Source organism: Odontesthes bonariensis, chromosome 1, assembly GCF_027942865.1.
Source record: "Odontesthes bonariensis isolate fOdoBon6 chromosome 1, fOdoBon6.hap1, whole genome shotgun sequence".
In the NCBI taxonomy this organism is placed as follows: domain Eukaryota; kingdom Metazoa; phylum Chordata; class Actinopteri; order Atheriniformes; family Atherinopsidae; genus Odontesthes; species Odontesthes bonariensis.
In genome coordinates, this window is record NC_134506.1 from 4,200,152 (window position 1) to 4,261,099 (window position 60,948).

The window sequence follows — 60,948 nt, forward strand, 5'->3', positions numbered from 1 at the left end:
CGGTGGCAAGGCCCCGGGGGTGGATGAGGTCCGTCCTGAGTTCCTCAAGGCTCTGGATGTTGTAGGGCTGTCTTGGTTGACACGCCTCTGCAGCATCGCGTGGACATCGGGGGCAGTGCCTCTGGACTGGCAGATCGAGGTGGTGGTCCCCCTCTTTAAAAAGGGGGACCGGAGGGTGTGTTCCAACTATAGGGGGATCACACTCCTCAGCCTCCCTGGTAAGGTCTATTCGGGGGTACTGGAGAGGAGGATCCGCCGGATAGTCGAATCTCGGATTCAGGAGGTGCAGTGTGGTTTTCGTCCTGGCCGTGGAACAGTGGACCAGCTCTATACCCTCGGCAGGATCCTGGAGGGTGCATGGGAGTTCGCCCAACCGGTCTACATGTGTTTTGTGGACTTGGAGAAGGCGTTCGACCGTGTCCCTCGGGGACTCTTGTGGGGGGTGCTCCGGGAGTATGGAGTGCCGGACTCCTTGATATGGGCTGCCCTTTGTCACCGAATTTGTTCATAATTTTTTCATTTATTTATTTTTTTTTATTTATATAGCGCCAAATACAACAAATGTCATCTCAAGGCACTTAGATAGTAAGTCCAATTCAAGCCAATTGGAATTCAATTAATTTTTATGGACATAATTTGTAGGCGCAGCCAGGGCGTTGACGGGGTCCATTGTGGCGACCTCAGAATCGGGTCTCTGCTTTTTGCGGACGATGCGGTTCTGTTGCTGTCGTCGGGCCGTGACCTTCAGCTCTCACTGGAGCGGTTCGCAACCGAGTGTGAAGCGGCTGGGATGAGAATCAGCACCTCCAAATCTGAGACCATGGTCCTCAGCCAGAAAAGGGTGGAATACCCTCTCCGGGTCGGGAATGAGATCCTTCCCAAGTGGAGGAGTTCAAGTATCTCGGGGTCTTGTTCACGAGTGAGGGACGAATGGAGCAGGAGATTGACAGACGGATCTATGCGGCGTCTGCAGTGAAGCGGGCTCTGCACCGGCCCGTCGTGGTGAAGAAGGAGCTGAGCCAGAAGGCGAAGCTCTCGATTTACCGGTCACTCTATGTTCCTACCCTCACCTATGGTCACGAGCTGTGGGTAGTGACCGAAAGAACGAGATCACGAATACAAGCGGCCGAAATGAGTTTCCTCCGCAGGGTGTCTGGGCTCTCCCTTGGAGATAGGGTGAGAAGCTCGGTCATCTGAGAGGGGCTCGGAGTAGAACCGCTGCTCCTCTGCATCGAGAGGAGTCAGATGAGGTGGCTCGGGCATCTGGTTAGGATGCCTCCTGGACGCCTCCCTGGTGAGGTGTTCCGGGCCCGTCCCACTGGGAGGAGGCCCCGGGGAAGACCCAGGACACGTTGGAGAGACTATGTTTCACTGCTGGCCTGGGAACGCCTCGGGGTCCCCCCAGAAGAGCTGGAGGAAGTGGCCGGGGACAGGGACGTCTGGGTTTCTCTGCTCAAGCTGCTGCCCCCGAGACCCGATCCCCGGACAAACGGCAGATAATGAATGGATGGATGGTTTGTGAAAGCACTAGGGCTGACGGCAAATAATCGATTGGTTGTTGGTCGACCAAAAAAATTACCAATCGACCAAATTCCATTGGTTGATTGGACGCAGGAAAAAAAAAAGCCGCATCTCGTCAAAGGGCTTCGGGACTTCTAATTTGAAGGGCGTGACAAAGGAAGACGTCAAACAAAACGGTAAATTCGTGTTACAAGGACAGAACGATCAGTTGGGGCGTAACCCGTCCTGGGGTAACATCCAAGGAGTTCGTTGCGCAGGGCACACTTTGCAGCTGTGCATCAATGCGGCTCTTAAAAAAAGATCGCATTTGCCGTGTCATAGCAGCTGCCAGACGTCTTGTTGGACATTTTAAGAAAAGTGCCAAGGCTACAGCGGCTCTCTTTGGAAAAAAAAAATACAACAGAACGTCGTTGAACAGAAACTCATCCAGGATGTCTCCACGAAATGGAACTCAGTGCATGTTGGAGCGCCTTCTGGAACAGAGGTGGCTGGTCACCGTTGTACTTTCCGACCCCGTTACCACACACAGATCATGGCCGCGCTGTCATCCTTGCGCAGCAACAGGTGACGTCCAAATCGCGGTCAGAATGTTCAAAGTCCGTCTGTCTTTCTGATTATTTTTGTGACACATTCAGAATGTCAAAATCTGAAATAATTTGCCCATGTAAAGAGAGGGCAGACTTGAAGCACCCGGCTTGTGCACTTGTAAAATTCTGCTTGTCAGCCAATGGTCACTAACGTCAGGTTTTTTCTCACTCTCCGACTGACGCCCCATCCACACGTAGCCGGGTATCTGCTAAAACGAATATATTTTTCTACGTTTGGACCTGTCATCCACATGAAAACGCATCATAAACGAATATTTTTAAAAACTCCAGGCAAAGTGAAGATTTTTGAAAACTCCGTTTATGCATTTGCGTGTAGACAGAGATAACCGGAGTTTTGCATTTTCGAACATCACAATATGCGCCAAAACAACAACAAATCTGCTCTAAAGTCAAACGTGCGACCTTTTTTTACTGAAGAAGCATAGATGCCTTGAGAACTGTGGTGGTTATTATTGTGCAGGCGCTGTTTATTGCCTTGATTTTACACGCCCAAGTCGTACTCCCAGAGGAATGGCGTGACAATTTCCACATGTCCCGGTCCTCACTCCTGTCGCTGTCGGAATTATTACGTCCTCATATTGAGGGGCATCCACTGTCATGCGATCACCTGTCAGTGTGCTCAAAAAAGTTGCGTGCACACTTTATTATTTAGCTGACGAGGGCAGATTACGCAAAATAGCAAATGCATTTGGGTTGTCAAGACAGGTGAAAACGCAGATGTTCGGTTATGTGTGGAAGTTTTTTTTTCTCGAAAACGAGGTAATGTGGATACAAATTATTTTAGAAACGGAGGGGGGGAAATATTCGGTTTTAAAAATACCCGGCTGCGTGTGTACAGAGAAGAACTGAGCAGTCAATTGATTTTTGTGTAGGCTATAGGCCTAGTGTTTAGATGAACCAGGAAACATTTTGTTAGTTTAGTCACACAAGGTTACTCCCGGCCTTAGTGGTAAATGCGCATAGATGCGGCAGCCGGGCATTAAAGGTAAATGTTAATTTTTTTTGTTTGTTTGTTTTTTTTTGGGGGGGGGGGGGTCGATTAGTCGATTAATCGGAGTAAATGACGACCACTGGTCGACCAACAAAATCCTTGGTCGTGGACAGCCCTAGAAAGCACCCATGCTTCCCAGTGTGTGACATCTTAACAGACTCAGGAGTAAAGGCTTGGAAGAAAAAGAAACTACCACTTTCTCCTGAACAACTGGGAGAGCTAAACAGACTTAATCACCATAAGCTGACAGTGTAGTGCATGTTGTGTACATGCAGTGCTTCCTGCCCACAGCAACAACTCTGCAAAATGACTTTTTGGATTTGTATTACTCTTTATGCTGGAAAGATCATTTCCCATTTTGGGATTAATAAAGTAATTTCCAGTTCATCCATCCGTTTTCTATACTCGCTTAATCTGTCTGGAGAGTCAGTGGAGTTGGAGCTTATCCCAACTGTCTATGGGCGCAAGGCAGTGTACAACCTGGACGGGTTGCCACAGAGACAAATGCACACTCACACTCACTCCTAAGGACTATTTTAGAGACACCAATTAACCTAACATGCATGTTTTTGGACGGTGGGAGGAAGCCGGAATACCCGGAGAGAACCCACGCATACACAAGGAGAACATGCAAACTCCACACAGCAAGGCCCCAGCCGGGATTCGATCCAGGAACCCTCTTGCTCTGAGGCGACGAAACTGACCATCACAGAACTGTGAAGTCAATTTAGCTCAGCTCAATTCAATTCAATTCAATTCAATTTAATTCAATTCAATTCAATTCAATTCAATGTAATAATAGAAGTAGATACAGTATGAGACCACATAGGACAGATTAAGACCTTCAAAGCTGTATGTCACTGTACTTGGATTGAGGTGAAGAGGCAGCTGGTAGAGCCCAACATTGTCTGGACAGTCCTGCGATCTGCTTGTTTTGACCCTTTGAGTCTTTGTTGCTTGGGGTCAGAGAGGATGGTGGAGCCTTTGAAAGGATGAAGGGTTTAGGCTTCACCCCACCCTTCTCATCCACTCTGTCCATGCTGTCCAAGCTTGGGTGACCTCCAAAGTAAACTATCAGAATGTCCCTAGCAACCATGGGGGGCTATTGTTCTTCAAAGTAGGTCAAAGCCCGTAGCTATCACAATCAATTTGGACTGATTTGAGAACAGTGGGGATGGAGACGGAGAGACAGAGGCTGCAAGGCTGATCACACTTGTTGAAATAAACTGAAGGAACAGGAACTAATGATAGTATTCTTTCATTCCCATAACCTCTTTTCTCATCGCCAACTCACAAAACTTGTCCGGTCTTCTTACCCTCTTCATCATTGTTCTTCCCTCCACCCCTTCTCCTTACCCTAACGCTCCTTCTCCCCACCTCCTTTTGTATAGTGTAATTAGTCATGTGGAACATATGGAGCATCAAATTACATAACCCATAAGCAGCTGCAGCCAGATTCAACATGAATGAAATCAGTGGGCACACGTCTTTGGCACAGCAGATCTGAAACTTTCAGCTGTGTCATGGCAAACCGGATGGACTCAAGAAAAAGAAGCAAGAACAGTGACAGGTGCTGGCCTCTTCATTTCATCTAACTGGAAATGAAACAAGGAATTGTGCCCACAGAAATCTTCAAATGCTGCTTGCAGCTTGTTATGTTGATGTGGCATAATACAGAGTTTAGCATATGTTCAGTAGCTAAAAGAACTACTGAGGTTGTTGCTGAATTATTTTCAAACATAACCTCAAGGTTTTATTTGTTGTATATTAATATAGTCACAAAAATAAGATACATGTTAATATAATAGCATGTAAAGACAGTGATACCCTTATTTTTCCTGAATGCTGAGACAAAAAGAAGCGAACAACATACATCCATGTTTGGTGTTTGTTTAAGGTGCAAAAAACATGTTAGAAATCTACGACTGCAATATTAGAATATGTCGAAAATAAAGGTCTCACCTTTATTCGTAGCTTAGCATTGAACTGCTTTAGCCACCAGCTTGGAAGCCTCATTTAGCATTAAGACCAGAAGTAAGGCAGACATAGGCAGTATCATTTATCAGTTTAAACTGTGGTAAAACTGTGGTAATCACAACCATCTACTGTGGTAGGCTACTGATGAGTGATTTTGTTTTCCTTAAACAGAATCAGCCTTGCTTAGTTTTGGATGTAAAATATTGATCAGAGAAGTTTCATTCTTATCCCTACATCTTCTACATAACTGTAATTCTGCTTGGCTGTTTGCGTCAATGATGCCTGTGAACAAGCGTTGAGTAATGGACAGATAAACTTACTATCTAGATGGCTCTCCATTCTCAGAAACACAACGTAAGAAAACTATGAAGTAACTTTATTGGAGGAGGTATTTTCAAATCTAAGTAGGTTTCAGTTTATGGAGTTCACTTAGACTTGAAAATTAGTTCAAAAGAAGTTGGTTCTGATTACAGTGCATACTTCAGTTATACAAACAAAATATGAAATGGACACAGCATCCTGACACCACGATGGAGGGGGCACTGACTGAAAGCAACATTAACAATAGTTTAAAAAAAACCTTAAGAATACGGTAATTGGAATATTGGTCTAACTCAGTGGTTCCCAAGCTTTTTTGGCCTGAGTACCCCCTGAGCCTTCTTGTCACACCACGAGTACCCCCTCACACATACAACGCGTGCAATTATTCTCCAAAAGTAGAGCAACACAGTGGTTATTACATGAAAATCATTTTATTTAATATCCTTAACTTGAACATAAAATTCTCAGGCTTTCTCTCTCTTTTTTTAACCTCAGTTGAATTCAACATAAGAATAAAAAACATTTTCTTGAAATATAAATAATTAACCATAATAGCATAAATACTAAATCAAAATAATCTTCCTTTGTTATCTAACTTAAACAAGTAACATTTCTAAAATAATAAAAAAAACTCCCCGTGCGCCGCGTACCCCCTGCAGTACCTCCGCGTACCACTAGGGGTACGCGTACCACAGTTTGGGAACCACTGGTCTAACTAAACAACTGAACCGGGATCTTTTGATGAATTCTCTGCATCCGTTTGGCTCCACCACCACTATCATTAGCATATCCTTTCCCACAAAGGCTGATATTTTGGAAATTTCTAGAATGATAGCTTCACTTAACATTATCCAGTACCTGGAACACCACTATTGATTCAGAGGTTGATGTGTTTTACAATCTCAGAATATGCTGTGCAGAGTAGTCGGTCGCATGTCATCAGGGCTAATGCTGTTGTGCTACTCAGACTGTGAAAAAGTTTTTCATCAATTTTCATTCAGAAGTTTTCAGGCTGGTCTAAATTCAGGAAATCATAACGCAGTGGATCAATGATTTAAGTGAACCCAATGCTGTACTTTGCTAAGTAAGACTACACAAATCTATTTGCTTCGATTAGCCAACCACGCCACTTAACTGTGTATCTGACAACTAGCTAGTAAATTACTCTGCATTCATTACTGAATATACAGGAACGAGGAATAATGAGACAAACTGCCTCAGTTCAAACCAGTTATTTTGACAAATATTTACTTGAGCTAGCTGGGATTAATACACTAAAATACCACTGAGACCACTAGATTGATCATCGACCATCCCTACTGTGCTGATGTCCCACCATCAACTTAGCTGAAGTAGTCAGTCCAAAGCTGGTAGGTGATCAAAATATTTCATATGCACTGTGCATTTTTTATTTCACATAAAAAGTTTGGTTAGTTTAAAATGAACTTGGTTCTGTTTGGCCAGTGTAGGGATCATTTGAAATAATGTCCCAATAAACATCTCAATTAAAATCTCTCAGCAGCTTAGATTAGAGTGTAATACTGACCGTCTTGTGATTTTGAAACGTCATCTAATTTACTTGGTAATTGTTGTTGTTGCCAATTAACCTAACATGCATGTTTTTTGGGCCTGTGAGAGGAATCCGAGGCATTTTTTATTAATAATTAATGTAATATGTTAGTTTAATGGCCATCCATCCATTTTATGTACTCATTTAATGTAATTTGGAGTTGCAAGGGCCTATCCCAGCTCCCATTGCACAAGAGGCAGGCAACATCCTGGACGGGTCACCAGTCTATTACAGATTCAAACAAGACAAACAACCGTGCACAGTCAAACTCACTCCAAGGGTCAATTTAGAATCATCAATTAACCTAAAATGTTTTTTGACTGTGAGAGGAACCATAGTACCTGCAGGGAACTCGCATGGACATGGGGTCCAGCCCATTCAAACTGGGAACATCCTTGCTCACCACCACACCACCATGCAGACCCTTTTTAGGTTTAGTGGTTTCTTTTATTTTTTTTGTTAATGAATAATAAAACCGTGTAACATGTTATGTAATATGATTTTTGTATTTTGATCTGATATCTAAAATCTTTCAATCATAGAGTTTTAAGACAGAGACTTGCTATTGTTATGTGGAAAATATCTGCTCGTAATTACAATGTCTGCAGCTAAACAGCTGAACTCAGTCCGTCTGTGTTTGTTGGAGAAACAATGATGGGTTTAACACTCCCATGCCTGGTATTTACTGCAGGATCCCAACAAGGGGAGCGCCACCATCTCTAAGCCCAAACATTTGGTTATGAACAGTGGTAAGACCAGCCCAACTTGAATTAGATCTCTCACCTCTTTGTCTCTCACTCCACTAAAACCATAATCATAGATTATGGGGTTCATTAGCCATGTGTTATTCTAAGAGCGGCATTAATCCCAAGAGCCTGTTTCCTGGCCTCTGCCACCATATGGGACAGAATATGAAGGCACAGTCGTAAATCTGACAACTGAACATACAATGATCTCACTTGTTGTGTAATATTATATCTACTGATAAAGTTTTTATGTGAGAATTTGTATTGTTATTAGAGAACATCACAATGAAATTCAGATTACTGTGTAGAACTTTTTAAACTGTCCTTTACTCTTACAACACTTGCTGATATGAAATCTGTGGCTTTATTCGAGGAGTGAAGTGATAACATGCTGCTGTATATTTGCACCACTTTGTTACAGAGTGAAACTGGAAACAATCTCATTTGTGCCAAACTTTTTTAAAATGTCAAAAGCTGGCCTCACAGACATGTTGCTAGATGTTTTAAGACACCACTGAAAAGGAAGCTACATATTTCAGATATCAGGAATTCTCGAGTCCCTCTGAATGGGCCCCTATTCACTTGCAATGATGTCCTCACAGCAACTGACTAATCTTTAAATTAAAATTGTGTCTCTAATTAGTCTGTAACAACTACCTCTAGTACAATTGTTGGTATTCAGTTAAGGGTGGTCTTGTTATGATGTTGAGTGCTGAGTGCTGATGGCTGTGGTATTTTGTTTTGGTCAAACACCATCTGGCTCTTGGATGTACTTTCCCTCAAAGCTTCCATAGGTAGCTAAACTGTTCATGTTCACAGTCTTCAAGATAAAGCAGCTGCACTAAAAGAAAAAGCCCAGTCATGACTAACAATATGATTTTGGTAGTTATATTATTCATTGATGGTATAATCCACTTCTATTTCTGTTCCCTAGTCACAGAGCATACTCACACCCATTACATTCCCTTTTGCCGTTGTAATGTTCGCACTGAAGTCTTTATCACATCCGTATCTGTCAAAAATGGGTGTTACTCAGGTTTCTCCGTCACTCCAGAAGTTTGTGTTCTTTTTACCTATAGCCTTTCCATTCTGCACCAACTCTGCCAAACCTAGGGCATGTGTCATAAAGCAGCAGTGTATGTTACAAGATGCTGTGAAAACTTTGGGAGGGTGTAATAGTGTGTTAAGGAGTATCAACATCAAAGGTGTTTGATTTTACTGTGTTTGGGTTATGGTGATCAGAAAATGCTTTTTATATGGTCGTGTCTTATTCATTGGAAAGTATCATCAGATTTATGTCCAAATATTGCTGTGCATGTAAACAGACATATTCCATCTCAAAACTTTTATTGATTTAGATAGAAATTTGTGTTTCAGCCATAGTTATATGGTTGTTGGCAAATTATCATGTCAGCTTTTGGTATTGACATGATACCTTTCATGCTTTTGAAAGGGGATGAATATTTTCTTGTGTGTGCATCCTTAATCACAGTTGAATTGATGGATGTGTGATAATCAATAACTCCAGCATCTGTGGTCACAGGATTGACCGTGGGGGGTTTAACAACTACAATATCCCGAGCCAGATCAACCAGCCACATATATTCCATTCTCTGACACTGCTAATTAAAACTAAATCTTTGCTTCGCCCTTTAGATCAACAAGTTTAATCTGCTTTTGGTGAGGTATTAATGTGATTTAATAGATCCCGTCTGTGTTTGTGATGATAAATGTATGTGAGCATACTGTATCAGTGTGTGCCTCCTGCTGTCAGGGTGTGTATCTTTACTTCTATAGGCCCACTATTTTAGAACTAACACTACTGAATATCAGGCTTGTACATGTCTTGCTCCTGCAAGATTCTTTGCTCTGCTTCCATATGGTGCTGCTTCCTGAGTTTATAGGAGCTATCACACAATAATATCATGCATGACCATTAAGGACAAACACGAGGTGATACTATGACGTAATCTTTTTGCAAATAATACTTTTAAGTAATCTATGTATATTTATTTAAAGGGATTAATCAGGAGTCATATCAAAACTAATTATAGTACGGATTTGAACTTTTTTTTCAGACACAGATGACAGATCTTTCCAGAACAGCAATGTCTGTTTTAATGAGAAACAATGCATGTCAGCGCTGGCAGAAATAGTCTATTCTACTGTATATTGTTTCATTACAATATGTGGCCATTATTATAGGAGTTGCCTCTAAACAATGCAGACTGTGTTTCCTCAGGCCATTGTCTTACTGATAGTGACAGGAGATGTGAAACATGCATACAGTGAAGTAGAAAGCCAAACTGGGCATCAGTGAGAGGATGAAAATAACTCAACAATAATAATGAAATGACTCACATGTTAACTCAGAATTTCACTTGTGCTGTGATGACAGAGGTCATATAAAGCCTAAAAGTTTGTTTAAAACAAAAAGAAAATCAGGGTTCAGACTGATGTTGATTTACATGATCACAGCACTTTACTTTGCTGTCACAGGGAGGATTTTTCCTAAGCCTGTACATTGCATCTGTAATTAAACATGTGAGAAAATTAAATTCATGAATGGAAATAACTTGATACAACAGTGAATACTTAACAGCAACCACAGTTTTACTCAACAGAACGGAGCCAGGGGCTTCATCATTGGTAAACTTGTTGAAGATTATTGCGCATGAGGGGAGATAATCCACATGCATGTGTCATCTTGAAAGTTGAGCGCTAACAATGAAAATCTTACCAAAGATGGAGCATTGAGTAATTACATGCAGTCCATACCCACCATGCACACACAAAGTAGTGAGTCATATTCCTAATCCCCAGGGATGGGTTTGGTGGTCCATCTGGGGCAGATGGGCAAGTGTGGCGCGCGTTTGGCATTAGCCCACGCCTCGCTGGTTGCAAGGCCATGACCCTCCTGCTTTTGATCCTATTAGTAGGTGAATGAGGAGATAGACATCAGACTGACAGTCCAGTTCTGGCCTCCATTTGGCCACCTGACCTGATTACTCACTAGCCCACACATATGTTGCTAAAAAAAAGCATAGATTGTTGTACATGGCCTCAGCTAGGTACTCTCAGTTGTTCAGATAAAAGTCTTTCATCAGTGGCGGTGAGAGAATGATGAAGTACTGTGAACTCTGAAAAGTGGATCAATGACATGTTAGCTCTTCTTCATCCAATGTAATCATGCTAAGAGATTGTTTTTGCACATTAGACTCCACAATCAAGCTGTGTGATGGATGAATGGATAAATTGTGTGCACTAAGTTCACTAAAAAGAAGATGTGTTCTGCTGTAAGTAGTGAAAAACTTAATCCACAACATTTAGTTCAACAATCTAGTTAAACCAGGTATCCTGTGTTATAAATCCCCTCTGGCATTTCAGCTCAGTCTCACAACAGTTTGTCCACAGTACAAAAATGTCATACTGTCACAGTTAGGCTGCCATGCTGATTTAGACGAGAACATTGCTTAGTTATGGTTAATATTAGTCTCATGGTTCGGTCTTAAATGCTATGTTTTACAACCACACTTTTTTTTTTTTTTGCCTTGGTCATACATAAAAAAACATCAGCGCATTATAATGAAAGTTTTATCTCTTCTTGGTAAGGTTTACACCATTAAATTACATGATATAATTTAAAAAAAAATCATACTGGTTCAGGCTCAAATATATTATTCAATTCATGTTTGTTAATAATTGACATTTTGAAACTTCATGTGCTGTTTGCATATTCTCACGTAGTAATTATAGAATATCATTTTGTGCATTAACAAACGGTTGTAATCAGGAGAAGAGTGTTGTGAGCTGGTATGTGACGTGATGACATGATTCTTCGAATTTTTGTACATTTCTAAACCTAAAATGCAGTTTACGCAACTAAGCAAACACTTTAACCTGAGCTTTACGATAAGCAGTACCTGAACTTTGGCACACTGAAATGGAATTTAGCCCACCTGCAGTTTTGAGATCTGAGATCTAATTGTAATCCAGAGTGTCCCACATGTTTATTCTGATTATAGTGTATTCTGCATGCACTTACGTCTGTATTTATGTCAACTACACAGTGCAATGATATATTGTAGCAATGCATAGCCTTTGGTCAGTTTATTTGAGTTTCAATTTTCAGTCCAGACACACTTAAAGGATCTCCATGCACCACTTCTGGTTATTGATGAATGTTAGCATAGGAAATTACAATCCCTTTGGACAGGAAGTGTAGAAACAAGAAACAGAAACTGTGGTCCCTCAGCTTCTGATGTCAGAGTCCGCCTGGAAAATTAAAAAAAATATTTTACACTTTGATTCATGGTTAGAAACATCCTTTTAAAAAATGACCTTTAAAAATGGGTAGTTATTTTGAAATTGACCTTGTGTGGGTGACAGTCACTTTACCTTCTTTCAGGATCAGAAATAATAACTCGGTAAATTCATTAGTGTTTTAGTGCAACTGCCAGATCTCTGCGGCAATTTTTTTTTACAGTAAAAGCACAGATTTTACAGATTCCAAAACTAGCAAAAGTGTAAAGATGAAATTTCACACGCATGTAAGCATGAACATACAAACACGTACACACACACACTGTGATTAGGACCTTGGTTGAGATAAAAGGGAGCACAACCAATCATACATGAGTTAGGGGCACCGTGGGAGGAAGTGGGCGCGCCAGAGGCATTCTGGGCCATCTAGCTGCGACTGTCAAAAACATACATCTTCCAGAAACAGAAAACCAGAAAATACATGGAAGTGGAATGATGGAAGGGAATGAGTGCAATGGAAAGGGATTGTAATCTACCTGGTTCTTTGGTTTTGACACAGAAAAAAGTAGAATAGAAAAGTCTCTACATTTGTCATCATGAATCTTATTAATCAGTGAAGGAATTTAGGAAAATGTTCATGCTTCATTTTATTATTACCACCATTGTTTCAGGGTAAATATGGGAGCTTTCAGATGGTTCCAAATGTACTGCACCATTAAGCTTTATTTATATTTTTATGTTAAATTTACATGGATCCTATGCTGTAACATAAGCCACCCATGTTGCCGAGAGCGTCTGAATTGTTCTTTATAAAAGGGAGTACATGCTGTGTGTCCGCTCAGCCACAAGGCTTGTGTGTTGTAAATCTAATCGTCTTCACCAGTCACTATGGGTCCACTGGGTCCTTCCACGACCGACTGCACGCAACCCAAATATTTGTAACCATGCGGACTGAGTGCACATTTTACGCATGTGTCAGGTCAACCTCCTTTCAGATGAACAATACACAAGACAAAGAAGATGAGAAGCAGATGAACAACATCTGTATTGAAAACTGATCACAAGCCCATGCATGGGAAGAGTCAGCCCTGACTCAGAAGGTAGTATTTATAGGACCGTGCCCACGTCTGCAAAGTCCCAAAGATATGGAAAAACATAAAATAGTAGTTGGAGGCAGAGGTTTTGCCCCACTGTACTGTTTCTTTGTGTACATCAAACAATTGAAACTGAAGACAGTTTAATTTCTGAAAATAACTTTAACTGTATAAGTAGATGTAAATGTTTTATTATATTCTTGCCAGCAACTGCTGTAAAAACATCAAACCATTATGTTTTTCTGGGCATGTGTGTGCGTGTATTAGCAATTTGTGGTGCCACTGGTGTCTTAAACAAAACAAGTTGGACATCATCGGGACATTATCTTTTTATCAAGTAGAAAATAAGCAAAGTATTTTACAAAAGTTTCTCATATCAAAATAGATGCTGTTAATGGAGAACCGTTTAAATTCAAGTGTTCCCATACCTTGCTATTAAAAAAAATAAAATATATGAAACATGTCTCAATTCAATTCATTTTTATTTATATAGCGCCAAATACAACAAATGTCATCTCAAGGCACTTAGATAATAAAGTCCAATTCAAGCCAATTGGAATTCAATTAATTGTAATCATAATTATTCATAAAATAATCCAATTCGTTCATATAGAGCCAATTCAAAAACAATTTCCTAGCTAAGGAAACCAACAGATTGCACTGAAACTTTTTTTCCCTTCTTGCAAAGACATTACAGCCCACATTGGAACCTGGGACACTAATGCATACAGAAAACATGCCACTGATGGAGCCTCTCTCAGGTGACTGCTGCAATTCCCCACCTCTTGATGTGGTGATGGAGGAACAACTGTAGGTGGAGGAAATAGGGGGAAAGGGAAAGAAACAGGCAAAACCTAAAATGACAGAGGGGGAAATTACATGGAGCTGCACATGTTTTGCCATCATCCTGTCCCACACACAGATACACACACACACACACACACAAAACATTCAGACACGTACTACACAGCAAGCAGACAGGGTTACTTAGATGGCAAATTAAAAGCTTATTCTCAGTTATTGATTGTTTAACTGTTCTCTTTAAGTTTTCCTGTCACACTTGAAACATCACTGAAAATCCTTCATGGAACACAAGGAGACTGTAGGAATTATGATACATGTATAAAAAGAGCAGAAAATGAAAACATCTCTTCACAATCCTTTGTTGTTGTCAGATGGTAGATGTCCTTGTGTGTGTAGTCCCTCAATTAGGCTTCACAATCAATCACCCGTATTACCATGATTGTAATAAGGATTACGCAACAGACCATGATCAGTAGAAAAGGGGACAGCTGCTAGGATCAATAAGGAGGGCTGTATTGAGCGGGTCAAGCCATAACATGATCAGGACTAATTGAGCCTTCTTGTTGGGATTTCTACTTTCTACTCTAATGTAGTCTCAATAGCTAGCATCTAACCCTCATTCGAAATGTGTGCAAAAACGCCAATAGTTTATTCTATCACATGCAAAAACATTGACGGTGCATATGCTATAAATGGAAGATGCTAAATAGATGATCTCATTTAAGGTTTTTCATGTTATTTTACAATATTGATATTTATTCAGAGATCCAACATAGCAAACACAAAGGGCTTACAACAAATCCACGTTTCCAAGCCTGACTGCAGTTGTCTGTCTGAATGGCAGAAATCCTTTTGGCTCTTGTTACTTGGTGAAACCAGTTGGCAGACAATAACACGACAACCAGTAAATCAAACAAGTTTCAGTGGAAGTGAACAAGGGAGGTTTCTTGTAACAAAAAAAACACTCCATGGTGGGGGAGGATGGGACAAAGTTATTGTGCCACATAAAATGAGATTAATATAACAAAAGAAGGCCTGTCTGAGCTACCTCTGAAGAAATAAAGTAAACAAAATGCCTAACTGGCTTGTCTAACAAAAGACTCTCCAAAACAGTACGGTGGTGGCACAACCAATAAACCTAGTTTGGATAACAATGATCATCTATAAAGGGTACCCTTAACTTACCTAGTCTCAAAACCTCCCACACATACCTGAACAAATATGTCTCTGAAAGAGCACCAAAAGAGACCAGGATAGCAAAACCATGTGCAGCAGAATCAAGCGTCAAGAGAGAGCGAAGGCCCGAGAAGTCCTCCATTTTAAGGTGTCTCCTCTGTTGTGATAAGCTAGCTGTAGAGGTAATTATCCAACCAGCCGCACAGCCTGCCCGCAGAGGTGAGCAGCATCCCTGCAGCAATTACCCAAAAAAAAAACTCAACACACAGGGAAGGGGGACACACACAAAAACACAGAATACCTGGCTGCCTAGCACGTAACAACACTCTCTTCTCTTCTGTAAAAAACCCGGACTACCACCTGTGTGTACTTTAATCTCAGTATAAGGCCTCAGAGGTATGTGAGGGAACATTAGTGGACAAACAGCATTATAAACACCAAGGAAGACATACCAACACACCAGTGGCGGCTGCTGACTTTTAAAACAGGGGAAGCCCATATTACGCGAATGACAGACTATCAAAACGTTTGGCTAAAAGCATGTCAACTACATTTGGTGTTGCTAACTGCTTAGCTGCGAGCATAGCCGCCATTGTGACAAAACTACTAGCTAACACGACAAACAAATGCACAACAGGAATATGATTGACAAAACTTCTAAACAACAAGGATGTGTTTCTTATTCACGGTGTAATATTTACAAAAGTGTATGTGTGTGAGGATGGAAATGGAAACCATGGGAAATGAAACTCCGACAGCACTTTGACAGACAACCAGTCTCTTTCGTATCCGCTTTGGGACTGAAGTTCCAGCGTGCTTCTCCCCGCTTAAAAATTCGGCTGCCACAACATCTCTCATGATGGACAAACACTAACTCCAATCATCACGACACAGCCCCTCATATTGACACGCCTACGTCTAATCTACACCCAGAGACGCCGAGCAGCCTCGGAAGTGATGAGTTTTTGTCGATTTAGCCAATGATGACCTAGAAATGTAGAAAAAAAACTTGACTCTCCCGCCCCCTCCTGAAGCCGGGCAGCCCTCGGCTCGGAAGCCTGGCTGTTAGTGGCGGCTTCATAACATGATTTCCTCAGTGAACGGTGGCGATTTCAGAACAAATCACTTCATTAAGCTACAGGACAACATGTTGTAGTTATGAAAGTAAATGCAGTATTGGGCATATCTTGTGTTTTGTGAATAACTGTTTTATCGTCAATTTAGCATTGAAGATGTAGCAATTTCGCCAGAGAATGGGAGAGGCTGTCCGGCTTCCCGTGTTGTCTCTGAATAGCCGCGGCTGCAACACACCAGACATGTCAGGGATAAAGTTGTGGAGACGCTTAAAGCAGATTTAGTTTATACAAACACATCCCAAGCTTTGAACATCACACGGTGCACTACGGTTCATACCATTATCCGAAAATGGCCCAATTGCAAACATACCAAGACATGGTTGTCCTTCTAAACTGAAAAGCTGGACAAGTAGAGTATTAATTGGAGAAGCAGCCAAGAGGCCCATGGTGACTCTGGAGGAGCTGAAGAGGTCCACAGTTAAGGTGGGAGAATCTGTCCACAGGACAACTAGTAGACATGCACTTCATAAATCTGGCTTTGATGGAAGAGTGACAAGAAGAAAGCCATTGTTGAAAAAAAACAAGAAGTCCTGTTTGCAGTTTGCCACAAGCCATGTAGGAGACACAGCAAACATGTGGAAGAAGGTACTCTGGTCTGATGAGACCAAAACTTTTTGGACTACATCCAAAAGACCATGTGTCGCGTAAACGTAACACTGTGCATCAAACTGAACGCCCCATCCCCACCGTGATCCATGGTGGTGGCAACATCATGCTGTGGGGATGCTTTTCTTGATCAGGGACGGGGAAGCTGGTCAGAGTTGATGGCAAGATAGATGGAGTTAAATACAGGGCAATCCTGGAAGGAAACCTGTTAGACGCTGCAAAAGACTTGAGACTGGGGCAGAGGTCCACCTTCCAGCAGGACAACAACCCTAAACATACAGCCAGAGCTACAATGGAATGGTTTATATCAAAGCATTTTCATGTGTGTGTGTGGCCCAGTCAAACTGTGGTGTTTTGGTTTGGTTCTGACTTCCAGGCGGGGCTAAGCAGGTATCCAGGAAGTCCGGGGCGGAGTCTGGACTGCTCCGGCCAGCACACCTGCTTATCCAGATTGTCTCACAGTCTCTGTGGTAATCAGGCCTACCATGTTCTTCAGTGTTGATAGAAAAGCTTTCTTGTCCAACTGTGCCTCTACCTGTGTTCAACACTGCTTCCTCGCTTTTTACCTGCCTGCTCGCCCTGCTGCCATCTCGGGCAAACCACACCACAGCCAGCATTACTCCCTACCCCTCCTGGGTTGGACCCTTCCTAGAAACATACTAAGCCCTCAGCGAGCTACAGATATCTTTATTCGAATACTCCTTGGACCCATCATGCACCATGTCTGCTTTTGGGTCCCACCTTGTGTGTGGATTGGCTATGAAATAGCCGTGACAGTCTGGGCCATTGATCCAGCTGTCTTTTTGCCACTCAAAGTGGCCGTAATCCATGTACAGTCGCATGTGTGATGAAATAGCATGAATTCCCTCTAATGGGGAGTTTAGTTTAGAAGGACATATCATGGTCCAAAAAAACTTCCCAGAATTAATGGAAGCAAAGGCTCCATGATACAGGTTGACTAGACAGTCAAATTAGTTTTCTTGAGGTGTTTTGGGCTGAATACATTGACCTCTTTCCTCTCTGGTTATAGAAGCAGACAATTACATGTAAGGCAAGGCAAGTTTATTTGTATAGCACAATTCAACTACAAGTGCTTTATAGATACATTAAAACAGTAGAAACAAAAAGCATGATTTCAATTTTAAACAAAAAAGAAAGAAATAAGAACAATAGATACAATCAGATACAATCAGTAGTTAAAATGTGATTGAGTTTTGAAACTCAGGCTTCAGATTTGGAGCTTTATTCAAACGCAGCTGAAAATCGGTGTGTCTTCAACCCGCACTTAAATACACTGTGTGTAGGAAGTCAAGGAAATTGGTGCAGTTTTTCCATGTAACATTGCCCAAGGGTAGCATGTACAAAATAAAAAGTATTGGTCAGTGAGAACCCTGCAGATCTCCATAATGAACTTTAATCTTTGCTGAAGACTTATCATTCACACAAACAAACTGGAAAAATACTACTTAAACCAGCCAAGTACGATTCCTTTTATCCTTATGACACGTTTCAGACTTTGCAACGGAATATATAATCAATAATATCAAATGCAGCACTGAGACCCAATACAACATATCAACATGAGTCAGTTGTGTGAGGCTATCAAAAGATCATAAGTAGCTTTTAGCAATGCTGTCTCTGTGCTTTGATGTTCTCTGAATCCTGACTAAAATGTTTTAAACAAACCATTTCCATGCTAATGCTCATTCTGTTGATTCTTTCAAGGATTTTAGATATAAAGAGGAAGTTGATCAAATAACATCAGCAGACAGAGGCCCTGATAAGCCACAGTAGTGATCAGCCAACAAGTACGCGAATCACATGTTGACTTGCTCTCTGAAGCTCAGATCATGTTCCTCTATCATCCATGAAGCTAAGAGATTCCTTATTTACATAATAGTAATTAGACTGCATATAACGCTTTTACCTCCAATTCACACACTATCTGGCGAAATTCATGACAACACAGCATTTGTGTGTTTTGCAGTTAAAACCACACAGATAAGACACACATGTGTATTTAGAAACAGCTCATTGTTGTGTGTGTGTTTTCCTTTTCTTAACCACTTCCACCCCCACTCCTCTGTGTATGTAGGTACTTGTGTATTTATATGTGTGTGTCAGAGAGAATATTGAGGTTGACTAAGGCCTATGGCAGGGGTACTCAAATAGAAATGATGAGGGGCCACACATTTTTTTTCAATGACTCAAGGGGCCATTTATTAGGACCGTGTATGATAACGTATAATAACAATATAACATAACGTAAGTATAACATATTTTATAACATAACATTTCCTTTTTATTCAAAACAAAAATATTACCTAAAATAAAAATATAATTTGCATTTGGGCATAAATTAAAATTAATAACTAAATAAAACCAAGAATAACCCTGTTAGAGATCCAAAATAAATAGTCTTCAGGCAGCCCATTTCTTGTGCTTTGTTTAACAAACTCTGCATCGCTGTGTCAAGAACTATTTCACTTTTCTCAGCTTAATGTGTGGAGGATTCGGTTGGATGTTTGATATGATGCTTTAAGAGCATTTAATTTTGTTGTTCTGATCTCGAAGTTTTGTGGAAATGTCTCTTCAAAATGCTTGTGTTTTTTTTCATAGTGTCGTTTCACATTGCACATTTTTATTGCCGCAACAGTTTGACATATTAAGCGCAGAGGGCGAGTGCTGGACGGTGGTAGAAAGAACGCAAACCTTTCTGTCCATTCTGGCTGGAACTGGCGGTTTTCGCTGTCCAGTTTTCTTTTTGGGGAAAATTTCGAGCATGCCATTATTGCTCCGGTCAGTAAACGTGTTGCTGCTGCTGAGCGAGTGACTGCTATCTCGAGTTTACGAGGGCTCTACTGCTAGAGCCTATCTGTTTATCGTAACCATGGAGGCAATCCCCAGCCTAGTCTTGAGATCGCGGTGCGCGATTTCAAAATAAGAGCGGACAGCGCGATTGAAAAAAATAAATAAATCATAATTAAAAAAATAAATACATTTCAAAACAGCTCGTGGGCCAGAAATAGATGCCCAATGGGCCTAAAAAGGCCCGCGGGCCGCCATTTGAGTATGGCTGGCCTATGGCAATGAAACCTGACTAGAAGAAGAGAGAAAATTCTCTCAGGATGTCTTGATTAAAAGCATGTGGGTGTGTTCCAGAGAGAGAGAAAGAGAAAGTGCATATGACAGCTAAGATTGTTTACAACATAAGGGGTGCAGAAGATGTACTAATGCTGCTACTACAACCCCAGGCATAAATCATCACTCTTTGAGGACGTAAATTCAGTTGTTTCATATTGAGAAAGAAAAATTAACAGCTATCAAACCAAACTACTTCATTAAACAGATGTAAGACAGATGTAAGTGTCCACAATTTCAAAGTACACTTATTATTTTACTGTAAAGTTAATAACTGCCATCTTCTTAGGTCCTTTACATGACATCAACTCCATATCATCACTCATAAAAACACTAATTATTGTTAAAGTCCATCCAAAACTGGACATTTAAAATGCATGTTGACATGTTAGTCTGACCAAAATAATCCAAATCAAGCTTCTTAAAACTGAACCAACTGAAAATCTGGTTAAAGGTCTAATAATAAAGGGCTCAAATGGGCCTCATAGCTTACATGCCCATTAGTGAAGTAATTAATAATAAAGAAGCTCTCATGAACATTTTTTTCTCTTTGTTTAGTCAGATGGCTAAACATGTCATCTTGAGTATTTCCAGACTGTTGTGATAAAATATTTACAACTGCAGTGTCATTGGATTAAATCAAATTCTGATCAATGAAATTCAGTTTTTGGCACCAAATTGCAACAACAGGCTTTCTTATATGTTATTAAACATGTGTTTTAATATGTTATTAATTCCAGACTAAATGAGATCCTTCTAAATTAATGGAGCACAATTTTTTTCAAGCTTTCTTGAAGCACACAGTTGGAAATTAAACCAGGGATCCAGCCTCCTATTCATTGTAAGATCCAATAGCTGTCCTGGTGTACATCATTTAGTTGACTTGACGTGTCTATCAGTAAATCTACTTCTTACAAGCTTTTCTAAGTTCTTGGTAATTGCAGTCATTAATACAACCCACCATTTATATTCCACTTAATTATTCAAGATATGCTTATTCTAGAAAAGATTAACTAACTGGATTTGTCGATGTCTTAGTGCAGTAAATTTAGCTAAATCTCCACTCCCTTACATGTATACTTGGGCAAAGATTTTAGTCCAGTTAATAGACAAGTTGACTGCTTCCATTTTGTTATTTGTATTGATTTCATAATTCTTCTAACACAGAGACAAACAATTATGCATGCTCACAATCATTCATGAGATCTAGTTAGAATTACCAATAAAACCTAACATGTATGCTTTTGGATTGCGGGGAAGGAGTCTGACTACCCAGGGAGAACCTATGCATGCAAAGGGGAGAACATGTCAACTCAGCACAGAAAGCTGAAATTCAAACCAGAAACCTTCTTGCTGTGAGGTGACAGTGCTGGCCACTACATAACTGTGCAGCCCGATATGCCATCACCTGCCATCAGCATTGTTGTTATTCCTCTACATACAAGCAAAGATGGCAACCTGCCTTTTCTCATCCGTGTGTGCTTCTGTGCTACTCGTGTGCGACAAGTTGATTACTTTGCTTTTTACTTTTTGAGCTTCAATGCTTAAAAAAGAGGAAGTTTCTTCAAAAAGAAAATGCTACCAACACTATCATGGGCATGACAAGTGAACCAAACAGGATTGTAATAAAGAGCATGTGATATGACATCTCAGACCGGATCTATTACATACAACCTGTATACCCCATATGCCATCCAAAATATTACTTTTTTACTATAACTAATATGCTCAAACAAGCAGAAACCATTGTGACATGGTGTACAAGGTAATAATGGTGTTTAAAGGCAAGTCAGATTAGAAGGAAGTAAACCTATTATCCACCTCCATTAAACCATAAGTACTGCAGCCCACCAAACAGCTCCACAATAACTGATAAACAAGCAAATTTTTCTTTCTCACCAAAACTCCCACAGTTCCTCTCTTCCTAAAAGTCATGTGTTGAGGCCTGCAATTATACCTTGTTGAAGCTGTGTGTGGCAGTGGTAGGTTTAGTGGGTGCAGAGCAGAGTTGAATGGAGGGTAATTACTATATGGCCAATAAGCATAACCACTGTAGCTATATGCATGTCATCATCATGACTTTTAAATAGTGTTTGATAATATACACATGAAAAATATTTTCCTGACCTAAAAAAAAACAAACAAAAAAAACACATTGCAAATTAGCAATCTCATTAAATATCCCACCGAATGTCAACCCCCCCGCCCCCCCCCTTACAGAGAGCTCAGTCAGTCAGTCTGTCATTTGGGACAAGTTTTAAAAGGTGGACAGATGCCTTTTTTCTGGAACAAGAGTGGCGATACATCCTTAATGACAAACTGATAAATATTTCTCCTGATTGAGAACCAGCAACGCATTCAGTGGACTGTTACAAGAAAGAACAAACAAACAAACAACATGACAGAGCGCAGTGAAAAAAAACTTTAGTCTGCAGGAAACGTTTGAAAAAACCTTCATGTCAGGACGGATGGTGGGGAGAGGAGACAGACCCAAATGCAGACACAGTTCAGACAGGAGGTAAAGGAAAACTAAACTTGTTTTACTAAGGTAGACATAAAAAGCGTGGCCAAACCAGGACACCAAAGATTGTGAAAAACAAAACCAGACTCTGACCAAGTACGTGAACTGCGACTGAGCAGAGAAACATGAGGTGACAACAGCGAGGATCTGACAATGACTGAGGGAAAACAGGGAGCTTAAATACTGTGGGGGAAGTGATTAGGAAATGGATGCCGCTGAGAAGATTGAACACAGGTGAGTGTGTGAAACAGGAAACTAACATGAGTAAACCAAGAGTAGACTACTGACTAAAAAGCTAACATAATCATGACAGACAACTAAAGACTAGTCAATATAGACTGCAAAAAACACTAATAGAAACAAATGACTTAACAGGAAAACAGAACAGAGACAAAATCCGGAAAACCCAATACATGGAAAACAAAAACACTTTAAAGTACTGCTTTAAAATTTTGTAGAACACAATTTTCGTTGACCATACTGTATCTTATTGAAAACCATTTCTACCACCGAGCTTAGAGAAGTAGTGCTAAAAGAAAGTATACATATATTTTTTTATCATTTTTTGGGGCTTTTATGCCTTTAATGGACAGGACAGTTCAAGAGCGACAGGAAGCAGGGGGCAGAGAGAGGGGGAAAGACATGCAGCAAAGGGCTGTCCGATGCGGGACTCGAATCGGACTGCTGTACCCACTACGCATATTATAAAGTATATTTATGCCCTTTCTTGTTTTCCATATGGTATCTTACCAACTTACCCCTCCCGGTGTTGCTTTTACTTTTTGAATTTTTTTGTCCTCTTTCATTTTTTGCCATTTGCAATCATTGTTGAAAGTAAAGTAACGTGTTAGAGTTCTCAAATTTTCTTTTTCTTATAATTAGTAACATAACAGTTAGTTTTGCCATTTAAGTAGTCAGTCACTAGTCACTTAAATTAGCAATCTGCTACTGTTGACATTTTATCATATCTGCCTCTGAATGATGCAGTAACAAAACAAAGATGTTCCCTTACCCCTCAGCAAGCAGTGCACGGCTCTGATCAGTGTGCATGTGCAGCTCATTCAGCTCGTGTGACGGCAGAGATGACAGCGTTTATTGGTAATAGTATGATAAGCCATTTTGAATCTGTGAGGGAAAGGGATAAAAACATCATAGTAAAATGCACAGGGTGAGACAGGATGATGACAAGCATTTGTTAGCAGCACAGAAGAATTGCTCTTCAGATTTATAGAAGTATTTACACAATAAGCACAGCTCACCATGCTACAGCCCCAACAGCCAGCTTTAAACTCGACTGAAGCTGCCACTTAGAGTTACTCGTGTTAACTATAGAGTCAGGATACTTAATACAATTCTTATAACTTGTTAGACTATGGCACTGGGCCCCACATGTTTGATCGAAAGTTTACTTGAAAACAGAAAGTCAATATAGCACTGAAAAGGGGATAATTAAGATTAAGATCAGATTTATTGTCATGCATACACACGGAATTTGTCCTCCGCTTTTAACCCATCCAGGTTGGCACCTGTTGACGCACACATGCAGGGTGACACACTCATAGAGACAGATGCCATACACTGGGAGGTGGGCAGCCATTCACAGCGCTCGGGGAGCATGGGGGTACAGTGCCTTGCTCAAGGGCACCTCGGCTCGGGACAGACACCCCTCCAGCTGTCAGTTTCACCAATCTTTTTGAGTGGCGAGAGTGGGAATTGAACCGCTTATTGGATTCCGGTTATTGGACGACCGACTTTCCCCACTGAGCCACGGCCGGCCACCCATAATGCATCTAACGTTCTGTTAAAAGCATGCAGGGGTTCAGATTAAATGCAGCAGAAAAGACTATGTAATGAGGTGGTGCCAGTACACTGAAAAGTACGCATGCTCTAATATTATAACCAAAGTGCCCAAGGAAATGCAAAAGGCATTTTTGTATTTGTAAAAAAAAGACAATGCAAGTTTTTTTATTAGCACTTTGATTTGCCTTGTGAACAAATTGCGCTCTACAAATAAACTTGCCTTGCCTATTAAGGGCAGTAATGCTGTAATTTAATTAGTTCATTTAAACAGTAACATTACTCTGTTGTCCATCCATCCTAATCTGCTCATCCCAGGTTGGGTCGCTGAGGCAAAAAATCCTGGAGGGAAACCCAGACATTCCTCACTCACTCTGTCTAACGCTTCTGGGGATCCCAAGGCCAGAAGAGATATATGATTCCTCTAGCAAATTCTAAGTCTACCCCGGGGCCTACACCCAGCAGAAAGGTGCCCTAAAAACTGCCAAAGGGAGGCAACCAGGTGACATTCAAATCAGATGCCCAAACCACCTCAACTGACTCCTTTTAATGGAGCTCTACTCTCAGCTCCCTTAGGATGGTCAAGCTCCTCACCTTATCTCTAAGGTGGAGCTCAGCCACCCTCCAAAGACAACTAATTTCCGCCACTTGTATCCACAACCTCATTTTTTTAGTCACTACCCAGATCTCTTGACCATAGGTGAGTGTTGGAACAAAGATGGATCAGTAAAATGAAAGCTTCATCTTCCAGCTCAGCTCTCTCTTCACCAAGGATGTCTGTTGACATACAGGTTTGCTTTAGAAGCACAAGTTAAATTTATAGTACTAATTTAATTCAATTTTATGTATATAGCTAGCCTGGCTGACACGTCCACAATCTCGATGAGATGGTGGTCTGGGAACTAGGTGTGCATTTTCTCGTATTTGAGGCGTGGTTTACGAATGCCTAGAGCCGTTTATTGAGCGCTACGAATGTCTATCAAATGGCGTCTGGTTCTTCCCATGCTACTTTGCGCGCGATTCATAGCCAATTGTATCACTTAAACCAGATGACGACAGAAATTCGACGAGGAAGAAGAAGAAAAAAAAGTAAAATAAAAGTAAACTTGCGCTCTAAGCTACTTAAAGTGATGGTTCGGAGTAGATTCACCCTAGGGTCATTTGAACCGTGACATCCAGCCAAGTTTTTCCGATATTGGCTGAACATCAGCCGAGTTACTGAGTTATTCCGAATAACTTAGTACAAGCGCTAATGGACCCTGGCAGTATCTCCAAAATTACCACACTAAAATCACATGCCATGACACCAAACTTCTACAGTAGTACAAATATGGTCTGTACTCACAAAACGATGCTTTTGGAAGTTTGTACATAGTCCAGGAGTTTATTATTATCAACACAAGCCTAATAGCTTCTCTGCTGCTAAAGCTGCGTCAACGTCACTTCCTTGATCTGGGAGCTTCAATGTAAGATGAGGGTTGATCTACTACTGTAGACAACAAAGTATATGCTATATTCTACATGATTTTTTATTAATTTTTATGTTGTAGAGTTGTGAATTTATTTTATCAATGGAGAAATTGAGCAGCCTTGCTTTGTTGTCTACAGTAGTAGATCAACCCTCATCTTACATTGAAGCTCCCAGATCAAGGAAGTGATGTCAACGCAGCTTTAGCAGCAGAGAAGCTATTAGGCTTGTATTGATAATAATAAACTCCTGTTTTGTGAGTACAGACCATATTTGTACTACTGTAGAAGTTTGGTGTCATGGCATGTGATTTTAGTGTGGTAATTTTGGAGATACTGCCAGGTTCCATTAACCCTTGTACGAAGCTATTCGGGATAACTCAGTAACTCAGCTGATGTTCAGCCAATATCGAAAAAACTTCGGGTGGGCTACTTGGCTGGATGTCACGGTTCAAATGACCCTAGGGTGAATCTACTCCGAACTATCACTTTAAGTTAAATCATTCTACCTCTCTGGGCCAACTGTTTCTTTGTGTGAACATTTGGAGGTGTACAGCTATCAATGTGCTAAAACTAGGTTAACATATCTTCATCTATAGTTTTTTATTTTTAAAATATTTTTTGGGGCTTTTTATGCCTTTAATGATAGGACAGTTGGAGAGAGACAGGAAGCAGGGGGCAGAGATAGGGGGAAGACATGCAGCAAAGGGCTGCTCGGTGCGGGACTCGAACCGGGGCCAGCAGCAGCGAGGACTACATGGGGCGGCACTACGCCACCGACCGCCCCTCATCTATAGTTTTTAAGTGTGTATTTACTGTAAAGTATTTCACAACCAGAGATCACAATTTTTTTTTTGTCTTACCATATTGGAACACAAAGTTCCACTAAAGAGTTAAATATCCTGAATAGAGTCAGGTTCCAGGGGTTTTCCATGCAGTTGAAATCAAATGCTGCAGGTGATACAGTGAAGATTTATAAGAATGGCTTCAGGAATACTTGTGTGCCAATGTAACGTTTATGCAAAGTTATGCAAATAAAATGTGCAGAGTCCAGCCCTAAGCATTGATTTCCTGTGTTAAGAAACTACCTGATTCAACAGAGCAGGCATTCATAGAGCATTGTTTCTTGCAAATAACTACACTCTAGTCACTTGTACAATTGTGGCAGAACAAATTCAGGCATTTATAGATATTAAAAGCCATGTTATATTGTAATCCCATCAATGCGGACAAATATTTTGTACCTTTTATTGTCATTGTCAATACTTGTCAATATTTATAAAAGAGAAGTGGTTGCTCTGGTGTCATACATTTGAACACATAAAGCCACTGAAAATAACATGTTAGAACACTAATAATTAGCATTTATAGAACACTACGCAATATCTTTATCTGTAAAGATAAGACAAGATCAAAATCTTACATAATAAAAAGCATGTGAATTTAAAAGTCTCTGGCAAACTGACCTTCATCAAAATGATGCATTATATAGTCACACTGAAAGAAGCAGGTCAACTCCTAACACTTAAAAAAGTATCTGCAGGAAATGTTGCTTTTTGTAGACTTTACCAAAATACTAGTAGCATTTAAAGTTCTTCTCAGGTGTTTAATCTGTGAAACCCTATCACATCTGAGAGAATCATCCCTTTTCTTGTAATAGGACACATTTACCCTTGGTGAAAAGTACACAAATTATGTTAGAGAGTAGAGAAAGATAAAGGGTCGTAAAGATCTCGTGATGCCAAATCCTGTGTAATCATGAAGTCTGAAATTTGTCAGTTATGCCCTCACATTCAACCCCCTGCCATGCCTTATAAGCACCAAACCAATAGTCTTTTTCATACATGATAGCTAATATTAAAGCCTTTATCAATCTATAAAGACTGAAAAAGAGTAGGCATAAAGAAATGTGAGCAAAGCTACAGGACCTCCAGGTAAGTTCTAAAAATGTCTATTTTTCACTAAATTACAGCTTTCAGTTGTATCTACGATAGCCCAACTTAGCACAAGCATTCATTTCCGAAGTCAATTCAGTGTAGTTTCTTTTCTTGGATTGTTTATGAGTAGTAAGACAAATGTAACTATGTTAAATGTGTAGACACAGGACTGTCTTCAGGTCTGTATGTTCGCTTACTGAAAAAAGTTTTTTTTCTTGATCTTAGATTTTTTTCTTTGATGAATTGAGCATAAATATTATTTTAAAGCCAAATATATCAAGTAAAACAAGAGTAATACGGTAAAATAGTAGGGACTTAACACAAGTTAATTATTTACTCAAAAGCACAAAGTCAGCTCAGTCACATTGAATCGACCACATATTTTTTCATTAATATATTCTCCCCATGAAAAAAATCTTAGAACTATGTTATGTGACAAGTACAAGTCAGCTCACTGTTACTGTTGGAAATGTATATGGCTTATTGTATCTTTGAACAGTCCCTCCAGGATTTCGTGATTATTTTTGTGATTTTTTTTGCAATCAAAACCACTGATTTTGTGGTTCTACTTTAGAAATATTTGCAAAGAATTTTGAGATTTTTTTTCTCATTAAAACGCTTCCAAAATCTACATATAGAAGAAAAAAGATGAGAGAAAAAAAAACAAGCAGATAGATTGGACACACAAACATTTTTATTCTTTAAAGAACTTAAATAGCTTGATATCAGCAGACACTGACATAACCCATATCCTGAACAGCTTTAAATGTTTCATTTTGTGATTCAGTTACTGTCGTTTGCCTCTGTCGTTCTTTCTTCTTAAAATGTTGTTCGGCATGTTGATGTCTGATTCCGTGTAAATGGTCGTCAATTGTAGACTTCCTTCGGTGGTCAAGTACCTTATTGCAAGGTGTGCAAAATAATTTCCCCCCACTCTGATGGAGAACAGAGGGATACTGCTTTGCTCGGTCATTTGCGCTTATGTGTGATGGTAAATGTGACTTTTTTTTAAGGCCTCAGTATGCTTCTCCGTCGCTATCCGTCAATACGTCTCCGTAGTCCGCCCTTTCGAAGTTCTCCGTCGGGCTGTCAGATACAAAAGGCAGTTCACCTCCCGATCAGTAGGCATCGCTACGTTAGACGACCCAATCTTGCGACGTCTATCGTGAAAGTGGTTGATTGATTGTTCACCTTCCGGCTCCGTTCCACTCCTCACAGTGAACGATGGCGACCAAGAGAGAAAGACTGTTGTTAGAGTTAGAGTTTGTTGAAATTGAAATACAAATAATTTTGTTTAAAAAATGGAGAAGGGAACGGGAGTGTGGCGGTGTTGTTGTTGTGAGAGGAGGGTACTAACTAACCGGAAAAGTGATTCCGCAAACACAACCCTTGCGGTCTCCGTCTCTTCGACGGATAGATAGAAATTTTGGCCGACGCACGCAAGCTACGGAGAGTGTCCCCGGGAGGGTCTCTGTTGACGGAGAGGGCTCTCCGTAGGCGAATATAAATCAGCCTTTACGATCGATCACATATCAATCACCGACTATAACTTGACATCAAGTAAGGCTGAAGCAGCAGTGTAGTACAAGTAAGAAATACTGCCACCTGCAGGTGGGAGTTAGCAGTCACTTAAACCCAATTATTTTTACCATTTTTGTGGAAAATTTGCAATAAACACAATTATGCATTTGCGCGAAAAAATGCTGGGATCTGTTGATTTTGGGTAAATTTCCATGATCGCGGAATCGCAAAAAACTGGAGGGACTGTTTGAAGGTAACTATGGACCCAAAGAGAGATTTTTAGTAAATAAAGTAAGAAGAATGAACTCATTATGACTGCACTGATACTTTCGAAAATGTGCAGGACCTGCTATTGGGATTCTAACACCGATTACTCATCACATTTGCTAATGCTATATTGTGACTTGGATGTTTTGTCTGGTTTTCCATTGTCAACAGCAGTTGGTATCAGATGTTTTGTAGTACTTCTTCAGTTAAGGTTCCAAAAAGTGAGCACAATTAACATTAAACATTTAAACAATAAACATAAGCAGCATTTGATACAATTGATCATAACATTCTATTACGGAGACTTGAACATGTTATTGGGATTAAAGGAACTGCATTAGGCTGGTTTAAGTCATATTTATATGATAGATTTCAGTTTGTTCTTGTAAATAAAGAATCTTCCTCATGCACCAGAGTAAGTCATGGAGTTCCTCAGGGTTCTGTGCTTGGACCGATTATTTTTACTTTATACATGCTTCCATTAGGTAACATTATTAGATGGAATACATTTCCATTGATATGCTGATATTATCTAAGTGCCTTGAGATGACATTTGTTGTATTTGGCGCTATATAAATAAAAATGAATTGAATTGATGATACTCAGCTCTACTTATCTATGAAACCAGGTGAAACCAATAGGCTGGTTAAATTCTCTGCTTCTAAATTCAGACATAACTGAAGTTGTTATCTTTGGACCCAAGTGCTTTTGGAATAAACTGTCTAGCAATGTACTTTATATGACATTTCCTTGGCTTCTAGTACTACAGTGAGGAACTTTAAAGTTATTTTTGACCAGGAACTGTCCTTTGACTCAAATATTAAAATGATTTTTTGGACTGCCTTCTTTCATCTCACCCTGTCTCAGAGTGATGCAGGAAAAACTAGTCCATGCATTTGTTACTTCAAGATTGGACTACTGTTATTCTTTATTATTGGTCTGTCCCACATATTCTCTGAAAAGCCTTCAGTTGATCCAAAAATGCTGCAGCCAGAGTTCTGATGAGAACTAACAGGAGAGATCATATTTTCCCAGTTTTAGCTATCTAAATTAGAGGAACACCACTGTCTCTCTAGCTTTCTTGCAGTCTGCTTTAAAGCACGCAGCTGTGAATTATACCAAGGAGCCAACCTCTTCTGACTGATTACCTTCCTTTTCAGAGGGGCAACATTGTCCAGTGCTGTACGCATTGAAACTATAGTGCTGTCAACAAGAGAGTCAAGTGTTGCTGGAGTAAAGTTTAGGTCGTCGTCCTCTGTCATATCTGCACATGGCAGTGAAGAAAAGGATGATGGAATTAATTCTTTAAATCTGGTTACAGCATCCTCTGATAGACACCTTCTATATGAAAATTTCTTCTCAGAAACTGTATAGTCAAGTAATGAAAACTCAAAGGTTATCAATAAATGGTCAGATAAGACAGGGTTATGAGGGAACACTGTTAACTGTTCACTCTCAATGCCATAAGTCAGCACAAGATCAAGGGTGTGATTAAGGCAGTGAGTCGGTCTGTGAACACTCTGAGAAAATCCAATAGAGTCCAATATAGAATTAAAGTTGACATTCAGGCTGTCATTTTCAACATCTACATGAATATTAAAGTCACCCACTACAATGACTTTATCTGTACTCAGCACTAACTGGGATAAAAACTCTGAGAATTCAGACAGAAACTCAGAATAAGGGCCAGGTGGACGATACACAACAACAAACACAAGAGGTTTCTGGGATTTCCACTTTGCGTGGGAAAAACTGAGAATCAGAGATTCAAAAGAGCTCAAACTAATCTTGGGTCTGGGACTGATTAGTAACCCTGATCTGAAGATAGCTGCCACTCCTCCTCCTCTGCCTGTGGTTCGAGGAACGTGAACATTTAAACAGTCAGAGGGAGTTGCTTCATTAATGCTAACATGATCCTCCTGCTGCAGCCAGGTTTCTGTAAGACAAAATATATCAATATGATGATCACAAATCAACTCATTCACTAACAGAGACTTCGAAAGGAGAGATCTGATATTCAGCAAACCACATTTAATAGTTTGATGTTTACCACCTCATCTGACTGTCGGTCAGATGAGGTGGCTCGGGCATCTGGTTAGGATGCCTCCTGGACGCCTCCCCGGTGAGGTGTTCCGGGCCCGTCCCACTGGGAAGAGGCCCCGGGGAAGACCCAGGACACGTTGGAGAGACTATGTTTCTCGGCTGGCCTGGGAACGCCTTGGGATCCCCCCAAAAGAGCTGGAGGAAGTGGCCGGGGACAGGGACGTCTGGGTCTTTTTGCTCAGGCTGTTGCCCCCGCGACCCGATTCCCGGACCAGCGGAAGATAATGGATGGATGGATGTTTTTGTTCAGTTAAAGTTTTTGTTTTAATTTTTTTTTGCACAAGAGGATTTGCTCCTTTTGTGTTAATTGATTGGGTGGGTAGCAGCAGGTGGGAAGCTGCAGAGAAGTGTGTAAGACTACAACTCTGCATCCTGGTCTGAGCCCTGGGTTGTCATGTTTTAGGGTGGCAAATAAATTCTTCCATATTTCTAGAAATGAAAGCTGCTCCTTCCAAAGTGGGATGGATGCCGTCTCTCCTCATCAGACCAGGTTTTCTCCAGAAAGATTGCCAATTATCTATTTAGCCCACGTTGTTTGCTGGACACCATCTAGACAAACAGCGATTGAAGGAGGACATGCGGCTATACATGTCATCACTGGTCAGATTTGGCAGGGGTCCAGAGAAAACTACGGAGTCCGACATTGTTTTGGCAAAATTACATACCGATGCAACATTAATTTTAGTGACCTCCGATTGGCATAACCGGGTGTCATTAACGCCGACGTGAATAACTATTTTACCATATTTACGTTTATCCTTAGCCAGCAGTTTTAAATAGGATTCTATGTTGCCCGCTCTGGCCTCTGGAATGCATTTGACTGTGGCCGCTGGTGTCTCTAATGCCACGTTTCTGACTATAGAGCTGCCAGTTACCAGGGTTTTGTCCTCAGCGGGTGTGTCGCTGAGTGGGGAAAATCTGTTTGAAGCGTGGACAGGTCGATGGTGAACAACGGGCTTGACTTTAGAGCTATGCCTCTTCCTGACAGTCACCCAGTAAACCTGGGGTCCCGGCTGCTCTGGTTCTGCTAGGGGGAGGCTAATGGAGCTAGCTACGCTAGGTGGCTCCACACTTGCTAAAGCGACCTGGCTCGCTATCGGTTGATTTTCAACAGTGCAGAGCCGAGCTTCCAATTCAGATAACCTCGCCTCCAAAACAACAAAAAGACTACATTTGTTACATGTATCGCTAAAGGAGGCAGAGGAGTAACTAAACATCTGACACACGGAGCAGGTGAAAGCAGGAGATGGAGGGAGAGAACTGGTAGCCATGCTAAGTTATTGGTAGAAGTAAAGTGATTATCAGTAGTCAAAGAGGAGCAAGAAATTCCACAGTACACAAACAAGGTAACAGGAAGTGATGCAATACATCTTACCACAAAGCAAAGCATCACAAAGCGTCCCCTCTCTTATCAGGCCCCTCTCTTGTGGAACCAGCTGCCAGTTTATGTCCCTCTCTACCTTTAAGATTAGGCTTAAAACTTTCCTTTTTGATAAAGCTTATAGTTAGGGATGGCTCAGGTGAGCCTGAAACATCCCATAGTTATGCTGCCATAGGTCTAGGCTGCTGGGTGACCTCCCATGATGCATCTCTCCTCCCTGTGCTCTCTTTACTCTCCATATGCACGGAACAATAATGTCGTCATTAACTTGTATTTCTCTTTCTCAGCAGTTATCTCATGTCTGTTGTTATTGTGCTTGTTGTTTCATCTTTCCTGTCCTCTCAACCCCCAACCGCTCAAGGAAGATGGCCACCCTCCCTAAGTGTGGTTCTGCCAGAGGTTTCTTCTTGTTAAAAAGGAGTATTTTCTTTCCACCGTCACCTTGCGCATGCTCAGGAAGGGGGATTGGATCGAAGTGAAGTTTCTGTGCAATCTGTTGGTTTCCTTATCAAAGCAACTTTTTTTTAAAAGGCTCTATATGAATTGGACCAATTTGGAATTAAATTAATTTGACTTGATTGGATTATGATTGTATGAGAATGAATTGGATTCTAATTGGTTTGAATTGGACTGTGTCTTTGAAGTGTCTTGAGATAATATTGTTGTGATTTGGCGCTATATAAATAAAACCGTGTTTTTAATTCAATTAAATAGCAAGATAAAAACACTGGAGGCCACAGATTGATCAAATTAAATCATCATCTGTTGGCATGACAACCACGGTTCTGCAGCAGAACTGAGGTCCAATATTTCCTTATTTTCCAAAAGTCTCTTTCATATAACCCTTCGAGCCAGGACTGATTTGCTTTAGTTTTGTATCGTGCCATGTGTGAAAGTATAGTGGTAGAATGGAGCTTGATTAGTTGATCAGCCACTGATACGACTCTGAACTGGCCAGAGAGGTCGTAACAGAGGCAAAACAATCCAGTGAACCAGACAAACCTGGGTCGAACCAAGTTACAATATAGCACAAGCACATGTGATGAGTAATTGGGTACATGCATCAAGTCAGCATCGTGGAACTCGCCACTTCAATCAATGGTGCTGTCGTCGCTAAACTGATTCTGCAATACCGTCTTGATTTGTGTGAGAACACAGCAATGTGCCGTTAAGGCGCAACCCATGTGTGAACGAGGCTAAATACAAAATTTGTTTGGAAAATATAATCCAGAGGAAAAATGGCAAAAATATGCTCATATGGAATAACTAACGGTGCATTTGATTTTTGAAATGATCAACGTGTCTTAAAAACTATCTCTAAGAGACCATAGCCAACTCTAACAGGAACAGAAACTATCCGGAGGTTGAGGTCAGTGTATCATGAGCAGTGCAGGATCAGGTCCGGCTGAAAGATGTCTATAAAAAGGAAAGATTATCGCCCTCCATTTTGAGCTTAACAAATTCTCTAAAATCCATCAGGGAATTTGCATGTTTATATCTACGCAGAACCATTGAATTAACATCTGAGCAGAAAGTAAACCCACCAATAAACATTTTCATATTAAAATGAGCAAAATATGATACGATGAGGCCTTTTGCCATTGTTGCATGCAAGACAGTCCTTATTTACTCTATGGAATGTTCTCCCATGAAGGCTAATGCTCATGACATTAACTAAGCTGTAACTTTTTTTAATCCATATGCTGAAGCAACACACAACACGCCATTTCCTGTTTGTCAGAAGAGAAATCTCTTAAAGGCATAAAAACTAAATGAAGCTCAGACTGACTCTTTGTTAGCTTTAAAGAATGCAACATCGTCACAGATAGAAATGAGAGATTACTGAAATCAAAATGTCAATTTTCAGTCTTTTTAAAGCTCATTATGAAAACAAATTCCACATCATCTAAATGTCCTCATTCATATACTTGTCAAAGCAGCACCCTGTAGACTCTAGTTGTATTTCTGTGTGTGTGTGTGTGTGTGTGATATGGGATGCATGCATTCCAGTCCCCCCCCCCCACACCTTATTCTCAAGCTCCTACTGACCCATTGTGTTGGGGGTGTTTTCCTCTTATCCTTGCCCTTGGCCCTATATGGCCCCTGAGCACCCACCCATCTTGCTAGAACGGAGGTGGTGTTGGGTCAGTTGTGGTGCAGGACACACAAATACACGCACACACAGTTCGACCCCCGCCTATCTGTGTTCGCGGATCACTTCACAGGACAATCTCCCTATCCATCTTTGCAGGGTCATTGTCGACCTGCCCTCAGCTGAGAAAGGAGCTTCATTCACAGGGAAAAACCCTCCTTCTCTGCCTTCTCTCTTTCACTGTGTGAGGGAAGCCCTCACACACTGTGTGTGTTATTGGAGGTCATATTTAGAATATGAACAGACATCAGGACTTCAAAGCTGGACATAGAATGTGTGTGAAGACAAATGTCACCACTTTAACACCCTTGCAAACTCACACGCAGCTTTGCTTAGAGCTGAAGAGTTAGCTGAACTGACTGGTATATTCTAGAATATATCAGTGGCAAAAATACACAGGCACACCAGTCAAAGTCAGAATGAAGAAGATAATTTACACCAAAGCAGAAAAGATAGCAACCACTTCACAGGGAAATGGCTGCCTTGTTGCTGGCAGGTATACCAGATATGCAACAGTCGGATTATGTTGTTTTCACCAGCTGTCACCAACATATTTACATGAATCAGTAAATGTGCTGTGAAAGGGTGTGTGTCTACGTGTGCTTGTGTTTGTACACACTTATACATGGTTAAGAACAAAAGCTTTTGCATTATGCTGAAAGTACACAAGATGCTGGGAAGCTGGGAAGCTGGGGTTAGACATAGCACGGAGGCTGGTGTGGGCTGTGAGAGATGAGTACTGAAAGTACCCCTTGAAGCATTTTAATCTTTACAAAGCTAGTTTCAACTTCTCCGTTTCGCATTAATACTTTTTTTAACGTTTTGATACATTTACAATAGTTGAATCTTTTTGGGTCGTACAGATGTAGAGATGGAGCATCTATCACAATGCTCTCTGCCTCTCTTCAAACAAACTCGCACTGCACTGCAAGCCCCAAAGATTAGACAGCAGAGCACCTGGTTTGCCAGCTATTGGGATTTCAACTTTAGTGCTCTCTACCGTTCATGAGATAACCATAAACCAAGTACCACCGACCAAGTTTAGTGGGCTCCCAGTTTTCAGACCCCACAGATACAGATAAATAATCAACAAATGCTAACATGTTTTGTAAGGAGGTGTATGAAGATGTTGACTAAAAATCAGCTTCTTAAGGCAGTCATTGTGAGCTTATTACACTGCTTTATATTTACAGGAAATCCCTTTGCATCTGTAACAACTGTCAAATGATGACAGAAAACAAAACATTAATGAACAAAAATCAAGAGCAACAATGCCGACATCGGCATTTCATAAAGACCTTGGGTGGCTGTGGCTCCGGTGATAGAGTTTTCAATCTGAGGATTGTTGGTTCTATCTCCAACTTCTCCATTAAGTGTCCTCGGTAAAGACACTGAACCTCCACTTTCCCCCCAGTATGCTGTGTGATTGTAAATAAAAGTAGTAGCTACATATCTTGAGTGCAAATATTTAATACAGAGCACTTTGATGAACCAAGCGGAGGTTAAAACGTGTAATACAAGCATGGACAATTTAACAACTAGGTATAACCTCCTCATACAACCTATAGACAGCTTTGCTTTCTTCTGTTTTTGGACATTTTCAAAGCTTCTTCGTAATCCTTAAATCACCTACACACAATGTACTGACATACCCTGTTGCTGTTAAAGTCTGAAGAGAAAATAGATCAATAGATTATCAGCCAGAAATTTAAAATAACAAACACCAGGGTAAAAATGATTGTCTAAATGTGATAAACTGATATTTCTGCACATGGGCTGGTTGGTAGTGTGATCAGTTGTCTAAATCGATCTGCTAGCTTCACGTCAGCTCTCCACTGTCCCTTTAAACGTCCCTCTGCTGTTACCATAAAGCTACTAGAAGAGCCTCACTTCAAAAGTCACATGCTCCTGCTCTCTTTGTTTCCCACAGAGGGCTTCTAACAACATGCTGCTGAGAAAAGTCATATAAATAGGAAATTCAGTGTGTGGTTTAAGTTTTTCTGTCTGGAGTTGCGGGATACCTCAATCATTTTGTTTTTAACTCAATATCTGACTAAATGTTCAAAATAAAAATGAAATCAAATATAAAAGTAAGATTAAAGTTTCACGAATGACACATAGTATGACTAAATTACTTTTTACTAATACTAAAAAAGCAGATGTTATCATGATGATTTGGTACATCTGTGGTAATTTAAGAGAGCTTAGGTCCAGTTGTGAGGCACAGGTCGTATTAATACTCCCCATAAAATATATGTCTGAAAAAGCATTTGCAATATATAAGTGAACCATAATACATCATTTTTAAAGTTTTCTGAATGAAAACTGAAAGTGAAGGTAAAAAGTTTGGAAAAACCAAGAAATATAGAATTGTCACATATGTAAACTCAAGTTAAACATATATGTTATGTTGATTTGTAACCCTCTGCAGGCATTACGGTAGTCAACCCCATAGCCCAGAGAGGAATTCCAGGAATGTGAAAAGCTCTGATTCATATTGAAACTAGATTAAAATGTGATCAGTTTATACTTTTAGGTTTTAAGTATACAGCCTCATAACTTGGAAAATTACAGTGTCTAGCTGATCTGCTTTGTATTGATCCATTGATACGGACTTTCTTAGGTCTCAAAAGGTTTTCTGGTTTGAATGAATGAAGCAGCAGAAAGTTGTCAACAGAAAATATCTGTATTGTTTCTTTGAAAGTCTATGTCAAAGGACTTTGATAGGGTTATCAATACAATGTCAACTTTTCCAGTGCAATGAACTTTTCCCCACATGAAGAGTTACACCAACATCTGCCTAGTAACAGCAGTTCCTCCCATTGGTGCAACTCCAGTCTCCTCCCGTCTGTGTGTGTGTGTGTGTGTGTGTGTGTGTGTGTGTGTGTGTGTGTGTGTGTGTGTGTGTCAGGAACAGTCTTTAAACTTCACTTTTTGCACTAAAAATGTCTTCATTCTAAACAGGCCTCAATGATTTGTTGATTCATTTTCAGTAAATTGGACTATGCTGAAATCCTCCACCTAAAACTGGACTCCAGTTCTACAGCAGTCCAGAGTTCCACTGAGTAAAGTTTTAATAATCTAGCATACAACTACATGTCTTCCCAAATATGTTGATTCTTACAGTGATCAAATTCAGCTAATTTATTCCGACATAGACCATCAAGTTCAGATCCAAGCATACATTTTATCCAACAAAGCAGGGTTCCTTTCACTGACAAAACTAGTCAAAACTCCAACAGAGCCAACCACAATGGACAGGTTTGGGTTGTTGATTTACCTGCTCCGTGTATGGGGAGTTTACTGTAGCCCTTTTTCATACACTAACAGAATCAGTCAGGAATTATATTAACAAGTATACCAAAACACAACCAAAAAGATGGCCTCTAAGATGCTGATTAACAGGGTTAAAAGTGTAGTTTTGATGCAAAGCACTCCCCCCAATATGTGGAGTAAATAGGATGAATGAATAAAGCAGTTTTTCACAATTCCTCCATGTGCTCACCTCATGTTAGCTTTGAGTGTTGCTGCTTTCATTCAGTCTCATGGAGACAGACGAGGAAGAGGGAGGAGGTCTGTTATCGCCCCCTACCGACAATAATATGCCCCCCCCCCCCCCTCCCCCTCCCTTCTTCCAGGTCAGCCGACAGACGTTCCCCAGACTCGGCCTCGGACCTCCCACCTCCTCCGCAGATGCTACCAGGAGGGGGGGGGGGGGGGCAAGGGGAGGTCTTTCCGTCTATCAGCTTCCTTCTGTACATAGGCTATAGAAAAATTATATTTATATGTATGTATATCCTATACTATATTTATTAAAAAAAAAATAATATATATATGTATATATAGATAGATATATATATATCTATCTATATATAGACAGATATATACGTATGTGTGTACATATATACATATACGAATATATAACACACTCCCTTCCTCGAGCACTCCTTAGCAGATTCCGTGTCTCTTTGACCCCCCCTCTTAACAACAGCTGACGTCATAACCCATCAACACCCCTCCACCTCCCCCCGAGCCCACTTGTTCCCAGTGCGCGCTCACTGATAAAGTTAGTGTGTGCGTGCGTGCGCATGCGCGCGCGTGTTAGGTAGCGCGGAGCAGGGTTTTTGTCTCGCTGAGCGAATCGTCTGATCCTCAGAGGGCTCGCGCACACCGAAGGAGTAGTAACAGAACGACGGCAGCCCAACAAGAAGAAAGTGATTTAAAAGTGGCCGACTGTAGCCTTGTGTCTGCTCTGCGTCTGCTTACAACGCGGGGACACTTCTAACGGGGCCACACTGTCGGCGGCGATCATTCTAAGCTGTTCATAGCAGAAGTATTATGGAGGACCAGCTGCTGTGCTGCGAGGTGGACTCCATCAGGAGAGCCTACCAGGACGTCAACCTGCTCAACGACCGAGTTCTACAGACAATGCTGAAGGCAGAGGAAAATTACCTTCCGTCGCCGAACTACTTCAAGTGTGTTCAGAAAGAAATTATACCCAAAATGAGGAAAATACTAGCCACCTGGATGTTAGAGGTTGGTTATATCCTCACTTTAACTTTCCATCTGTAAATAAGTAGCGCAGCCAACCTCACTAGTAGTCTGTTGCTGGCTTGGACTCGTGTGTAAACCCCAAAAACATAATACATTAGCGTTAATGTAAAAGTTTGTGCTTCTGAGATGTTACTGTAAGCTATTTTATTCCGCATGTCACTTAAAAGCTCTGAAAAGTAGCCTATATGCCCTGAGCAGCGCTGGGTGGTCCTCTGGCTATAGCGGCGATATTGTCTCCAAATCCAAGTCCTTTTCCACCATGAATACCTTTTAAAGCTTTATTTCTTGACTTATGTTTTCCAGAATCTTCTGAAAAGTATTAGGATGAGATTTTTTTCCAAAATAACAGCAATGTACACGTATGCAGTCTGGCCCGTGCCAGTAGCTTATTACGCGCCATCTTTGTTGTCGTGTATGAGGAAGATTTTAATATCGTTAAAAATCCATAATGCGAACAGCAATGACAGTAAAGCGATTGAATAAACCAGAAATACATCTTTACCACGAGTTGCTTACAAACTAACTGTTAACGCTTATTCGGCTGGTGTCAACTGGTAAAGTTTGTTTTGCCTCCGAGGAGTCAGCGCTGTCTGTGAAGGTCGCTGCGAAAATTTGACATTTTTTAAAGGTGTGAAATAAATCAATGGATTTTAGCTGTCGGGTTTGATAGATGACATGTTTTAGAACATTTACATGAACTTTTGGATTCAATTCTTTGTTGGCTTATATTTTTTATTAATTTCTGAAATTGTGCACTGGGGATCAGGGGGGAAGTGTCGCCTCCAGCGCGTGAAGAAACCTTGTCTGAAAAATATTTTTTTTTAAAATTCAGGGCAATTGCAATTCGGCAAATTTCATTGCCATCCGATCAGGCATTCGATGAGGATCATTTACATGCTAATTACACACAGCCTGGTAATTTTTAAATATTTCTAAATATTTTTTGAAAAGATGACGAAGTTGAAATTAGAGTGAAACTTGCGTCGACGCCACCTTTGTGTCCCAGTCAGAACTGACTGCAGACTAATTCCCGACTATTTTCACGACTGCAACACTTACTTGAATTGGCCGGTTCAATACAAAACAAGCTTTTATATCATGGGTTTACATGATTTAGGTTCCATGGCAAAATAGTTTACTATGAATAGCTTGTGATTAAACACGAAATTCAAGTGCAGAAAAATCGTAAAATGTTTTATTTCTTCTAATTTCGTTTCGGATGATTGTGGTCAGCATAGCTATTTAATGCAAGCAGCTGTGCGCGGACAAGGACACGGAGTCAGTGGGGGCAAAGACTTGGTAATGATTGGGGGAATTTCTTACTGCAAACAACAGTTATCTCTAAAGTGCGTTTCTCACCTCATAGGTTTGCGAAGAACAGAAATGCGAGGAGGAGGTTTTCCCGCTGGCTATGAACTATTTGGACAGATTTTTATCAGTGGAGGCAACCAGGAAAACAAGACTACAGCTTCTCGGAGCTACATGCATGTTTCTAGCATCCAAGATGAAGGAGACTGTACCCTTAACTGCGGAGAAACTCTGCATCTACACGGACAACTCGGTCCAGCCCGGAGAACTGCTGGTAATTGAGCTCTGCAGACATGGATGTTATATAACACATACAGTACATGATCAGCATGCACTGGAGGCCACATGACCAGAATACTAAGTTTTCCGGGTCATCTGGTTTGCCAGAATAACCAAGATTGGAATATATTGATAGCGTTGAAATGGCATAGATGATAAAAATAAAAGGTAAAAATGTGCAGCAGTATGTGAATGGCTGCTTGTTACTTTCCCATGGCGACTGGAAGGCCTCTCAGGTTTCATGAATGGTTTCAGTAACTGCCAAAAAAACAGAGTTATAGTGACATCTAGTGGTTTTGGGACAGAAGTGTACAGTTGGCAATGACAACAATGAGAGCGACAGTGACACAGTTTTATGTTTGACCTGACATTTAGTTTGTGCTGCGGTTTCTCATCTTCTGAATCTATCAGATGGGAGGAGAGACTTCAGCCCAACTTAATCATGTATAGTTTTTTTTGTTTTTTTTTTCTGCAATGGACAGCACCACATACTCTAAACAGAGTATGTGTTGCATGCAGTTATTTTAATATCATTGGAAGGTTGGTTGGTATATTAAGATATTCGAATAACTGCTTAGGTTGATATATTAGTTCTTCTTTTTATAGAAATATGGAAGTATAGAACATTGCTGCTGGGTATGTTAAGAGAGAAAAGTACATAAAAATGAAGGAAATTAAGTTCAGCTGTACACATACACATTCACTTCTACAATCATAAGCACTAATGAAATGGCAGCATTTAAGCTGAATGTCAAAGCAAATACAAGATGAAGTATATATTTCTCTACATGTAAGTAGCTCAGTGCATGAATGCTTCTGGTCTGGTCCATCCACAGCAGATGGAACTGCTGGTTCTCAACAAGCTCAAGTGGGATCTGGCTTCAGTCACCCCTCACGATTTCATTGAGCACTTCCTGTCCAAGCTGAAGATCTACCCATCCACGAAGCAGATCCTCAGGAAACACGCTCAGACCTTTGTGGCCCTCTGTGCTACAGGTGAGGTGGCCTTTTGTCTTGATATAAATTCCTGTCATATGAATATATGCATACACCCAACAGATTTTCATGGGTTAACCTGTATCTTCTTTACAGCCCGCTGTCTTGTTTTCTCACCATGACCGTTCCCATTATTAGTTAAAGCGGCGCTATGCAACTTTCAGTAATACGGGGTTTGTTTACCATGCAATACACACCCCAAAGCTGTAGGGGGAGCTCTGTAGAAAATAAGGCGACAGTCTAGCCATATTATATATTACTACTCTAGAAGCTAACCGCATTCAATTTAGCCGTCGACAGCTAATGGAGAGAGGGTGTGTCTTATCAGGCTACCTGGCTCGGCTCAGAGCCCTTTACGACCTGCCGTGAAGCAGTAGTTCTCGGCTCTCGTGTGTCGCGAGACTTCCAGAGGTAAACAAAGCACGCGGCGCCACAGGCAAAGTTGCAAGCGCTGTTTCGGGCTAGGGCCACCAGATGGAGATGGAAATGTCACCGTTTTCATCAGAACGGGTCAGCCAAGCAATCTGATGATTGCCAAGCAATTTTATGACCATGAAAAAGTTGCATAGTTCCGCTAAATATTTAGGTAATTAGTCATGAAGTAATCATGTGATTTTTTTTCTGTGAAAAGGACCAAGTGGTAGTTCTCTCTGGTGTGGAGTCAGTATTTGTTACCTAAATGTCAGGTGTCTGTTGCTAGAACAAACAGTTCTGAGAATATGTGGTGTCATATTCAATAGTTCTAATAATTTTTTCTTCTTTGAAGGAAATGACTTTTAGAATCGCAGTGAAAACTATGGATTAGAAGTTCTGTTTTTTAAAAGGATTGTGCTGTTTCAACAGATGTCAACTTCATTGCCAGTCCTCCGTCTATGGTGGCAGCAGGCAGTGTGGTGGCGGCTGTTCAAGGTCTGTACCTGAAGAGCCAAGATGCCTCCTTGTCCTCCCAGAACCTCACCAACTTCCTGTCACAGGTCATTCGCAGTGACCCGGTATGGAAACACACACTCTCTCCCATTGCCAATTAATGTGGAGGTGTCTCACACATCTCTCGAACCGCAATGATCTAACATCTAATATTGTTGCCTGTGTGCTCTCAGGACTGCTTACGGTCATGTCAGGAGCAGATAGAGTCCCTGCTGGAATCCAGCCTGCGGCAGGCTCAGCAGCACAGCAGCTCAACAGAAACCAAACGTGTGGATGAGGAAGTGGACCTGTCCTGTACGCCCACAGATGTAAGAGACATCAACATTTGAGACAACTAAGAGCGACATCGCTCATAACCTGATGACCAAGGGAAAGTTGTGATCAGAAGGCGTTGGTGGCAGGGTCGGGAAGGGCTTGTCTCATCTGAACTCAGCATCCCATCCTCTTTGCTTTTGCGTCATTTTGGACTACTATTTGGCCAATATGTCACTCATATACCCACTGTCCACTTTGGCTGCCAAGACAAGACAGAGTTCCCCGACCGCCATGCAACATACCCCAAGTCACGTTTTCTGCCAGTGTCCCCTCCCCTCTTGGGAAAAGAACTGAACACTACAGAAATGAACCAGAGAGAAAAGACGATGAATCTTGTTGATCTGTGTGGGCTGGAGTTGATGCCACAGAAACAGATATTTTAGTAAATGTATTTTTCTTATTCCCTCACACATTAAACTAGGAATCTTTAAATTACCACAGACTCAACTTGCCTACTAAAACATCCCAAAGTGTCATGTACAGTAGGTCCTTGTAGTCTGTCTTCAGGCTCTCACCTGAGCCCTGACATTTATCAAAACAGATATTCTGTTTTGTTTCCATTTCTTTTGTATTATATCTAGAATGTTTGAAACTATCCCGAGTTCCCATGTTTGTCTTGTAGTGCAGACATTCATTTATCTCTGCTTGCTTATGTTTAGTCACTTTATTGTATTATTTTAGTCATCATTTAGTCTTATACCTCTTCTGTTCCAAGCTTTTAGGTTTTTTTTAAAACCAGTGTAGTGAGTGACGCTCTGTTTTTATGATCCTAGAGACTATGGGCTGCTAATGTGGACAAATGGAAGTCTTTGTTCATTTCTTGACAACATTCATTTTACCCATTTCAGCTTGCTGTAATTTGATAACATCAAATCAATGCATACATAAGGATCAGTCCACAGTCTGTTATGTTTTCTTTCTCTGAGTAGTTAGACCTAAAACCATTCCAATGTTGTTTCTTAAAAAGCACTTTTAGTCAGCAACGCTGGCTCGACAAAAAAATCACAGTGATAAAGTTGGTAAAAGAATATGAAAATGGATTAGGGGGGTTGAGCTGAAGTTTCTCGGTGATGGAGATGGAGTGCAGCATTTATTTGCATGCAGTTGCACCTGGAACAGATTTTTCTAATGAGACAAAGAAAAGGCCTCTGTGGCAGAAACATTCTTTAAAACAATGCTGCGTGCCACAGTCTCATAGCCACTGGCTTGCCATAGCTTCCTTTCCGGTCTCGTAGAGTTTTACTTCAGCAGTGTTTCATGCAAGCAGAGCTGCTCTGATATTTTTGTCAGTTTAGTTAAACCTCAGCATGCAGAGCCAAAGGCTAAAACTTCAGAGGTAAAAGTAAAAAGATGTATCATTTTTATAGTTAAAATAATGCTTTATTTTTATAAAGTAAAACATATTATTTATTTTTATAGCTTGCATCTGACCGTGGCTCCACCTACTGATGTTTAACTCAAAAGCAATGAGCTTAACTCCTCCTTCAGAGCAGCCCTGCAGTCTAGAAACATGGTAAAACTTCAACTCTGGTTTGCCTCTTAATTACCAGGACAGCATCTCTCCTGATACTCGACCTCAGTGTGAATACTGCTCATGGATTATGGGAAATGGATGAAGCTTAAAAAAAGAGGAGTGATGAGGCTATTGACGTGATTTTGCACAAACCTAAAAGACGTGGGCTGCATTTCTTGGGGACTTGCCTAAAAAAGGTGGAGAGCAAAGCTGGCAACAGTACCAAGGGGTAAAAAGTGGCAAAAAGGGTGAAGGCTCACCGAAAGGTGTGTCTTATTGCTGTAGAGTTCAAGTCAGGGCTCTTACACAGGATGGAGCCCTTTCTGAATCAAAGAGTGGAAAACTTACTGAATTCTGGGAGTGTGTCAAGCTGTGTAAGAACCCCGTACACTAGGTTTCTGATTGTACATTAAGGATAGAAAGTAGGAGAGAAACACTCCTTGTATTCCGCTGCTATAGAAAATAAGTCCCAGCTACGTGTTTAAAGAAAAAAAGATGACAAAAAAAAGGATTTTAAAACAATGCTTTTCTCCTGTTGTTTGCTGCTACATTTTGGTTGTTTTTGTTTTTTTTTTGTCTTTGTTTTATACATATAAATGTCAATATACTGCCATTCTAGGGTTGAATTTTCTCATAGAAAATTGTGTTATTGACATCCTCATTTGTTGTTTTGTGTAGATTCTATGTGATCAGTTTTTTTGTTTATAATTCCGTAATATGATTTTCGCAACTATTCCAAAAAAAAAAAACAAGGAAAAATTAGACAGTGTACAAATATATGTTGATCCACAATACCTCATGTGACAGTCAAGATCTATCTCTAATTTTTAGTCTTTTTATTTGTTTAGTTATTCTATTCTACTTGTTGGTTCGGTGCCTACCAGCTGTGTTCAACCTGCTTGAGGTGAATCATCACGATGGAAACCAGCAAGGCTAGGGCATGCTTTGACACTGGTGCCATAACAGAAAATGGGATATGTATGACTCTGTTGAGTGTTAAGCTGTCTCAGTGAGAGAGACTTTACCCCCACGACCCCCCATAGGCCTATAGTGGCCATTCTTCCTCCCCCTTTTTATATTTATAAAGACAAAAAGCTTTGTGCTCCAATTTTCAAACTGTCAATGAGTTGATTTGAGTTTGTAAATAGATTCAGTGTCATGCTCAGTAAGCCATAGACTGTTTTGTTGTTTTCACAAATCTTTCAACACAGTTGTGTCTACTTCATGCCAGTTGCCTCCAACTGGGACAAAAAGTGTGTTCATCTTTGTGTCAACAACACAATAAAGACATGAATTAGATGGAGTCTGGAAAACTGCCTGTCTGTTTTTGTCAAGAGGAAAATGATTTGTGATTAGACTGAATCCCACGCCACTGTAATAGAGAATGAACAGCAATCACAGCACTGTAATACAGTGTAGATGTTTAGGAACAGTTTTCAGCTTTCTATTGATACACCACGACACTTACTCTTGTGTTACTCCACAAATGAGAAGACATCAAGCCACTTAATGTTACCTGCTGCAAGATGAAGTGCGGGGGATTGACATAAAGTTAAGAACAGTGTGTTTATTATCATGAAGGAACATGTTTGAAATGGAAATGAGATCTCTTAAATATATGCAGGCCTTCTCAATAAACAGTTGCACTGAAAATGCCATAAAAGCCAGTAAGTGCTGCAGGTCTGTGATGCTTTTGGCTTTTAACCACATCTCAAAGTGAAGAGAAATTAGAGATAACAAACAAAACAATACATTGTAAAAAGTTAAACCACCAGGGCACAGGAGACTAAACGTGACCTAAAGTCATTGTACAAATAGTGTGCATTCGGTATATTAGTCTATAGCAGTCAAATGTCCTTGCGCTTCAAAGCATTAGTCCTAAACAAGAAACATCCCTGTCATCTACATTAGATTGACTCAGGTACACCAAAAGATTACTAAGAGATCATATGATCAGGCATTTAAAATCATCTGATGTGCAAGTTGTGAAAGAGCTGCACCAAAAGAGAAGGAACTAATCCAGACAAAAAGCACTGTGTTTTCTGCAGGGCTGCTCTTACATTCTCTCCCTCTTCTTTCTTCATTACCCACGCAAACAATGTTGAAGCTGCTTCGTTTAGTTGTGTGAAGAGACCAGTTCTAATGATGTGATAAATGTAGCAACAATGGAAATAAAACTCCCCTATTGTGGCTTTGGATCCCTCTGAAAACAACGTGAAGCACAAACAAAGAAAATTATAAAAAAGAAAAGTTTATTTTTGTTCCCAGTCATCAATTTTTTGTCGGTTTAAGACACAAGCAATGAAAAGCATTTCTCAACCTCCCTTCAACTAAAATAATGTTTGTTGGATTTTTGGTGAACATGATTTGGTGCTTTTTCATTTCTAAAGATGTATTTGCAACTTCCATGCATCTCGTCAACCAATCATGTGCAATGTGTGTAATTAGCCCATTCTATTATGGTTATTATTCTCCACTTTTTACTTTTGCCATCAGAGGTTGTAAACCTGCTGGTGATGCTAAATCATGACTTCCGGCACACAATTTATAAATGCTCATGAATGAAATAACAACAACTACCCTTACCCTTGAGATAGAAAGTGCCAACAATTACATCTTCTGTCAGTTTATGTCAGTATATGACAGTATGTTAGTATATGTCAGTATATGTGAGTATATGTCAGTTTATGACTGTAAGATTTCTGTAGTGTTGCAACAAGGATTTCGAGTTGATATTGCAATTGCCTTTTAGTGTTGAAATTGTGATATTTTTCTTTATTATAGCATTCCTGCTGCTCTCAGCCAACTTTCCTCACCATTGTGGAAAATGTACCTGGAGACAATCAGTAAAACAGTCTTTTTTTTTTTTAAACAATCTTTAATTGTATAACTCACATTGTGTGAACACTGAAATTCCACAGCAATGTCCATTAGTTTCAGAGGACAGGCACTTTAACACCTGGAAATGGGGTTAAATATACCTCAAAGCTATCATTTATAAATCAAAACTTTGGATATGAATACTCTCAAATTAAATGTGGGACTCCTCATTTTAAGCCCATAGTTATTCGATAACTATGACTTGAATTATTTGGTAAGCAAATAAAACCACAGAAATTGTGCTGTTCGTGCCAAAATTTGGAAACAACAAGGAATCAAGTGGAAAAGAATAGGTGCCAAAATATTGTCATCCTGTACACCACAGGAGAGTCTGAGAAACTAGGATTTTCTCCAAACAGAACATCCCAGTGCACTTAAAAGTGCATATGCAGTCCCATGCAGTGAGGAGCCCCCTGACCTCTATATAAGGTCAAATTAAACCATTCCAATGGCACAACACAGAAGAGTCAGTTTCAGGTCAATACTTAGCAGCCCACCTTCACCTCAAAGATAATGGAAACTGGTTTGAGAAGGTGAAGTCCACATCATTGATAGGGAAGACTGAAAGAGGTCTGAAAGAGGAGAAAAATAATCAATCTTTTTTAAATGGGGAAAAAACAAACTCTCTTCCCCAGATGGTTTTACAACCATTTACACCTTGGATCTTGAGACCTGTTGGTCAGGCAATAAACATCTCTCACTGTTGAAAATTTCCTAAACAACTGACAGAACTGGCAAGTAGGTCAGTGACAAACCTGTGACTTCAATGACTTTCAGAGTGTGAATTTCCCAACAACAGAATATAATCCATATAAATATAATCCACAAGTCAGTCAAAAGTGAGGATGAGAGACAAAGTTTCCTCAAGAACCAATAAAAGAATTCCATTTGCCTTATATTCAGGCACTTGGGAACATTTCCCAGTGCTCCAGAGTCCTCCAACAGCATGGTCTATGTGAGAATGCATGATTATTTTTGTCACTGTGCTATCCATAAGATGTAGTGATGTACTCACTCAGTGTCAGTTGCCAAAAGAAAGTATGTAACAGACCGATACACGCAAAAACATTTCAAACTTTTTTTGGATGTAAAAGGATTTTTCTACCTGTGAATATTTTAGCTTTTCTATGCTCTAGAGTGGCTGCATGTGAGAACTCGAGTTATATCAGTCAGTTAAAACTGAAGAGGCCTTTTAGATGAGACGCAAAACATCTTTCAAGAGCAAAGATGTCCAACTGATTTCCAAAACAGTTTTGGAAATCAGTTGAAAAACAGTCCTGATTAGTGATGTGCTGTAAGCAAAAATGTGCCATTTGGACCGCATAATTCTTGCTTTAAATCTTGCATCTTCTGCTCTTCTTCCAGCTGCAACCTCAAAGTTCTAGCCCGTCTCACACAGACAATATGTTGTAGGGTACATGTGTCAATGGAAAACTGCTGTCAGTGTCTGGAGTGGATTTTTTTTCAGTCATTTACTCTCCTTGTGGCTTTTTGAAGTAATGTACAGAGAAAATACAGAGGAAGCCCAATGAAGACCCAGAACGTGTTCGACACAATGTGTTGGAGCTATATGATGACTGAGTGAACTTGTGCTTTGAATTGTAGGCCTCGTGTACCATATGCTTAACCAGGGGGAAGTTACTAAATCTAATAGATGATTTAATGATTAATGTTTTTTCAGCTGCTGATTAAATGCAGTTTTATGCTGAGTGATCAATGTCTATGTACTCAGAAATAGCAACTCACACTCATGGTAGAACTGTAGAGTTTGTACTTTACGTATTTTGTGTGGTTTTTACAGTGAACATTTTTTACTTTACCCAAATTAAAGGAGAGAACAAGAAAGTTGTATCTGAATCCAAGAGGTTATTGTTTGGCAAATGATTAACAGGTGTGTGTGTGCATGTGTATGTGTGTGTGAGTGTGACAGTACTCTTGATTTGTTATGCAAGGAATGTCTTTGATGGGGTTTCAGTGTGGAGGAAAAGGCGTGAAAGTCTAATCCTTTCCCACAGGCCTGCCAGCGCCGGCTGAACCAGCAGCAGACAAAGGCCCTCCACACACAGACGTGAACACACACAGACATTTGGGATGGCAATAGCTCAGAAGGAAGAGTGGTTGTCTGCCAAGCGGAAGGTCAGAGGCTTGATCCCTGGCCTTCCCAGTCTACATGTTGAACTGTCCAGCAAGATGCAAAGTATTGGTGTGTGAGAGTGTGTAGGATAGAGAAGAGTGTGACAGCATAAACTAAAAGTGCTTTGTGAATGTGCCTTGTAGTGTTTGAGCGGTCAACAAAGCTGGAAAAGCGCAAGTCCATCAATATGTTTTAATGACCTTTTTAGACATAAGATTTGAACATCAGTGGCGTTATCAATTCATTAAAGTGACAGCATCCTGTAATGCAGACATGGGTCACATTTACATTAAGATTCAGGCTTGTGCCATGTTGAAAGTTGTATGTGGAAAAATTTCTGTAAAAGACAAATACAATAATTGTATTGCAGAAAAGAGCAGGATATACATCCACACAACCAGAGCATGTGAACGGAGCTGGGCGGTAAGAATTTCTGCTCCGGGCTCACATAGGTGTCCTCTCCCCCCGCTCCACCGCTCAAAGTCACACCAAAACGCTCCCCGCTCACCACAAAAATGGATTCCGCTCCACGCTCACTCAGATTTTAAAGAAGGAGCAATTCATCCGGGGACACACTGCTGGCGAACGTGTAGCGGGTTTGTTGCGTGACACAACAAACCATTTTGGAAGTGTAGGCTAACAGTTTTGAAAGCATCAGGACTGAATCAAATTGCACTTGTTTGTTTGACATGTGAAAAACTTCCTTGGTCCTGTCACTCCAAAGTGTTTGTGGTGGAAGCAGAAACACATTAGTGAGTAGATTCTGCTGTGGTGGTTTATAGCTACCTCTGAGTTGCTACTCTATGATCATTAATGCTTTGAGATGGTAAACAGAATATTAAATATCTTTGCATCAAATAGTAATAGCAGCTTTAGTCCCTATAACATTAGAAACTACTATCAAGTAATAGAATGAGAACACTGCATAGAAAAAACTTAAATACTTTAAAAGAATCTGAAAATAGCATACAAAAATTATTGTCTGTTTTATAAAATTGATTTTGTTTTCTGTGTCAGTCTTTTTTCTGGCTTGGCATTGTGTGTATGGAAAACATCTCTTAAAAGGGTAAACCAAACAGTAAACACAAAGCTTTGCATTGTGGCTCACTTAAGCCTCACTATTACAGCTCAGTGGTTCTACCGCATTACTATATGCTGCTCCCAGCCTGCACAGTCTCCTCACAGGCACTCCTCACAGTCCCCCGTCCTACTCCTGCTTGGATAAGTTCAGGCCTTCACTAACATTATCCATAAACAGAAAAGCATGAATGCTTTTAGGAAGAGGGTCACAAGCAACTTTCCACAGTCCGGCCTGCAGGTTGTGTTCCTCAGGCAGCATCAGGTGTTTGAGTGCACGTGTAACAGGGCTGCAGCCGGGGAGGGCAGTGTTGCCTGATGGATAGATCTTTATTAATCCCTCGAGGAGGCTCCCTCTGGTAACTTTAGGTTCCAGCAGCAGAACATGACCGTAATACTGACAGTCAAGTCAAGAAAAATAAAAAGCAGAAAAGCAGCACACTCACAGAAATACCACAAAAAGCATAACCTTGTGAAACACACCACAACATGAACAGCCAAAGTCAATACACAGTCCTGATGTACCTGTAAGATGCATAAGTTATATACACAGCACATTAAAACACAGTACAAGATTAAAACTATCATACAATACTGAAATTGATTTAATCTTAAACTTTGAATTAGGGCGGGGGGAGCACCCTGGACAGATCGCTGATCACAGGGTTAAGACAGACGACACAAACAACCATGCCAGCTCACACCCACTCCTAAGATCAATTCAGAATCCCTAATTAACATAGCTTTTGCTTTTGTCTTTTTTATGCTGCACATTGGCACCTTGACATTCTCGTCAGACGTTCCTAGTGTTACTGGTACCGAAACTGTCTAACCACAATACCAATGAGCACATAGCCTGAATGATTATAGAAACATTTGAATAATTCTATCACTTAGTGAAAAGATAGAAATGTACATTTTTAGAAACATGACAATGGTGTGGACTCAGGTCCTTTCAGTCCACAATTTGCATTGCTCAGTTGTATAATTTTTGGTTGTTATAGACGCTGCATTTCACAAAGTGCATAAAATCATTGCATTCGAGCATGAAATAGTAAACATGTCAGTCACCTGTTTTTACAACCTTTTTCTTTTTTATGTGGTGGTCAACTTTATGGCAGTTTGAAAAAAGCCAAGAAACATTTTTTTTGTTCATTGTAGTAATCATCTGCATGTCCAAATGACCTTATGTACGGTGCAGTTGGTGCCATCGTGCGGTCCACATTATTTATTGCATATTTTTATTTTTCCATCATAGTTTTCTTCTCTGTTGCTGTATGGTACCTTTATTTATTTATTAGTACTACCTTTAGACTTATTTTAGGTTCCGTTTCTTTTCATTTTCAGTTTCTGATCAACTAGGTTAAGACACCAGGTTTTTTAAACATTTTATTTAGGTTTTTGTCATTTTGGAATGTTATAAACATAAGGTGCATTCCCACTGTAGGAACCTTTTGCAGTTCCTATAACCTTTTCAGGAATAGGGCCGTTTTTCCCCCGCTTTCGGACATACAAGAACTAGGGACCACAGTTCCAATAACCATTTTATTTTAACACTTAATGTATACTGTTATATAGTGTATATTACAAAATACCAAAATATACTTGCTCATTTGTATGTTCTTTTTTACTATTACTTTTTCTTTTTCTTATGATGCTGCTCTGCTGCTGGCAGAGGGAACCTCCCGAGGGCTCAATAAAGTTCTATCCACTTGAACCACTTTTTGAAAAAAATTTCATACATCTTGCTCCTGTCTTGTGTTAATAATATTGTGTAAATGCAGTATGTGAGTGAATGAAAACTGCTCTGACCTCTGCCTTGATTGTGTGTGACTCAGAGGCCAACCTGCTGTTCTCCATGGAAGCTCCTCCTCCTCCTCATGGAGCTGTTGCTGTGCTTGTGGTGAAATCTGATGCCACCATTTCATTCAGAGGGCTTTTCTGTGGCCAGCCGGTCAGCCGGCTGCATTTGTCACCACTGCTTTTCATGTCACCACTCACCACCTGCTCCCCACATTCCTCTACATTCTCTCAAAGACCTCAGTCCCTCCTCCTCTGCCTCCTGCTCTTCTTCTTCATCTTTCTCAGCTCCTCCTCCACCATCTTGTCTTCCTTTCTTTCCTTCTATGATTATTACTCAACTTACTCCTTCCATACAGCCCTCTGCTGCTGCAGTCATTTCATTCCTTTTCTTTCTTTTGATTTTTCCTGTGATAATTGCTTATTCCATCCCTGCCTTTGATTCCTTTTTTTTCCCCTGAAAGGGTACAATTTGCACTGAAATGCTCATCTGAATGCAACAACTCTCTCATTTGGCCCCACTCACCCCCTCATCCCTCCTCCTCCTGCTTCCCTCATTCTCCTTTTCTGTTTTCTGCTCTCAGAAGCTGCCGACGAGAAGACAGCATTCACCTGGCGCCTCACACTGCATAAACCAGCTGCTACTGTACCCCACCACACACACACACACGCACGCACGCACGCACACACACACACACACACACACACACACACACATACACACACACACACACACACACACACACACGCACACAGTCCTATTGGGTTATTGTCAGTGTGACTTTGGAAATGGAACCCAAAGCAGGCTATCAAACAAAGGCTGAAAAGTCTCTGGATCTTTCTGGTGCCTCCTGATGCTGTTGTGTGTAGAGAAAGCATAAGCATGCGTATGCCCTGCAAATACAATTTCCAGAGCAGAGGCTGTTGAGCTGATGATTGTGAGCCATCATTAAGATGACGGAAAAAAGTACTTTCGACAATAGATGACCAACAGCATATCTCTGGCATCATTATGACTTCAGGTTAATAATCGTAGCAATAGGGTGGAATGGACTCCAAAGAGCATATTGGGATGTCTAGAATGCTTCTCTTTCTCAAATGTCTCTTAGTTTTAACAGTATTATTATTTCCAAGTTAGATTAGATTAGATTAGATTAGATTAGATTAGATTAGATTCAACTTTATTGTCAAAGAGCAAGTACAGGTACAAGCCAATGAAACGCAGTTAGCATCCAACCAGAAGTGCAAAGGTGTGCTTTTATATATACAGAATAAATAATATGTACATAATATACACAGAATATATACAGACTAAATATATGCAGTATATATACTATGTAAATAAGTAACTGAAGATTAATAAATTAAATAATTAAATATAAATAGTGCATATACAGTGCAAAACAGAGTGAAATGAAACAGCGCAAACCAGAAGTTGTGCAAATGGCAGTGGAGTGCAAGATGGTGCTATTGGGTGGGAGGAGAAGAGTGGGTGGATGGAGAAGAGTGGGTGGTTGGTATAGAGTGGGTGGGTGGAGTAGGATGGAGGGCTGAGGGTGGAGGGATGGGGTAGAATTCAGCAGGATCACCGCCTCGTGGAAGAAACTCTACCTGAGCCTGCTGGTGCGGGAGCGAAGGAGGGTGAAAAGTTTATTGTTCGGGTGGGAGGAGTCTTTTATAATGTTCCTGGTTTTGCCTAGACAGCGTCGACGGTAGATCTGATTGATGCTGTCCAGCTGTTTGCCGGTGATCCTCTGGGCGGTTTTCACCACCCGCTGGAGTGCTTTCCGGTCTGATGCGGAGCAGTTGCTGTACCATACTGTGATACAGTTAGTGAGAATGCTCTCAATGGTACAGCAGTAGAAGTTCACCAGGATCCTAGGACAGAGGTGAGCTTTCTTAAGGCTCCGCAGAAAGTAGAGGCGCTGTTGTGCCTTCTTAACCAGGATGGAGGAGTTAATGGACCAGGTGAGATCATCGGTGATGTGGATGCCAAGGAACTTGAAGCTGGACACACGCTCCACTTCAGCTCCGTTGATGGAGATGGGGGTGTGTGGATGGCTACCAGCCCGCCTGAAGTCCACGATGATCTCCTTGGTTTTGTTGCTATTGAGTGCCAGGTTGTTGTCAGCACACCACGTAGCCAGGTACCGAACCTCATCCCTGTAGGCCGTCTCATCGTCGCCTCTGATCAGGCCTATCACCGTGGTGTCATCTGCAAACTTAATAATGGTATTAGAACCATACATAGGAGCGCAGTCGTGGGTGAATAGGGAGTAAAGGAGAGGGCTCAGCACACAGCCTTGCGGCACGCCGTTGTTCAAGGTGATGGTGGAGGAGGAGAGGTTGTCTATTTTAACAGACTGGGGTCTGTTAGATAGAAAGTCCAAAGTCCAGTTACAGAGGGATGAGCTGATGCCAAGCTGGTTGAGCTTGGAGATCAGCTTGGAGGAGATCACCGTATTGAATGCTGAACTGAAGTTGATGAGCAGCATTCTGGCATAACAGTTTGGGGAGTCCAAGTGTGACAGTGAGAGGTGAAGTGCTGTGGAGATGGCGTCCTCAGTTGACCTGTTGTGGCGGTAGGCAAACTGATGAGTGTCCAGAGTAGCAGGTAGGCATGGTTTTAAGTGTGCAAGGACCAGTCTCTCAAAGCACTTAGCGATGATGGGGGTGAGGGCAACAGGACGGAAGTCGTTCAGGGCCGTAGCGGTGGAGTATTTTGGCATTGGCACGATGGTGGCGGTCAACTGCTTGGGCCAGGGACAGCTTGAAGATGTCCGCAAAGACCCCTGCCAGCTGCTCTGCACAGCTGCCTTCCGGGCGTTCACCTTGCTCAGGATGTTACAGACCTCCGAGGTGGAGAGTTTGAGAGGCAGATCGTTGAGAGGTAGATCTACCTTGGACATCACCTCCCTGTTTTCCCAGTCAAAGCGAGCATAGAAGTGGTTGAGCTCGTCGGGGAGGGAGTTGGAGCTGGTAGGTGGCACAGTGTTGGGTGGTCTGTAGCTGGTGAGTGTCTGTATGCCCTGTATGCGGGCCCTTGCCCGCTGGGGAAGGACAGTTATCAGAACGAAATTCGAGGAGGACCGTTCTTAGAACGCCATTCTTAGAACTGCTCTGTCCGAATGCGGCTATTGAGGACCATCAAGATCTGGTCTGAGGGTGCTGATTCCATTCTTCAGCAGCAACTCCAACAGACAGACTGGAATGTATTCTGATAACTGTCCTTCCCCAGGGGAACTGTTTCAGTTTGCATTCGCACATGAGTCGGGACCAGGTCGGGACTGATGCGACGCAACCGTCTGCGACAGTGATGTGTTACGTTAAGGCCACATTCAACAACAAAGCAAAACCCGCGAAAAGTAAGGAGAGAAGAAAAAACACCACCAAGAAGCTAATATGGAGAGCGGGGAGGCCACCGTGTTCATGGTCTACATGACGGTAATATTAATCAATGACGATCACATCGGGCGTCTAACATCGAGGCTGGAAGGACAGCACGAAATTCATCAGAACGAAATTCGAGGAGGACCGTTCTTAGAACTGCTCTGTCCGAATGCGGCTATAGTGTAAGTTTAACTTATTAAACACGCGCTGGTTGTGTCCGTGTCGTATGAGTAAACATTTCAGCCAACATGGGGCCGTAGCTACCAACCACCAAACACCTATGTCAGATGTGTTCCTATAGAACCCAGAAAAGACCCAGCTGAGGAGAAGGAGCTAAAATAGTTATAGGAGCTGAGGGCCATGGTCCCGAGTTCCTGTATGTCCGAATGGGGGAAAAAACGGCCCCATTCCTTAAAAGGTCATAGGAACTGCCAAAGGTTCCTACAGTGCGAATACGGCTATTGTAGGTTTGATCTGTTTGATGATGGGGAAGTACTTGGGGAGCAGGAACAAAAAGAGGTGATCAGAGTGACCATGGTGGGGGAGGGGAGTGGCTTTGTATGCCTCAGCCACACTGGAGTAAACATGATCCAAAGTTCTTTGTCCCCTTGTTGAGCAGGAGACGTTCTGATGAAACTTTGGAAGAACAGTCCGTAGATTGCAGTGGTTAAAGTCCCCAGCGACAATAAAGGCCCCATCCGGATGCAAGGTCTGCAGTCTGTTGATGGCAGCATAAAGTTCTTTCATTGCTACCTTAGCGTTAGCATCTGGTGGCACATAAACCGCAGCAGCAACAATGCAGGTGAACTCACGTGGAAGGTAGAATGGTCTGCACTTAATAACCAGGTACTCCAGATCAGCAGAGCAATGGGTATCCACAACGGCAGAGTCCGTGTACCATGAATTGTTTACATAAATGCATAGACATCCACCCCTGTTTTTACCTGTGGCTGCTATTATAATTGGCTTTGTTCTTAGGCATTATGAATTCATATTCTGTATTTCACTAAATAATATATGTTCCTAGTTTGTACTTTTCTACTCTGCTCATATAAACGCAATGAATGTCCAAGACTCCAAGGTGACATAGTGGCACTAAATAACTGGGTCAGATAAAGCGTCTGGGAAAGTATATGCACGCCTAAAACAACATTCACACACACACGTTGTTTGTCTTATCCAAAGAACATGACGAAGAAGGTGTTTGACCTGCTCATGTCCAAATATACTCTGTCGAGTGTAAGTCCAACCTCTGTGAGATAAAGGTTAATTTAAATAGGAAATGTTTCTGGAAATTGGGGCTCGGTCTGATGGACTTTGTGAGAGAGCTCTGTCCCTCCAGACAGTCCCTCTCTCCAGCGCTGCTGTACTTCACATGTGGCCACCAATAAATACTTTGTTTAACTTAAGATTTCTCCAGCTTGTTCTTGAGCTTCCAATGAAAGAATCAAGCTAACACTGATTTTTTGTTTTTTTTAAATAGATTTTTTGGGCTTTTATGCCTTTAATGGACAGGACAGTTCAAGAGAGACAGGAAGCAGGGGGAAGAGAGAGGAGGAAAGACATGCAGCAAAGGGTCATCCAATGCGGCATTCGAACTGGGGCCGGCTGCAACGAGGACTGTAGCCTCTGTACATGGGGCGTCTGCTTAACCCACCACGCCACCGACCACCCCAACACTGCCGTATCTCTGTCAGCCCTGAAGATAGTGCACCCCTCAAGATCCACCACGCAGTTCGGAACAGCACCGCTAAGCCATGTTTCCATGAAGAACATGAGACTGCAGTCCATGAGCCTTTTCTGAGTCAGGGTCCAGATCTTGAGTTCATCCATCTTATTCGCCAGAGAACGTATGTTGGCGAGGAAAATTCTAGGGAGCGATGGCCGATGTGGATTTAGCCTTGGCTTAGCACGCAGACCCCCGCGTTTCCCCCGTCTTTGTTTGCGATCTCGGCGCCAACGACGAGAGTTACCGGTCGGCTGGGGTCCTTTTCACGTAGCAGGTTCAACCAACTCTGAGTCTATTCCTGATCTCTGAGTTGATCTACTCTGAGATAGAAAACCCTGAGTTTTCGGTTCCACAAACGCTGATTTGAGTGAGTTTAATCAACTCTGAGTAGGTTCACCTTGAGTTTAGCGCGTGCACCACAACTTTAAAAAGCCAGCATCAATAGAGCCCCGATTCAACGAGTCGCCTTGGCAACGGGGAAGAGGAGGGGCTACATTTTTCACCAACCTCGAATTGGAAATCTTAATGCGCTCATACGGCGAGTTTCAATACCTTTTTAGAAATAAGTGCAACACCGTTGCAGCAGCAAAAGTGTTTAGTTTAAATGTAGTCCTTTGCAATCACAATAATATTACAGGGAAACTGCTTGAATGGTAGCCCATTCATTTATTTCATTTAGGTGCAATCTCGCGGGGGAGAAGCGCTCTTGGCAGCAGCTTAAGATGAAATATAAAAACATTGTCCAAACAGGTGAGACCTCGGCATGGAGGTACCTCATTTTGATCATGTTTTACACTGTAAAGTAAATATTAAGTGGCCATTTGACTGTGCAGTTATTTTATTCCCAACATAATGCTGTTTTCACACACATAAACTATGTCTTCTCATCTATATTAACCATCCATCCATTATCTATACCGCTGAATCCGTCAGTCGGGTCGCGGGGGGGCTGGAGCCTATCCCAGCGGTCAATGGGCAAGAGGCGGGTACACCCTGGACAGGCCGCCAGTCCATCACAGGGCCACATAGAGACAAACGAGACAAACAACCATGCACACTCACACTCACTCCTAAGGACAATTTAGAGTCATCATCTATATCATGTTCTGTTAAATAATTAAGCCTATTTAAACTAACACAGACTTCTACTGAGCCAACGGAAAGAAGGCAGATGCCCGTAAAACGGGTGATGCCCAGCACCACCACCTCTAACGGGAGGTCAGTGGCTGAGGGAATCCCCGGAGGGAGTCCACCCCCAAGACACGAGTGCCTTTATAAAATATAATAGGCCTATAAATGTCTTATTTAAGCCTATTCATACAAATATTTATTTGTCTTTTATGTTTTTTTTTCTTTTGTCCCAACACATTCTGATGGTGCCGCTCAAAAAGATAATTGTCTGTAAATGCAAAAATCTATGCGTGGTCTGATAACCATCTTCGACGAATATTTATTTCTCTGCACAATAATACTGCACCTTCATCCACGGGATCGTTGTCAAAAGGACATGCCATTTTCGTGAAAAAAGTCGCCTCCTACTGTGCCTAATTGACTTCTAGAAGTAGAAGAACTCGCTCTGCTGACTGACTGAATGAATGAGGAAATCAAATGGCGTGTGTGGCTGAAAGAGGGCGGAGACAGAAAGAAACTCGAGGTTTCTTGAGGAAAACCTGGTCCCGACCAGGTTAGGTTCAGAGAGTCTGTTACTACGGTAACTGACCGTGAGGTTAAGTTACCTCTCTTTGTGAAACAGGCTAGAGTTAGCCCTCTTTTTCGGGGTTGAGTTACCTCCCTTTGTGAAACGGAAAACTCAGGGTTTCCCTCATTTCAGGGTTAATCAACTCAGAGTTTTCACTAAACCTGCTACGTGAAACGGACCTCTGGATGACTCCGTAACATCTCGGTGACTTTACCAACTCAGGTGGGAGTTCGTCGAAGTTGAATGGATGGTCCAAAACTGCGTTATTGCTTCGATAAAAAATATCCAGAAGTGACTGTCTGTATGATCGGTTCGCCCCGCTGAATCGAACGTTATAAATAAGCACTAATTTGCTAAATCTAGTCTTGCGATGTACACGCGCCGCCATCTTGGTCTGAGTAGATTTACATGGATTGATGGCTTTTTGTACCCTTGTAATGTATTAGAAATCTGCCCACATCTCTAGTGTGAGCAGGTCAAATTTGACCCATGATTTAACCCAAAATATCCGAAAAACATTTGCTAACATCAAATATTATTATTCATCTCATAACTAACTTCCAATGTATTCATATCCATATAAACACTGTTTTAAATGTAGCCCCCCAGCCAGCATGTCCATGTGGGGCCCATGAGGTTTAAATTTGGGCTGAAGATAAGGGTCCCAGGTGGGTTTGTCCGCAGTTTCCACGGTGGCCTCACCTGTGCTTGCCCATATGGGTTTCAAAGTGCAACTTGAAGGGTTAGGGGTTAGGGTTACCCTAAGCCTTGAATCATTCCAAATGCAATACAGATAAACTCATCACAAAGGAAAAAAAATGTTCACATTCAAATTGGCTAAATGCAAAGTCCAACTGAAGCCGCACAGAGACTTGAAACCCATATGGGCAAACACAGGTGGGGCCACCGTGGAAACTGCAGACAAACCCACTTGGGACCCTTATCTGCAGCCCAAATTCAAACCTTATGGGCCCCACATGGACATGCTGGCTGGGCCCATATTTAAATGAACTAATTAGATTTCCCATAGTGAAGACAATGGGTAAATATTTTATTTGAGTCCAATAGACTACTACCAAAAAAAATACTTGGGTGTTTTTTAACTTAACATTATTAACTACAGTGACATCTATGGTGTTAGAGGTCAAAATTGACCCAAATAGATTTATGTTAGGAAAAAAAGTAAAAAGCCAACTTTATTTTACTCAGAATAGTGCAAATTGAAAATTAAACCATAAATTGAACAT

At 41.2% G+C, this 60,948-nt stretch overlaps 1 protein-coding gene across 1 annotated transcript; it reads left to right on the top strand.

Moving 5' to 3' along the window:
- Positions 1-39,235: 39,235 nt before the first annotated feature.
- ccnd1 (cyclin D1) lies at positions 39,236-46,295 on the top strand. The gene is made up of 5 exons (XM_075464247.1): positions 39,236-39,636; positions 41,021-41,236; positions 42,078-42,237; positions 43,081-43,229; positions 43,338-46,295. The coding sequence occupies exons 1-5, from the start codon at positions 39,439-39,441 to the stop codon at positions 43,491-43,493; spliced, it is 879 nt and encodes a 292-aa protein (XP_075320362.1). The 5' UTR covers positions 39,236-39,438; the 3' UTR covers positions 43,494-46,295.
- Positions 46,296-60,948: the final 14,653 nt, after the last annotated feature.

Bases quoted from the DNA above. Each gene is read 5' to 3' on its own strand.
- ccnd1 (XM_075464247.1), top strand. From the start codon at position 39,439: ATGGAGGACCAGCTGCTGTGCTGCGAGGTGGACTCCATCAGGAGAGCC. The intron at 39,637-41,020 runs GTTGGTTATATC...CTCACCTCATAG, and splicing joins TAGCCACCTGGATGTTAGAG to GTTTGCGAAGAACAGAAATG. The intron at 41,237-42,077 runs GTAATTGAGCTC...GTCCATCCACAG, and splicing joins TCCAGCCCGGAGAACTGCTG to CAGATGGAACTGCTGGTTCT.